The sequence below is a fragment of the Spea bombifrons genome, chromosome 2 (assembly GCF_027358695.1).
Source record: "Spea bombifrons isolate aSpeBom1 chromosome 2, aSpeBom1.2.pri, whole genome shotgun sequence".
Taxonomy (NCBI): Eukaryota; Metazoa; Chordata; class Amphibia; order Anura; family Pelobatidae; genus Spea; species Spea bombifrons.
The window spans coordinates 54,422,914-54,495,002 of NC_071088.1; the positions used below are offsets into that span (position 1 = coordinate 54,422,914).

At 41.5% G+C, this 72,089-nt stretch overlaps 1 protein-coding gene across 2 annotated transcripts; it reads right to left on the bottom strand.

The window, feature by feature from the left end:
* Window positions 1-9,854: 9,854 nt before the first annotated feature.
* Window positions 9,855-44,407, bottom strand: TAF8 (TATA-box binding protein associated factor 8). Of its 2 annotated transcripts, none has more exons than XM_053454260.1 (8): window positions 44,291-44,407; window positions 23,019-23,175; window positions 14,725-14,823; window positions 12,715-12,777; window positions 12,342-12,466; window positions 10,816-10,963; window positions 10,398-10,540; window positions 9,855-10,295 (listed from the first exon to the last, which is right to left on the bottom strand). In XM_053454260.1, the coding sequence occupies exons 1-8, from the start codon at window positions 44,333-44,335 to the stop codon at window positions 10,164-10,166; spliced, it is 912 nt and encodes a 303-aa protein (XP_053310235.1). In that variant the 5' UTR covers window positions 44,336-44,407; the 3' UTR covers window positions 9,855-10,163. The 2 variants fall into 2 exon arrangements, with proteins under 2 accessions (XP_053310235.1, XP_053310236.1); XM_053454261.1 differs by having other exon boundaries at window positions 23,019-23,172; window positions 44,291-44,341.
* Between the last annotated feature and the right edge of the window lie 27,682 nt (window positions 44,408-72,089).

Below are 72,089 nucleotides of genomic sequence, written 5' to 3' on the forward strand. Positions count from 1 at the left end.
ACAGTGTATGGCGGATGTTGGCCCCCCCGGGGAGGGGCCAGACATGGCTCCTGATGCCGATCTCGGCGTAACTGAATGCCTTGACATCGAGGCATTACAGCAACGCCGTTTAAGTGAGGGAAGTGATTGTTGATCACTTTCTAAGCTTTTTTAATTTAATGACGGTTCAGGACCGTCAAAGGTCGTTAACAGACCGTTTTTGCGTGACGGCCCTGAACCGTCAAAGGTCGTTAATGGGTTAAAAAACTTCCCCATTCTAGATTCCTTATCTAAGGTAGTCTCCAACCAATCCATCCGGAATGCCAAAAATAGCTTCGTATTGAAAAGGGACATCAAAGGAGGAGTGTGGTGGATCCACCGATGCAAGAAGGTTTTCTGAGCTGCTGTGATAAGGATCTGCAATAGCCTCTAATAAGGATACCTCGCCCCACCCATGACCCCCAAAATTGCAATCTCAAAATGCTTGCTATACAAAATGGTGTAGGGAAACTGGGCCTCACCCCGTTAAAACTTGGGATTTCCTACCCAAGACTGAAAAGGAGACCACTGCCCGTATCGTAGAGCTTAAAAGCAGATTCCCAGTCACAATCGTCAGGAGGTCAGTAAACGGCATGTGTAGGAACATGGCTAAAGACCTATTCAAAGAGAATTCCTGTTCTAGTGATGTGTCGGTGAACACTGGAATGGGGCGCAGCCAGTTGATCGCATGTCTTACCAAAGCCGCTAAACCATAGAATAAAGGAATGGGCAAATTCAATCCCATCCCTGACTTTGATTGCTGGAGCTGTGATATACCCATCCTTGATCTCCTACCTTTCCATATAAGTTTAGTAAATATTTGAAGCAATTTTTTATTATCAGAGACACGTAGAAGCACCGGGACCACCTGAAGGGCATTTAGTAATTTAGGGAAGCTCACCGATTTAATCAGGGCAATCCTAAAAACTTGACCCGAAAAGGTCAAGTGTAACTTCTCTCAAGCCTGTAGCTCCGTCTGAATCTTGGCTATCTTGGGGGAGATATTCAACCTATACAATAGCTAAAAGTTCTTTGGAATTTTAATCCCCAAATACTCTATAGCAGAGTGGGCCCACAAGAAACCAAACTTAGGAATGTGCCGAGGGCGAAGGTCCAGGTTAAGGTATAATGCTTGATATTTATGACGGTTAATTTCAATCATAGTGTTGAACTTTAAGGATGCGGATTAGGTGACACCAATTTATTCAAACTGTTATCATCCAGAATGGTAGCCCGGAGGAACTGTCTAAAATCATCTGATTTATTAAGCTAGGTCGGAAAACAACAGTTTGCATATCCAATCTCAGGCTAACAGGAGCAAGGTGAAGGAGTAGGGGAAGTGGGAGAAGCCCCCAGTAAACAAGGGGGATATATAAGGCACAGAAACAGTGAAGAGCAGGCCCACAATGCTGAGAGGGTGACAGTGCAGCCCCCAATGCCGGCACAATTGCAGTAGAAGTGAAGCATACAACATGTAACTCAGCGGCACTGTATCCAGGGTCAGAGAAGCAACACATGCAGTATCTGGTGAGCAGGAGTCACTGGAGGGGGATGTCAGGGTGGCAGGCCCAGCGATAGGACAATATGGAGTATTTGCCATAGAATACAAATAAAATGGTCCCCCAGAGGCAGGGCCCTCCAACTACGTATATTCAGAAAGAAGTGAAGTCCCAAAAGGGTGCCAAAATATTGCAGATGATTACAGACAATAGGACTGCATATGGTGGCTGGTACGCACACAACAGTGCACCATTAGGTAGAATTGAAATCAGGAACAAGACATTTTAATCCAAAAATCACATGAAGCAGGGAGCATCTGACAGCATCAGGAGATAATAACTAAGTAAATACAACCTCAGATGAACAACAACACACATTATAACAACTAATTAACCCTTTTTTAATTTATTTTATTTTAAAATTTCCAGTCTCTTTTTTTCCAAAACATCAACAATGCCACAAATTACAAAGAGAGTAGAAAAACATTTTCTGCAATCAGAAACATACAGTCAATAGATCAGAATAGATCATACTCCTCCCAAACAACCTTGTATCATAGCGACGATAAGCTAAACCAGTAATATGCTTACACAGTGTCACGTACAAGTAAATAGGAGACACCGTAGTCAGGTAGGACTCCAAGACAGAACAAGTTCAGACAAGCCGAGGTCAGGATTCCGGAGAGCAGGATAGCCGATAAACGTAGCCGAGGTCAGGATTCAGGAGATCAGCATAAACGATAAACAAGCCGAGGTCAGGATACAGGAAAACAACGTAGTCAGGCGAGCCGAGGTCAAACACAGGAATCAGGTCAGTAAACGCTATCTGGGTGCTAGCACAAGGCATAGACGACCATTTTGAGTGTGGCGAAGTCTCCCTTCATAAAGGCCAGCAGTAGGAGAGTTTGCCACTAGATGGCGCGCGAGCGCAGTAGCCGGACGCCGTGAGCCAGGAGGTCTGCCTCTCCTGCGCGGCACCTCGGAGGACGTCAGCGGAAGTGGCTGTGCGGTGGAGGGGGGTCTCCCTCTCCCTCGTGGCGGCTGCTGCGGAGGTGGCCGTGCGTTGGGGGGTCTCCCTCTCCTCCGAGGTGGCTGCTGCAGAGGTGGCCGTGCATTGGAGGGGGGTCTCCCTCTCCTCCGTGGCGGCTGCTGCGGAGGTGGCCATGCGTTGGAGGGAGGTCTCCCTCTCCTCCGTGGCGGCTGCTGTGGAGGTGACCGTGCGTTGGAGGGGGGTCTCCCTCTCCTCCGCGGTGGCTGTTGCGGCAACATGGGAACCGAGGACAGGTGAGTAACACACAGTAGTTATTTAGTTTTGAGAAATCTTTAGACACTCATGCCTAATACGGCAAATTAATCAAAACCCAGATTATATAAGGTTTATCGGGGAGGAAGAGAAAAGAGTGAAATTTCATGAATCACATTTCACCAAGGCAACCAAGTTGGATCGTATTTTTTAATATTATTGTGAATTCTAAAGAAATGTTTCTCCATTTTATGTTGACAATCAATTGAATTCAAAATCTGTGACCAGGTGAGAGATTCTACTGATTTCCAATTACATGCAATACAAATTTTTGTTGCCGTGAATATATTAATAGCTAAATCTAGATTTGGTTTATTTTTTAGGGATATATCTATAAGAAATAAAAAAGATTGTGGGGATAAAATTCAGTCAACTCCAAACATCCTTTTGAATAGTTTCATGATTTCAAGTTTTAAATTAGACAATTTATCACAGTTCCACCAAATCTGAGTTACATTTGTTAGAGATCGATCGAAACATTTTATGTAGGGTCGTTGGAACATAATAACGTCTATGGAGTAGTTTGAAAAATTGCTCGTGGAGGTTTATACAGTGAATAGCTTTCCTTAATTAATCCAAGCAGCCTGCCAAACTTCGATCGAATAAGAGATTCCTAATTCTATTTCCCATTTTAAGATTGTATTAGGCTTCTCTAAGGTGAGCTCCTGACATTTTTTCAATTCTAGAAATTACGTTTTTCTTGAAGTGTCTATCTAGAAATCTATCTAAAGCAGTCAATGGATTTATAGGGTTAGATTTGATAAAGCTTGTAATTCTTAAGTAATATTCCTTACTTGGGAGAGCGAATGTAACTAGCAATTCATCAAAAGAATATAATTCTAAAGAAGACACGATATCTTCTATTTTAATAGTCCCATAAGAGTGCCAAGATTTTATATCAATATCTCTAATAATATATAATATAATAATTATATATAATATATAATAAGCAATTGTAGCGTTTCTACTGGAGTGTGAAGTGACCATGATGCCTTAGAGCCAAATTTTTCAAGGGGTTATATATTCTTAATTCCTTTATAGCTTTGGGATAAAGCCAGTAGAACTGAGATGGATGAAGATTGTGACATTTCCATCTCTCGTAGTTGTACCAGCCTAAATCCTGGTCACGTTTAACATCCCAAGCTAAAAAAATTTCCAAACATTTTATGTAAATTTTGTAAATTAGGAAAGTTGAGTCCATCCTGAGAAAGGTTTCTAGTTAATATGCAACGTGAGATTTTCGGTTTCTTACTTAACCATACAAATGAAGAAAACGATTTATCAAATCATTTATTAATTAAAATTAAAGTTCTGGTAGATTTTAATACCTAAATAGTCAAGAATTCTGCCCCCAATGGAATGCTACCTTCATTTTTATGTCTTCTTTTCGAAGGATATCCATGTTAAAATCAATAATTTGCCTTTTATCTATATTGAGTGTCAGATAATTGTCCGTGCAGGCGACCAATAGGCTCACTCGCACTGCCCTGTAACCCCTGATGGCGAACCTGCGGATTTCTGCTTCCGTCAACTCCTGGGATGCGGCGAAGGCTAGATGGGGAAGGGACCAGGGAGATTAGTAGACGAAGACGATCATTAAGATTCTTCATGTGTGTGTCTCCGTCTTCGTCTATGTTTTACCGCCGCTCTCTTCTCTTCTTCATGTCTTTAGAACGAACACGAAAACCAAGACCAATGCACGAAAGTCTACTTACAATTAGTGCATGAAAAAAATTAATGTTAACTTTGCCTCATCAGTATATAAGGCTGACGTGGTAACATTTAAAAATAATTATAAAGTAATGCCACCATCAAGGGAACCATCAAGTTCCAGCAAAAGGTAAAAAAAAAAGCCCCAAAATAATAAAATAAATAAAACTAAAAAAAAAATGTGTATTACCGTATTTGCTCGATTATAAGACGAGGTTTTTTCAGAGCAAATGCTCTGAAAAAGACCCCTTGTCTTATAATCGGGGTCGTCTTATAATCAGACGTCAAATAGGTCTGACTATGAGACTAAGATCCAGATCCCCAGCAGCGCTGCAGGGGACCTGGATCCTCCTGTCTTATGCCCCCCCACTTACCGTGATTCGCATAGACAACTTCCGCTGCAGCCAGAAGGAGGTGCGGTTAGCAGCGGGGTTGTCTGCGTCCATCGCGCAGACCTTCCCCTGCTGTCTGTGAGGAGAGTTCCCCGCCCCGGTGCAGTCGGGAAAGGTCTGTGTGATGGACACAGACAACCCCCGCTGCGAATTGCGTAAACATCTTCCTGCTGCCCCGACTACACACCGGGGAATCAGAAGCTCCGGTAAGTTTTGAGGGGGTGTTAAATGAGGGCATAAGGCGTTTCTGTAGGCAGAGTGCTCTATGAAATGCCCCCCTATGTGCCACTCTGCCTCCAGAAATGCCTTATACTCCTTAATGCCACATTGCCTCCAGAAATGCCTTTTAACTCTCTATATGCCACTCTGCCTCTTGAAATGCCTAATACCTCCCTATATGCCACTCTGGCCCATAATATGCCTTTTAACCCCCTAAATGCCAGAGTATAAGATTTCTGGAGGCAGAGTGGCACATAGCGGATCAAAAGACATATCATGGGGCACAGTGGCATATAGAGGGTTAAAAGGCATTTCATGGGGCACAGTGGTATTTAGAGGGTTAAAAAGAATATCATGGGGAACAGTGGCATATAGGGGGTATAAGGCATTTCTGGGGCAGAGTGGCAAGCCTGGGGGCAGATGCGATTATACTAGGTCTTCGGAAGAACATACTTTACAGATGCTTACAAAATATTTTTCATAGCTTTTATTTAATAGTTTACATGAATTAACATTTACTGGTAAAACTTTTTTCATATAGGGTCGTCTTATATTCAGGCTTTTTCTTTTTTTCCTACATGAATATTCAGATTTTGGGGGGGTCGTCTTATAATCGAGCAAATACGGTATTATGTCGAGCAAATACGGTATTAAGTGCTAAATATAGCGCTGTATCTTCCCAAAAATCCTGACATGGAAAGAGTTAAAATTTCAAATATTCGAGGAGCTGCATGGACGTGTGAGAGCAGCGCTCTGCCAGCACCTGAGCAATAAAGCGGCTATAAATGAATAATTTACCGGACAACAACTTCTCCTATTATCTTTTGGGCTCCTGCCGCAACGGGGATGTCTTCCAAACATTCTAAGAAGACCCCGAACAAACTTCTGCACTATTTTTCTAAACGCGTGCAGCCGAGTGGTGAGATCTGCGATGGCCCTTCCTTCCTGCCATCACAGTCAGAGCATGATGAAGACGATCTGGAGCTGGACCCTGACACTCCGGTGACCCCGGGGATTTTGAGGCGAATGCTGGACAATGTGCAATGATCTATGACCGATGCCATCAAGGGGATGCTTGATTTGAAGCAAGGTTTGGCCCATTTAGGTGCACGCACGGAACACGTTTACAGATTTTACATCCACTTTTAATGATTTAATGGATCGGCACAACACATTGGAGGAGAACTATGACACGCTGCTCTCTAAATTGGCGGATTTAGAGGACCGTTCCCGCCGTAATAATCTGCGGATCAGAGGCATATTGGAGGAGGTGGCAGATGATGCTCTTAAAACCACATACATACCTTTTTCCTCACGCTTCTATCGAACACTCCCGACTCAGAGCTCCGCATGGACCGGGCCCACAGGGCGCCGAAACCGAAGTCATTGCCGTCAATAATCCCCTGGGATGTGGTTCTGCGGCTTCATTTCACCGCTAAAGAGGCCATTATGAGACAGGTCCGCCAGCTTTCCCCAATTCCTTGCTCCTTCATGCCAATTACACTAGGTTTACAAAGCTTCTGGTATCCAAAAATGGCTCCCTACATATTGCCAGCACACCCTCGGAGGGTCTTCAGCTTCTACAGCAATGGCACCTAATCCAGGATGACATGACGGCAGCCGATCAGGTGGGGCCTGCGCCTGTCCCCCGACACGCTGGGAGGCGGTGAAACCAAGCAGACAGAGGTCGACGAGGCAACATTATTCCCATCTGAGCTTCCCCCAGCCTCGACGTGGCCACCAGTTGAGCACCTCTACTCCTTCTGTGGTTGTTCAGTTTTTCTTTTTTCACCACTGGCTGCCCGAGTGTTATCCATGTTGGGATCGCCGCTAGTGCCGGGAGCCTAATGTACTGTAGTTGGACACTCCATACAGTATTTGTTTGGTGGAATGCTGTCTAGAGCGGGTTTTTGCTTTGATTGTATTATGTACCTCATTTCTTATGGTTTGGTTTTCACTGTTGGCATCACTATTTGTTGCAGGGGTCTGCCCCTTCTCCTTTACACAACACTTATTTTTGTTTGATTTGAACCTTGTTATTTTATTTTAACACGGCCTTAGTATCTGCAATCCACACGTTTTACGCATAATACATGATCTTCTGAGCACTATATGCTTAATCCCCCACTTTGTAGGGGTGTCAATGTGTTACCGATACTTCTGCATACCACGACCCTTCTCCTCTACACAACACGTTCCTTACTTTTTTTTTTTGTAGCGTAGGTCCTCTAAGTGATGTTTCATTGCCCCTCCATGAAGGGGCTTGCTTGTGTTATTGGCATCACGATGGGTTGCAGGAGACTGCCCCTTCTCCCTTTACTCGAAGCTGCTGGCTAATCGCCTGAATAGCTTCCTGCTTTGATCCACAATGACAAAGTTGGCTTCGTCCTGGGACGTCAACCATCGGACAATACATGGAGAATTATTACCTACCTTGCCCTGTCGTTGCATAGACCCTGTTTCCTGCTGTCTTTGGATACGGAAAAGGCTTTTGACCACCTACCTACTATACCACTGGGTATACCTGATTTCTACGTTGAGAGCATTCGGTTTGCCGGAAGGCGTTATTTATGCGATTAATATCCTGTATGTTCACCCCAGCGCACGAGTTTACACCTCAGGTCTCCTTTCCAAGTCCTTCAGCATTCATAATGGGACTCAACAAGGCTGCCCACTCTCACCACTTCTGTTTGCATTGGCCATGGAACCTCTAGCAATTGCTATTAGAGGCAACCCTAATATTAAAGGTTTTGTAGTCCGCTCTGTTGAATCTAGAATATGTTTGCACGTGGATGATGTCCACCTAACTCTCACGGAACTGGTTGTTACTCTTTCAAATTTGCATGCACTTCTAGATAGCTAGGACCAAACCAAACCCGACAAACCCATGCCGTACTCGGGAGACGTTCCTGAACACATATTGGGGTTTTGTCTGACAGTGACATTTACTGGGAGCTGTAAATCCATACCTGAATTCCAATTCTCGTGATAAAAAAACACAAAAGAACTTACCGTATTTGCTGGATTATAAAACGACCCCCCCAAATCTGAATATTAATTTATGAAAAAAAGAAAAAGCCTGAATATAAGACGAAAAAAGTTTTACCAGTAAATGTTAATTCATGTAAACTATGTGAACATTTTTTTTTTAATAAAAGCTATGATTGAGAAAAATATTTTGTTTTTATTTCCTTTTTTTTCAACCTGCCCCCCCCCAGTTATGCACAGCTGCCCCCTGGCTTGCCACTCTGCCTTCTGAAATGCCTTATACCCCCTATACGCCACTGTGCCCCATGATATGCCTTTTAACCCTCTAAATGCCACTGTGCACCATGATATGCCTTTTGACCCCCTATGTGCCACTCTGCCTCCAGAATTGCCTTATACTCATTTAGGGGGTTAAAAGGAATATTATGGGGCAGAGTGGAATATAGGGAGCTATAAGGCATTTCAGGAGGCAGAGTGGCGTATAGAGGGTTAAAAGGCATTCCTGGAGGTAGGGTGGTATTAAGGGGGTTAAAAGGCATTTCACAGAGCACTCTGCCTCCAGAAATGCCTTATGCCCCCCCATTTAACACTCCCTCCCCTCCCTCCTCCAAGCGTGTAGAGCTCACAGGGAACTCTGATCTCTGACAGCCAGGGAAGGTCTGTGCGATGGACGCAGACAACCCCCGCTGCTAATCGCACCTCCTACCGGCTGAAGCGGAAGTTGTCTACGCGAATCGCGTAGAGCTCTACACGCTGCCCGGTGTTTAGTCCGGGCAGCGTGTAGAGCTCTACGCGAATCGAGTAGAGCTCTACACCTGGCACCGGTGCGGGGAACTCTGATCTCTGACAGCCGGGGAAGGTCTGCACGATGGCCGCAGAAACCCCCGCTGCTAGCCACGCCTCCTTCCTGCTGCAGCGGAAGTTGCCCCAGCTACACACCGGGGACTCAGAAGTACCGGTAAGTGGGGCTGGGGGGGGGACAGGAGGATCCAGGTCCCCTGCATCGCTGGGGGGGGATCTGGATCTTAGTCTCATAGTCATATGAGACTACCCTATTGGGAAAAAAAGTTTTACTAGTAAACATTCACATGTAAATTATTTTTTCATATTTACTAAAGCTGATTGAAAAGTTTTTTTTTTAAATTTCCTTTTATTTGCCACTCTGCCCCCCAGATATGCATTATACCACCTATATATATATGCATCTCTGCCTCCAGAAAACCATTAAAACCCCCTGACTTACCAGTGCATGCATTTACTTGTGACCCATGCTTCTGGCTCCCTGGTGTCTAGTGGGGCCTTCCCCTGGTGGACCTCCACCAGTTGCCAGAGAGAAGGATCCAGGTCCTCTGCAGCGCTGCGGGGGATCTGGATCTTAGTCTTGTAGTCAGACCTCTATTTGAGGTCTGATTAGAAGACGACCACCAATATAAGACAAGGGATATTTTTTTTCAGGTTTTTCTGGGAAAAAAAAAAACTAAATCTTATAATCGAGCAAATACAGTGTTTTCTATTAATGTAGGTTTCAAATGTGTACTTATTTTCCTTCATTTTAATTTGTGTATGTAGTTTGTAAAGTTGTCAAAATAATTTGTATGCAAATCACTCTGCAGCATTGCATTAAAAATAAATCTGGTGGTCTTCAACTCGATTTCTACAACAAACCAGGCATGATTGTCAAGTGCATAAGCGAAGCCATTTGAAAAACTGCTACAAACAGTACCATTTTATTTGTGTGTCAGTTTATCCAGTGCACTGTAATCTCTGTAATCTTATGATCTGTTAATGTATCATGCCCCAAAAAATTTAGTGCACTTTATTAATCAAGTGTACCACAATCTACACTGCACCGAAAGAAAAACATAATTCTAATGCAGAGAGGACTAGTCATCCTTAAAATGTTCACAACCAGTATGCATTAACTGTCCACAAAAGCTGCAGGTTGGGTGGTGGTGAAGATTTTTTTTCCCACGAATTTAAGTAAATGTATAGTTTTGTCCATGAAAGGAATTGTGGCTCCCCTAACACATTTCTTTACTTCTTGCGTCTGAGCTTTGGTTTTTTCACTGGCCGTAGGTATGGGTTATCTATTAGGGTCTCCTCTCCCCCCTTTAGCGTATTCTGCTGCAGAACAGAAGAATGTTCCTTCTCTGCCCCTGTTTCTTCCTGGAGAAAGAAGAGTTATGTAAGTCCAACAAAAATCAAATGTAGATGGATGAAAGACTGCAAGATGAGAAAATTAAAGAAGAAAAAAATCTAATATCAGACCGGCTGCAAGTGCACAGAAAGATTTTCTGTGTCCGTCTGGTCGTCTTGCTCTGATGAATCTGTCTCTTCTACCTGCTGAAGCTCCAGCTCTGATGGAAGGAGAGCATTCAAATATGGAATGGAAAGAGGCCTGGCTGCAATCACTAATATAAGAGAAATGTGAATACGATAATTCATCTTGTTTGCAAGAAAAGGACTATAATAGAAAAACTGCACTGAAGACGTTAGGGTAAATGAGGCATAAAAGATATGTATATATATATATATATATATATTATTATTTTTTTTTTTTAAAAGGGGCTTCAGAGGAAGATAGGAAAGACTTGTAACTAAAGTAGTGGGAGACAGTACCGTTAAAACAAAAAAGAGAGAAAAAAAACAAACTGCTCAGAGTTACGCGAGGGTGGATGTCTCTTACATGGGAAGGTGCTAGTGTCGTCTTTGAAAAGAGTTTGCGTCTCCCCAGTTTTTGCCATGAATCGAGTTAGCGCCCTCTCTACATCTCTTCGCTGTGATGCTGCCTTTTCCCGCAGGACCTGGTAATCGCACAGTGGCTCTCGGCTTGTCTAGGAATTAATGCATTAGCTGTTTTTAGGCACCCCTAGACAAACACAATGCTGAAAATTGCATTTTTTTCTCAATTATGGCTCCTTATGCATGCATGATACTCTAAACCATTGTCACCCTGTTAATAATGAAAATTGGTGTTGGCTATTCATCGCAACATAGGCATTTATTCACTAAAGGGAGAGTTGGCGTTTTAAATTCACTATGCGTTATAAAGGACCAACATTGCCAGGTTTCTCCAACAAGAAGCACTGGACGGACCATGAAGAACTGAATAATTCAATAGCAAACGAGACTTTGAAGAAATCTCAGATTTACCTAAGCGTTAAACAGGGCCAGCCAAGTGCTTCCTGCTACAGATGCTCTTCGGGGTTGGACATTCATAATTTATAGTAAAATCAACAGCAACTCTACTAACAATGCTCCGCCTACCAATTAAATTTGGCAAAACGACTTATCAAGTTAACAGCAAAATATTTAGTTTAACCTGGTGACTAGTAAAGGACGTTCCCTGCCGTCGTGCAGTTTCATGCAATGCCGGCCACGTGACAGCACGTAAAAATCTTTGGCGTGATCAACTTTGCGCGACTTCACTGCAGTTCTTGCTTTTCCTGGGCACCTCGATGCTGAAGCAGTCCCAGTAATAGCCAATGTGTGCACTCCCTCCCTGGTGATCGCTGTGTTGACCAATTAAAGTGAGCACAGCGGTAAACCAGCGATAACGTTCCCAGCTGCCACAGGCAGCTTCAGGGAAGGGGTTTGTGTGTTGGGGACCTGCCACAACATTCCCCTGCCTGATCGCTCCATGAGAGTGACAGTGCAGCGTTAACCCCTTCAATGCCTGTAAATATGCGTTTTTATGGGGTTCTGCTGCTGCTGATCTGCTTGGAAGACCAGCAACAGAAGAAAAAAAAAGAGCCCCCACAAGCCCTACAGAAGTAATCAAAGATAGAGTGGCGCTAAAATGGTTAAATAAAAAGTGTTAAAATGGGACAAATACCTAAATAAAAGTTTTTGTCCCATTTGCACTGGTTATACATAGTTTTTATAGGTGAAACTGCAAAAATTTTTCCTTTTTTCCAAAATTTTCTCTACATTTTAAGATATTTTTTAAACTAAATGATGGTTTATATATACAATTATTACAAAAGAAAGCCCAACTATTGCTGAAAAAAACAATATATAATGTGTGTGAGTGCACTAAATGAGTTAGGCAATCACAGTTGCATAAAAGCACAAAAACTGCTCTGGTCATTTAGTGCAAACATGGTAAAAAGAACCCCAGGCATGACGGGGTTAATATTGTTTACCACTTTATTTTTTCAGAAGCATAGTAGAATTTTGGACTGCAAACAATTGGACTATTAAAATTCTCACTGGGGTCTTTATATAAGAGTGAGGGTCTGGAAATTCTGGGAGGTGACTTGGAATGTGGGAAGGATGTGGTCTGTTCTGTCCTGCGCTCAGAGCTTTAGGTGTTACTGGCTGATTAGTCACAGGAGCTGTAAAATAAGAACAAAATTTAGATTTACAAAACAAAAAAGACATCTAAAAAGCAGAAACTAGAAAATGAACTAAACTTCTACAGACATGCAAAGACATGAGGAAAGAATCATCACCTAAATCCCTTTCCTCTTTATTGAGGTTACGACTATCGAATGGACAAACATCAGGGAACCAACATGGAGAACGTCTGTCACAAATATTTACAGCATGCATGCATGTATGTATGTAAAGACACAGAACATACGCGCAGTTATCACCATCCTCTGGGAACGTTTAGCATAGGCAGGCAAAGTGTCCACGCTGAAACCTGAAAAAAAAAAAAAAAATAGTTATAGTCTTAGATAATATTTCAAAATAAGGATATCACTGTAGTTAATATCAAACTAGCCAATCAACTTTTCATTCAATGTGCACTGAATTTAAGAACCCCTGTGTGGCTCTAAACATAATGCGTTGTCTTTAGTTTTAGTTTTGTCATACCATTTGGATGTCTGTATTGTAAGAAGCGCTAAGTAAATTATTGGCACTATAATTTAAAAACAGTCTATTGATCATTATAAGCCTAGTGAACAGCCATCATGCTTAACCCCTTGCTGTTTTTTATTTTTTGTACTCGAGTGACCGAGTGTACTGTTTTTTCACACTTTTGCAGTGCTCGTGCTTGGCGGTCATTTTTATCTTTTGGTGTAGCCAAACAAGTTATATATTATTATTATCCTTTATTTATATAGCGCCGACAGTTTACGCAGCGCTTAATACAATACATAAATTCAAGGGATATGACAAGACAAGAATTGACAGACTAAGACAAACCGATACATTTGGTGGAGAGAGCCCTGCTCGCAAGCTTACAATTTATTGGTTTTTTTTTTAGTACAAGAAGGGCTTTTTTCAGATACAATTGTTTTGATCATATCTTAATTTCCTATGAATAAAATAAAATATGATGCAAAATTTTAAAAAGCACTCTCACTTTTATTTGAAAAGTGTTTTTTCGTCTTAAAAAGCCAATTAAAAAAAAACCTGCTCAATAGAGTCTACTATTTGTCCTGTGTTTAGAAATAACCAATGTTTTTATGGTTTTTTTTTTGCAAGTTATAGGGCAATAAGTACAACTAGCGTTTTGCTATTTCAAAACCCTTTTTTCCCAAATCTGGTCATTCTACCCCACATGCTATTTAGGACATTTTTGAAGCCGGTGCATGCAACCCCATCAAACCATATATTTTTGAAAACTAGAAACCCTAATTTAATTCAAATGTTGGTAGTTTAACACTTTCCATGCACTGATTGTACTACCAGCCTTTGTCATACTTTGCAGTAGTAATTTATTTTGTGTTTTTTTTTTTATATGTTACTGTCAAACAACACCCCGATATGTGTACAGTGATGCCACCTATGCATAGGTTTGTAGGGTTGTTTGGAAGCTCAAAGGCTACATTTGGGACATGCATTTTTTTCCCTCTCTTTTCAGTTTGACATTGTACTTCAGGTGTGAATTTACCACTCCAGGTATATGTCACTGTCAAACAGCCCAATATGTGGTTATCAACATCTCTTGAGTACAGCAAAAGCCCCATTTGCGAAGTGTGCTTTTTTTCATTTTGGTCAGTCCGTGCCTATGACCTATTTGGGACCATCTTTGAACCCGGCCACTTCGATTTATACCATCAAACTGTTATTTTTTTTTTGGAGGGGTATTTGAAATGCAACTCCTTCCACATCAGGATTATTTTTCATTGTTTACAATTAGTTGGGACTGGATGGTTCCCCTTATGGTGACATCACTGCATAGTTATTTTTAACTGTTACCACATTTTTATAATTAATTTTTTTCCTTTTTTTTTTTTACATTTTTTAAAAAATATTTTTCTAATCACATTGTGATTAGGAAGCTGGGCTCCATTGACTTGCATGGTTGCAAGTATTCAACCAGCAAGGGGAGAGTTCTCAGGAGGGTCTCATCGAGGCATTACAGCAACACCGTTGAAGCAAAGAAAGTGTAAATCGCCTTCTAAGCTTGTTTAATGCAGGCACGTCATTGGTCGTTAAGGAGTTAAGCAAGGAGAGTGCGTCTGTGGCTAGAGTTACAATCCCACAAAATCCAAACAGCTACCTGTTGGCAACCCAAGAAGTATACAACAGATTGTCCTTAAACCTCCACCCACACCCTGAATCCAATTTTTAAGACCACAATTCCTGCAGATGCCTTTCATTTCCCACTCATTACAAAAGGGCACATTATCCAGCTTACCCATCTCTATCAGGGCCACAACAATATCCGGCAATGAGGGCTGAGTCCGAGCCGTGTGCTCACAGTAAGACTTTGCACTGCGTCCAATCTCATATAAGTCTGCAGATGGAAGACAATTAAATAAATCAGATAACATTTTTTGATCATATCATCTAATTTCCTATAAACAAAGATAAAATATGATAAAAAATTTAAAAAACACCTTTTTCTTACTTTCATTTAAAAAATCTTTTACTCATCCAAAAAAGCTAATAAAAAACCTGCTAAATAGATTCTACGATTTGTTCTGAGTTTAGAATTTACCCCATCAAACCATATATTTTTGAAATCTAGACACCCCACGGTATTTCAAGCCTTTCTATGCACTAATTCTACTACCACCCTTTGTCAAACTCTGTGGTAGTGATTTCACTTCAGGTATGGATTTACAGCTCCTAGTATATGCCATTGCCAAACACCCCAAATATGTGTTCAATGCCATTGTCAATCACCCCAAATATGTGTAACATGGGACTTTGACATCTGGTAATTCTGTCACCATGTCATCATTGGGCCATCTTTGAAGCCGACTAATTCAATTTACCCCATTAAACCATATATTTTTAAAAACTAGACACCCCGAGGTATTTCAAATGCTGGTACAGTGAAGAAAGAAATTTGATTCCCTGCTGATTTTGTATGTTTGCTCACTGACAAAGACATGATCAGTCTATAATTTTTATGGTAGGTTTATTTGAACAGTGAGAGACAGAACAAAAAATGCAGAATAACGCATTTCAAATAAGTTATAAATTAGGGATGCACCGATACATTGGTGGCTGAAATGTCGGCCGAAAAGGCCATTATCGGCAAAATGCCAAAATAAAAAAACGGCCGAAAATAATTGTCCACAGGGGCCAGGAGGCTTACCCTTCCTTCTTCCCCTGGGGCGGGACAAGAGAAGTTGCTCGCACAGCAACACAGAGGGAAGCAGCAGGGCCCCTGCCCCTGTGAGTTCTGCTTGGCTTTTGCAGCTGCATTTAGCTTAGACAAACAAGCGAATCCTGAGCTGAGGCGAATCTTGCTGACATCTCTAAGTGAGGAGTTAAACGCAAAGAAGGAGTTAAAAAGCAACAAGGAGGGTAAAGTATAAATCCTTGTGATTCCATATATGTACTATGTGTCTTACATTAGTAGGTATGTTGGATAATGCCACTCAATGCATGTCTTGCAAAATGTATGCGCTCTTGGAGTGAGTTCCCCAGGGGCCTTATGCCCCCCATTTAACACTCCCCCGCCCCCCCCAACTTACCGGTGCTTCTGACTTCCCTGTCATGTAGCCGGGGCAGCGTGTAGATCCCACGCACTTACGCTGCAGCCGGAAGGAGGCGTGGCTAGCAGCGGGAGTTGTCTGCGGCCATCGCGCAGACCTTCCCCGACTGTCAGAGATTAGAGTTCCCGGCACCGGCGCAGGAACTCTGATCTCTGACAGCCGGGGAAGGTCTGCACGATGGCCGCAGAAACCCCTGCTGCTAGCCACGCCTCCTTCCTGCTGCAGCGGAAGTTGTCCCAGCTACACACCGGGGACTCAGAAGTACGGGGGGGGCAGGAGGATTCAGGTCCCCTGCAGCTGCGGGGGATCTGGATCTTAGTCGTCTCATAGTCAGACGACTAAGACGACCCCGATTATAAGACGAGGGGTATTTTTCAGAGCAAAACCTAGTCTTATAATCGAGCAAATACGGTATATACATTGTGACAGAAAGCAGGGAATGATAATGGAAGGAGTGTATATTTCACCTTATATTCTGCAGGGTGGTTACCCTCAATAGTTTACTAGCCCCAGGGAGATGTATTGTCACAAATGTAATTATTAATGTTTGCTGTTATTTTGTGTATTTTGGGTCCCTGGGGTGGAGCATTTGGAGAGTAGGGCGGGCCAGTGCTCCACTCCACATTTTGTGAGCAGCTGAAGACCAGCAGGTGAGAATCCAGTCCGGAGATTAACAGAAACTCCCCTACTACTCACCTGGTTCCACTAATTAACGGGAGAGGCAGTTAAGTAGCCTCCTGATCGGAGAGCAAGAGAGATCATTTGGCTCCCTGAGAGCGAGGGGGAGAGAGCTGCCAAAAATACTGACTGCTGCAATTATTGCATACAAACTGTTGTTTTGTTTGTTGGGAACGGATAAGCCGTCCAACTGTAGTTAGGTTGGAGATCCGTGTATTAGGTAGTGCTCACAAGAGCAAGGCTTTTGTTTTGATTTGTTTATTTTCCTGTTATGCCTGTGACAAAATAAAACAGGCCCAGCCTTTTTTTTTTACCCTCCTCGTGTCTGAGCCGTCTCTGCAGCCTGAAAGACTGTGTGTAAGTAAAGATTCCCGGACAGAGTACCAAAGTGAAGGGGTATTGTGTCACAACATATATACATATATATACACACATATATATATACATATATATATAGTGATACACAAAAAAAAAAAAAGAAAAGCCCCCCTTTTCTTTTTTTTGTGTATCACTATATATATATATGTATGGTCAGTAAGTTACCATTCGCCAGCCTCTGACCACTACTCAGGCGAGGGCCCAGGACGGGAGCCCTCGAGAGACGCCACCCAGTGGGACCAGATTCTATTGTGCCGATCCACTGCATCAGTGGCCGAGTGAACCAACTCCTCCAGGATCCGCGTTTGATCCGTAAGGGCGAAACGCGCGCATGGATAGCCTTCCAATACGGCGCAATGCTCGGGCAATGCCTCCACGGGTGGATCAAGGAGCCCGGAGAGAATCCACATCTCCAACATGAGTCAACAATAGCTGGATTATAGCGTGAAGCCATGTCTGGGGACCGATACCAGAGGGCAAACAGCTTACATGACATTTCCTGATATCGATTGCTCAAAGAGCAACAATGAGTCAGGACACATACCTTATCCCACTGTTCCTCAGAGAGGACGATTTGTAGAGCTGTCTCCCAGTGACTCATAAAACCCGGGGGGAACTGATGCAAAGTGGAGCGCAATAGGCCGTATAGCCGAGAGATGCCATGTGCTGGAGGGGAAGCAGATGTGCAGAGTGATTCAAACACAGTGAGGTCTCAGAAAACATGATGCCGTCGCCCCAAGGAACAGAAGAAACTACCCAACCGAGCGTATCTGAATCTATCCAGCAGTGTAGGGGGCTCTCCCCGCCACCAGAGCCTCTAGAGGTTTAAGACCAACAGTTTCAAGAATGCCAGAATCCCTGGCCCCTTCATAGAGGGGCCCTCAGGGAACAGTGATACCCATGCCCGGAGGGAAATCAGGGTTATCTTGAATCAGAGTAAGCAGAGAAGGTATAGTAGCGAGTGCCAAATCTGCAATGTAGCCCGGATGAACGGGTGTGCCAATGTTCGGAGCCTGGCTGTGTCGACTACAAGCCATGGCAACCACCCAACTGAAAAACCCAGCAGACTGCTCTCAATTCTAATCCACTGCTTCTGACAGGAATCATGCACCCACTCCAGCACACGCAGCAAATGACAAGCCCTATAGTACGTTTGGGGGCAGTGCAAGGCCTCCCTTCGACTTGGGGCGAATCAGAGTGCTATACTCAATGCATGGTAAAGGGTTTCCCCAGATAAAACGAATGATGGATGAATGGATCGAGGAGAAAAAAGAAGGGATGTGAACAGGAAGGGTTTGAAAAGGAGACGTGGCATGGCATTCATCTTTACGGCATTTACCCTACCCAAGAGACCATAAGTCTGGACTACCTGCGGAAATCCACTTGCAAAGATGCCAGCAAGGGTGGTAAATTTTAAGAGTATAATTGGGAGAAATCAGCTGACAGCCAAATTCCCAGGTATTTTAGCTTAGAGCGGCACCACGTAAAGGAAAAAGAAGATGCCAGCGTAAGGCGGTCCGCCTGCAACATATTAACATCCAGTATCTCGGATTTGGACAGGTTAATTTTTTTTTTTTTTTAAAGTTTTGATTGCAAAAATATAATATAATACAGATATCAAAAAAATATAATATAATACAGATATCAAAAATTATATTATAACATAATAGTACAGATATCAAAAATAATCACAAGTATTAAAGTATTACACATAAAGTGAAAAGATCACCTAAGGTTTATCTGTAAACTTTACATGTTATCTGTAGGTTGACCCTAGTGTCATATCAATTACAACGATTGATATTCAACACTTTATCCCCAGGCTTACCACAGAACAGAAGAAAAAAAAGAAAGAAAAAAGAGTCAATCATACCACACACGTACCTAATTATATGAGCTCCCATCTATTATTTGTTTTTAATTTATGCTACCATGGTTATTTGGATATTTATCAGTCCAGGGCCTCCAAATTGTATTAAATTTATGTAGTTTCTGATGTGCTTGAAAATATCCATTTTCCATTAAACATTGGTACTTTATTTGCTTAAGCACACTCTCTATGTTTATTGTTGATGTTTGTAACCATTTTCTTGCTATACTAATTTTCATAGCCAATAAACACTGAACTACTAAGGTTCTTTGATTAAAGGAAATATTAGCTAAGTCCAGGTGTAAAAGTGCTTTTTCCAGAGATGGACAAATGTTTACTTTAACAAGGTCAGATATTAATTCGAATATTTCTCGCCATGATTGTGTAATTTTATTACAATCCCACCATACGTGTCTAAATGTGCCTTGAGCTAAATTACATCTCCAACACATGGGAGATGATGTCCGATTAATTTTGGCAGTTCTAACAGAAATTAACAGGTTAATTTTGAAGTTTGAGAGCTCACATAAGTAGCAAAGCTCACGAAGGATGAGCGGTAAGGAGATTCTGGGCTGTGAGATTGAGGACAACAAGTCATCTGCGTAGCCCATCATTTTATGGTGAGTCTGCCCAACCCGCAGGCCTCAGATGCCAGGATTTAATCTTATGGCTTGCAGGAGAGGTTCCAACGAGATCACAAAGAGCAATGGAGATAGTGGACAACCCTGATGCGTGCCATTCGATATTGCGAAAGGCGCAGTAAGTGAACCATTGATGCATATCCTGGCAGTCGGGGATGTATAGAGCGATTGGATCCAGGTAATAAAACCCGGCCCACACACCATACAGCGCAAGGTAGCCAACATGAACGACCAATCCACCCCGAACGCCTTCTCAGCGTCGATGGAGAGGAAGATGATGGGACATGGCGTGTGTTTTGCATAATGCAACAGACTGAGGGCTCGTATAGTGCTATCACGGGCCTCCCTCCAGGATGGAGTTAAATGCGATGACAAAATGGGGGCCCAAAAGGTCTTTAAAGCGAGATTAGTATCTGAGAGATAACCCGTCAGGACCTGGACATCCCCCAGACTTGGAGGACTTGATAGCTGAAAGAAATTCTGTAAGTGATGGGATCGGATCATCCAGGGCTCCAGCCTCTTCAGGAGAGAGACTCTCACGGATATTACATCGTGAATGAGTCGCCACCCGTTCATCTCTACCAGGGGAAAACTGAGCGCAATCAGATGAGCGGGGATTATAAAGACTACAGAAGTATGCGTGAAAGAATCGCAAGATATCAGAATGTAGAAGATTTGACTTGCCATCAGCGGATCGAATCTTTGGAACGTAGGTGAGCGTACAATTGCCAAATACTTCGCGGGTTTATTGCTATGTTCGTGAAATAACGATCTGCTCCGCAAATAAGATGGTTGCCTGTTACATTTCAAGAATATTGCTAATTCACTGCGAAGCAGCAGAAGATTACAAAGATCATTGTTAGCTAGGGGCGAGTCCAATTTATAGACTCACTGGTCCGTGATCTGACCACATGGTCACCCCGATAGTGGTTAGAGATCTTGGAGTAGGAGGAGGCGACCTGGCAGAGGAACGAAAGGGGGGGACGGGACAAGTAGTTCAGAAAACATGGAGAAAAGGAAAAAAAAAAAAAAAAAAGACTCACCACTCACACAGCAGTAACCAAAACCACCATACACAACAAAGACACTGATTCCACCACCCACACACAAAGAGGCCAGTCACGTCACACACGCAAACGAGACCAGACTTATCCCACACTCAGAAAATAATCTAACGCACCACCCACAAAAGAGGATAGATCCACCACACTCACAGACCTTAGTAATTGAGATGGAAGATGGGGGGGAAGGGAAAACTAAGGGCAGGAGAAAGAGAATGGCACTGAGGAAAGGGGAGGAGTGTAGGGGAAGGCCAATGGCCAAACACTGGAAAAGGTTAGCACGTACTGCGCCTACCGGGACAGCAAAAAAACACTTCCTGCTACCTCGGAAGGGGTCTCACTCGGCACAGATTAAGGCGCCAACGTGGGGGGGAACTGAGTCAATCCAACAAGGAAGACGTATCACTGCAGCAGTTAGATGCCCTGGATAATAAACCAAACAATTAATAAAAGTGTAGAAAAAGAAACAAAACAATGAATATTCCGCAAGCCGCCGCTCACCAGCAGTAAAGCAGTGTATCAGAAATAAGAGAATAAGAATATTCTGAACCTGCTTAATGACCAATTTATGTCACAATTAGTAGAGACCGCAACCAGAATGGATGCCTGTCTGGATCTAGTACTAATTGTCAGGGTTTCGGCCTACCTGTACTCGCTTTCCTCCTCCTCATTGCTGTCTGTTAGGCCACACACCCTTCCTCTTACAACTTTTGTGTCCAAGTTAACCCCTGCAGGCTGTGACTATATTACCCAGCTAGTTCAGTTGCTGGTTGCCCTTTCGTGGTTCCAGACCCGTGAGTGCTTGCTTCTAGTGTTTGATTCTTGTGTATGACCCGGCCTGCATGACTCCTATTCTGGTGCCGACTCCTGCTTGTTTTTGTACTACGTGGATTTCTGGACTCCTGACCTTGGCTTGTGTGACTACCTGTTCTGGCTCCTGACCTTGGTTTGACCCACGACCACCTGCTTGTCTTATGCTTTGGATTCTTGTTATTTTATTTTATTTTAATAAACATTTTGACCAGTACCTTTTTGCCTCCGTCCTAATTCACTGGTACCCTGACACTAACAATGAGGAACAAACATCAAAGTAAAAGAACACTCAGGGAATAGTGACCATAACATCTGGGCTAAACACAGAGGACAAATTAAATACCTTTAAGCACACATCCGAATATATAACTATGGGGAACAAATACAAAAGAAGCAAATCAAAACCAATGTGGTTTACCAGGTAAGTAAAACAGGAAATATGAAATAAACAATTGGCATTTAAGCATTATAAAAGCGGGGATCAGTAGTATCATTTACTGCATACAAAGATGCCAACAAAGCCTGTAAAAAGGCTATTAAAATGGCTAAATTGGAAAATAAGAAGTTAATTGCCAAGGAGAATAAAACCAATCTCAAGAAATGTTTTAAGTATGTAAATGGAAAAAAGTTAAAGGTAGAGAATGTTGGCCCTTTATTATCTGAAACCGGTTAATGGGGCGTTTAGGGTTAATTTAAGGGCAGTTATGGTTGACGGGGTCTTTAGGGTTCATTTAGGGGCAGTTATGGTTAATGGGGTCTTTAGGGTTAATTTAATGCTTAGGACTGAGGATTAATTTAAAAAGATTAACTTAAGGTGCAGTTAGAGGTAAAGGGGGACAAAGTAAGGGGAATCTAAATCCTGGGGGCAGTGAAGATTAATCATGTATTTATTTATACAAGTATTGTGTCAGTGTGCTGTGAATGAGTCTGCGAATCTATGAGGGTACTATGGCATATCGGGGGTATAAGGCATATCTGGGGGTATAAGGCATTTCTGGGGGGGTATAAGATATGGAGATGGCGGAGTGGCATATCTGGGAGGCAATGTGGCATATCTGTGAGGCAGGTTGGGAAACAAAAACAAGCTTTTTTTTATTCTGCTGTTTTCTTATTAAATTATTTTAAATAAATGAAATGATTTATTTTTTTATCCAATTAATCGAAAAAATAATCGCCAAACTAATCGATTATGAAAATAATAGTTGCAGCCCTAATAAAATCGATTCAGCTAATTGATAATGAAATTTGTTGGCAACGATTTTCATTATCGGTTATTGCCGATTTTATCAATTAGTTGTTGCAGCCCTACATAGGTAGTTAAGGGGTTAAAGGCTCTAAATATTTCAAAATGAAATAAACATAAAACAAGCATAATAGAAATCACAAAGTATCCACACTTATCATTAAAGCCAAGAGTGTTAAGTGTAATATTAAAACAGATACAAGACTACATAACTAAAAATATAAGGCATTACATGGGCACTGCATGGTCTTGTTGATCCAATAAACTCACGTGTAAACACTTTTTTGACTACACTTACAGCTTTGTAACATCTCAGTGAGAGTCTCCACAACTGCTTTCTCTGCACTTTCAAAGCCAGCCTCAGTAAGCAGGGAGCTAACAACCACTTGAAGAGTACGCCTACGTGCCAGTAAGTAGTTGTCAGCAGGGGTAGAGATGCCACGGACACAGGACTTCTAGGAAGAAAAGATATCGAATTCAATACGTCACAAAAACCAACAAGATTTCAACGTTCTACAACCTTATTCTCAAACACTGCCACAAACATTTATGGAGGGAATAAAGTGACACAACATGTAGAATTTGCGTAGAATTCACTTACCGTATTTGCTCGATTATAAGATTATAAGTCTTCTAATCACGGTCGTCTTCTAATCAGACCTCAAATGAGGTCTGACTATGAGACTATAAGATCCAGATCCCCCGCAGTGCTGCAGGGCACCTGGATCCTCCTGTCTGGTAACCTCAGCTGCTGCCGGCACTTAAACCGGGCATCTATCAAAGAGCGTCGGCAGCAGCGGAGGTTGTCTACGCACATCACTCATACCTTCCCCAGCTGCCGGAGAGGAGAATTCCCTGCAGCACAGCGAGGAATTCTCTTCTCTGCCAGCCGGCGATCATCCGCTCTATGAATGCAGAGAAACTCCCGCTACTGCTTGTACTTCCACCGTAGCTTCTATGATGCAGCACCAGCGTCACATGACCTTCCGGTGCTCATAGAAGTTCCGGCGGAACACCTGCTGCCCCCACCATACACCAGGGAGTCAGAAGCACTGGTAAGGGGGGGGTTGTATGGGTGGCATAAGACTTTTCTGGAAGCAGAGTGGCCCCCCCTCTATTTGCCACTATGTCCCATGATATGTCTTTTAACCTCCAGAGTGGCATATAGGGGTATAAGGCATTTCTGGAGGAAGAGTGGCATATAGGGGTTATATATATATATATATATTTTTTATTATTATTATTTTTGGGGGGGGCTTTATTTTTATTTATTTTTTGGAACTGATGGTGACAGTGGAAAAATATTTTTACGTGTAACTATTTTTCTAATATATTTTTATTATTTTTTTTTTTTTCACTTATTTTACTAACCACATAGCGATTAGAAAGCTGGGCTCCATTGACTTGCATGGTTGAATGCAGTACCTGTATTCAGCCTGCAAGTGGAGACAGAGTTCTCAAGAGGGTCTGGAGAGACCGTCATCAAAACTTTTTCAACGTATTTGTTTTGAAAGGACGCGCCGCCATCTAGCCAGTGGCAAAATCACTCGTAGTGGCAGTTGTGACCGCTCCCTGCTGTTCGGTGTCGCTGAATGCCTCACTATCGAGGCATTTCAGCTATACCATTGAAGCTATACCATTAGGAGGAGATCATGGATTGCCTCCTAAACTCTTTTAAAACGGGCGTCCGCCGCTATACACTGTACGGCGGACATTGATGCCCGTAGATGGGCTCTGTATGAGGAGTGGTGTTATGCTGGTTGACTTCACCTCATGAGTTTCACCTCACATCCACTAAAATGCAGAAGATCTGCTCCCCAGCAGAAAAAAAGTTTTACTAGTAAATATTAATTGATGAAACTTTTTTCATATTTAATAAAATCTATGATTGAGAAAAATATTTTTTGTTTTTATTTCTTTTGCCAGCCTGCCCCAATTATGCACATCTGCCCCCAGAAATGCCTTATACCCCCCTATATGCCACTCAGCCCCATGATATGTCTTGTAACCCTCTATATGCCACTCTGCCCCATGATATGTCTTATACCCCTATATGCTACTCTGGCATTTAGTGGTTAAAAGGCATATCATGGGGCTGAGTGGCATATAAGGGGTTTAAAGGCATTGCTGGAGGCATATATATACATATATGATTGCTAACATCAATCACACTCCTATCATGCCCAGGCAGTCAGTACATGCTGGAACCTGGACATGATAGGAGTGTGATTACAGCCTCCCTATGCCATGCTACCCCCCTTACACATCCATGCTATCACACACACGCTCATTCAAAAACATTTAAATACTCATTCATTCCCTTAATCAAGCATACTTGCTCATAAACCCTCCCCATCCCTTACCTGAACTGCAGATCTCTCACTCGCAGACTTCTGCAGGGGCCCGGCTTCTTCCCTCTGCAACTTCTCTTGTCCTGCCCCCAGAGGAAGAAGGAGGGGAGCAGAGGCACATGACGTGCATTCATAGTTCATAAGGTTGAAAAAAGACCAAAGTCCATCAAGTTCAACCTATATACATATTGTGTCCCTACCGTGTTGATCCAGAGGAAGGCAAAAAACCCTTATGAAGCAGATGCCAATTGCCCCATACCAGGGGGAAAATTCCTTCCCGACTCCAAATATGGCAATCAGAATAAATCCCTGGATCAACGTTCTGTCCCTATTAATCTACTATCCATAACTTGTAATATTATTGCTTTCAAGAAACACGTCCAGGCTCCTTTTAAACTCTTTTATTGAGTTTACCATTACCACTTCGTTATTAAGTCCCCCCTAAGCCGTCTTTTTTCCAAACTAAATAACCCTAATTCTGATAATCTTTCTGAGTACTGTAGTCCTTCCATTCCCTTTATTACTCTGGTTGCCCGTCTTTGAACCCTCTCCAGCTCCACTATATCTTTCTTGTACACTGGTGCCCAGTACTGTACACAGTATTCCATGTGTGGTCTGACTAGTGACTTGTACAATGGTAGAATTATTTCCTTGTCGTGGGCATCCATGCCCCTTTTGATGCACCCCATGATTTTATTTGCCTTAGCAGCAGCTGCCCGACTCTGGTCGTTACAGGTAAATTTACTGTTAACCAAGACTCCTAAGTCCTTTTCCATGTCAGTCGTCCCCAGTGTTTTCCCATTTAATACATATTCCCAGCCTGGATTTTTCTTCCCCATGTGCATAACCTTACATTTATCTGTGTTGAACCTCATCTGCCACATCCCAGCCCAAGCCTCCAACCTATGCAGATCCATTTGTAATCGTGCACTGTCCTCTATTGTGTTAACCACGTTACAGAGCTTAGTATCGTCTGCAAAGATTGATACTTTACTATACAATCCCTCTACAAGGTCATTAATAAATATATTAAAAAGAATAGGACCCAAAACTGACCCCTGTGGTACCCCACTAGTAACAGTCACCCACTCAGAGTATGTACCATTAATAACCACCCTCTGTTTCCTATCACTGAGCCAATTACTTACCCACATACACACATTCTCCCCCAGCCCAAGCATTCTCATTTTATGTACCAGCCTTTTATGTGGCACCGTATCAAATGCTTTGGAAAAATCAAGATATACGACGTCCAGCGATTCACCCCGATCCAGTCTTGAGCTCACCTCCTCATAAAAGCTGATCAGGTTAGTTTGACAGGACCGATCCCTTGTAAACCCATGCTGATATGGAGTCATACATTTATTTTCATTGAGATTCTCCAAAATAGCATCTCTTAGGAAACCCTCGAACAGTTTACATACAACAGAAGTTAAACTAACAGGCCTATAATTCCCCGGGTCACTTTTTGTCCCCTTTTTGAATATTGGCACAACATTTGCTATGCGCCAGTCCTGGGGAACAGACCCGGTCACTATAGAGTCCTTGAATATTAGAAATAGGGGTCTGTCTATTACATTACTTAACTCCCTTAGAACGCGGGGGTGAATGCCATCTGGACCTGGTGATTTGTCTATTTTGATTTTTTTAGGCGGCACTGCACTTCTTCCTGGGTTAGACAGGCGACATGTACTGGGGCATTTATCTCATCCTGCTGTATATAAGTGACTCTGCTGGGTTTCTGTTCTCCTGGCCAGTACAAGAGACGCTGCTTGCACACTGTGCGACCAAAGCACCGCTAAGCAGCCTGGCCCTATTTGAAGTCTGATTAAAAGACGACCTAGATTATAAGACGAGGGGTATTTTCCAGAGCATTTGCTCTGAAAAAAACCTCGTCTTATAATCGAGCAAATACGGTATTTTCGTGATCGATTATTTTTTCGATTTAACGGATAAAAAACAATATGCAAATGTTAAATAATTTAATGAACAAGCTGGGTGTTAAAAACAAACAGCAGAATAAAAAATCTTAATGTAAACTTAAAAGTGTGTCATTGTACTCACTTATGCTTTTATTGGCCAAAGTGGCCTCCAGTTATGCAGATCTGACCCCAGGCTTGCCACTCTGACCCCCCAGATATGCCTTATACCATCCTACATGCCACTCTGCCCTCAGATTTGCCTGAGCCCCTCCAATATGCCATCCCCCCCGGCTTATTAATGCATCCCCAGACAACCTCTGCTTCTGCCCGACAATTCCGCAGGAGCTTCTATGATGGAGCGCCGGAATTTCATGTGATGCCAGCGCTCAGTTACAGAAGCCCCCAGCGGAAGTGGAGGGCAGTAGCGGAGGTTGTCTACGCACATCACGCAGATGTTCACCGGCTGCCAGAGAAAAGTATCCAGGTCCCCTGCAGCGCAGCAGAGGATCCACCTCTCTGGTAGCCGGTGAACGCCTGTGTGATGTGCACAGACAACCTCCGCCGCTTCCACTGGAGCTTCTTTGATGGGCCACTGGAAGGTTATGTCACACAGATGTTCACCGGCTGCCAGAGAAAAGTATCCAGGTCCCCTGCAGCGCAGCAGAGGATCCACCTCTCTGGTAGCCGGTGAACACCTGGGTGATGTGCACAGACAACCTCCGCCGCTTCCGCTGGAGCTTCTTTGATGGACCACTGGAAGGTTATGTCACGCCGGCGCTCCGTTATAGGAGCCACAGCGGAAGTGGAGCGTAGTAGCAGAGGTTGTCTGCGCACATCGCACAGAGGTCCACTGGTTGCCAGAGAGGAAGATCCAGGTCCCCTGCAGCACAAATCGTTGCCAACGAATTTCATTTTTGATTAGTTGATTTTATCGATTATAAGATGAGGGTTTTTTACAGCGCAAATGTTCTGAAAAATACCCCTCGTTTTATAATCCGACCTCAAATAGAGGTCAGATAATAACACTAAGATCCAGATCCTCCGCAGCGCTGCAGGGGACCCGGATCCTCCTCTCTGACAGCCGGTGTGTGTGTGTGTGTGGGTGGGTGTCTGTGCGATGCACAGACATCCTCCGCTACTGTCCTCCACTTCCGCCAAGGCTTCTATGATGAAGCATCAGTGTGACCTTCCGGTGCTCCATCATATAAGCTCCGGCGGAAATTTCGCCCAGCACAGCGGAGGTTCACAACATTCGCCGGGTGCCAGAGAGGAGGATCCGCCACAGTGCTGAAGGGGACCTAGATCATTCTCTCTGGCAGTCCGGGCAGACATCCTCTGCTTCTGCCAGCACTTCCACTGGGGCTTGTATGATCGAGCACCCGGTGTCACATGACCTTCCGGTGCTCAGTCATAGAAGCTCTAGCATCAGGGAGCGCACATCACTGTAAGCGCCGCCATATTGCCCTCAGTTGACGCTTTTGGTGACGTACCGTGCCCCGATTGGAGGTCATTTCGGTGGAAGTTCCTGCCAGGTTATGTCTGCGGAGACGTGCATGAAGAAAGCAGATAGAAGATAGAGGCCGAAGAGAGAAAAGAAGGGAGAAGATAGAAGATGAAAGACATAACGAAGACAGGGAAATATTTAGAGAGTGTGAAAAAGAGGGAAAGAGAATTAGTAATGACTAGTGAACCGAGTCGACAAGTCACTTGCTAACTCTCTTGACAACTCACACTTTGGCAAATAAACCCAATTCAATCAACTAATTTAAAGGGACAATGCATACAACATATGCATAATGTATACAATAGGTGCATGGGGAATGAATAGGGAAATTTAACAGAATCCCCCATATGCATTTGCAAACCCCCCCAGCTAGATGTTCTGCAAAAGATGAATTCATCCGAGCATGGACAAAGTAATGACTTGAACACGTGAGCGTCAGGAGAATAAAGCGCCAAATGGAGAGACGATCTTGATACCACATCCGGCTCAAGCCTAAGCGATTCCCTGTTGCGGCAAGCGAGTTCCCCTAATATCTCAGAGGAGACCCCCGTGGAGCGGGAGGGAGCCAGAGTTGGGTGGAGAGCTTGGAACTGGAAGATTTGTCCCGCTACCAAGTATGTGGAGGAGGGGAGAAAACGTCAGAGAGCAAGACTGAACATATCAAGTAGTAGTATCTACACTCATAAGTACCGCAGGCAATCTTCGCTGCTGCTGCCGTCGGCACTTCCGCTGGGGCTTCTGGAGCACAAGAAGGACTTTTGACGCCGGCACATCGCACTGACTTCCCCTGGCTGCCGGAGAGGAAGATCCAGGCCCCCTGCAGCACTGCAGGGGATCTGGATCTTAGTCTTGTAATCTATTTGAGGTCTGATTAGAAGACGAGCATTTGCTCTGAAAAAACCATGTCTTATAATCAAGCAAATACGGTTTTTAGCGGGATACTACTGCTAAATACTGCTTCCAAGCTCTCCCAGAACAGGAGAGACACAGAGAAGGATGATGGGGGGGGGGGGTGGAGTGATGAAAAACTTGAACAAAGGGTTTCAGATTATTATAGAAAAATCAATTAACCCCTTGACTGCTAACGACGGCATGGTGCAGTCGCTAGCAGTCCCAGTCAGGTACTAACGACGGCATCATGCCGTCGCTAGCACTATCTTACCTTGATGGAGGTCTGTGGACCCCCAGCACCACCTACCCCGGCGATCTGCCCCTCACACTGAAGGGCATCACCGGGACCACCCGATCCGGCCGGTGATGGCACGCGCAATGACATCACCGCGCAACTTTATTAATAACTGACAATTATGAGTTAAAGCGGTATGGGAGCATGCTGCTTAGATGCCTGTATCTCAGGCATCTAAGCAGCTACAGACCCCCATATACCATTGGAAAGGCAATCGCCTCACCTTTCCAACGGTATTGTGAAAACGGCTTGTGAAAAAATAATAAAAAATAATAATTATTATAAAAAATAATAAAAACTATTAAGTAAAAAAAATTAAATGTAAAAAAAAGTTAAAAAAAAATGATTTGGGGGTCTCTAAAGGAAGATAAAGAACAAAATTGCCTAGAGACTCCCAAATTAAATTATCTAAACATAAACTAGTTTAACTTAAAAAATAAAAAAAAGTTTAAGTATTCTAGCTAAATGATCACTGTGGTAGCCAATGTTACCACAGTGATCATATAGCTATGAGAAGTCACATTCCCTTTTTAAAAATGGCCGATACTAAATTTTAACCCCATGATCAAAAATTTAATTTAGCCAATGGTAGAGGAAAGCAATTTTTGAAATCCTGATGAACTGTAAATATTAGTAAAATCAGCCACTTAGCCTGTGTGGTACTTGAGTAACCATCTCATCCCTGGAGCTCCTTGCATTTTTACTGCAAAACTTATTTTTGCTGTAAAAGTGATTTTTTTTCTCCCTTTACCATCATTTCTTTGGGATTGTAAGGGTTTCCCCTTACAATGGTGTGTGCTTCTGTGAGTGAATGTATGGAAAGTATGGTGTGTGCTTCTGCGAGTGAATGGAGATATGAAAGGCGTGTGAATGGTCAGTAACTAGGGTTGAAGCCTTGACATGGCATTACTGTTCACGTAAGAAGTTAAATTATGGCACAAAAAGTACACATGTGCAAAAACTACACCCCTTGGTGCATCAAATGAGGGGTAGCACAAGACTGGAGTGTGCAAGACATAAATGAGCTTATTTTTATAAGTGTGCTATTCACTTTTGTTCTGCACGTCACATTTGTGATACAAATGCAAATAAGACCTCATTCGCTGCAGCTGGGGGTGTAGTTTCTAAAAATATATAGTTTTGTTGGCATTTTTTAACATCCCGGGCAGCTAGAGCTGTTTAATTGACGGCAACCATGCATTAAATTTAAAGATGTCCTTTGTGATAGTCTAGTAAATTTAACTTTTAGCAATAAAATATTAGAAAAACACAGTCTACTGTTCTCAATTTCTGTTTATTTCAGACCGGTTACCTACTACAAATATTTAGCAACACAGCTTTTGATATTAGAGTTTAGATAAATAAAATTACAAACTAGTTTTTATTGAGTCAGAAGTGAAAAAATACACTTTTTTCCCATTTTTGGCTTTATTTTGCAAACCTAATGAGACATACACATATAAAAATGGTATATTTGGAATCTGCTGGGTATGCTGAAAAAAACAATAAACGGTTTGTACAGTTTATTCCCAAGAAATGTACTTCTTAGCACCCAGGTGGGAAATGGCTTAGCAGCTAAGGGGTTAAAATAAAAGGAAGACAGAAACCTATGAAAATTTCCTCAGACAATGTTTTGAGAATCAAGCCCACGCATTAATTCAAGTAATAAAAAGAAATTCTGAAGAACGTAAGAATTAAAATAAGAACTAAAAACTTACAGGAAAAAGTTAAATTAGAAGAGAATCTGGCTTCTATCACTAAAGATAATTTACCGGCTGCCATGAAAATTGTTAGTCGCAGTCCTAGATACTAAAAATTGGTCATGTAAACTTCTTTGACTCTCTAGGAAATTTAGAGAGCTGTAATCATGCAGTCAGATAAAGATAATAAGGATAAGGATAGAGACTTGGAACTCAGACCTACTCCAGAGAGTTAAGGAATGTTCATTACTTCACGATCAACCTCTATTTGTGTGCCTGTTTTACAGAGGGGTATTGGAGGCATAATATCAAATTGATATCAGTAACAATAATATGGCAAAAAACCTAGTCAATGCGAGCTTCGTACAAGAAACCCTCTAGAGAGCTACTGACAAAATTACATGGGGCGGGAAGAGATTCCAAACCATAATACATGCATCAGACCAATCTAAGAAAGAGTAGCCATAATCTTATCTAATAAAATGAAATTTGAAAATATTTACAGATTTTTAGATCCTCGAGGACAATGTATTATATTTATATGCAAATTAAATATTGGTAAATTTGTATCTTCCAAACATCCATCCAACTCACTACTTGAAGAAGTCTTGGACCAATAATAATTCTTGACCAAGTTGAAGTGATTATGGTAGGCAAACTCATTATAGCAAGAAATTTCAATGCTATTCTTGATCTAGAAACAGATTAAAAAAACTAAATAAAAAACCCAAGTTAACCTAAAAATGATCAAACAAGCTAAAAAGAAAAGCTCTAAACAAATAAGAAGTTTGTTATTTGGTGGTTATTCTACCCTACTGATGCTGATTATACACACCTATCAGGATAGATATGATCTGGTTTCCCCATGTCTCGCTTTCACAAACTAAAAAAGTGGAGATCACCGATAATACTTGGTCAGACCATAACATCATATCAATCAAGGTATAAAATAATAAACATTTTGTCAGAAATAATTGGAAAACCAAAGATTACTTACTAGTCACAAAAGCAAAAGAGGACTTCTTCATGATAACTAAGAAATTCTTTGAGCGTGATTCTGCTGACACCTCTCCAACAAATAATTGGAATGCAGAGGTCATCTTATACAACTAGAAACTTAACGAAAGAAAATCTCTGAACAGCACCTTTCAATACTATAAACTTACTCAAGAAGTGAAAAGGAATACCTCCCACAAGAAATATTTATAACGTTTAAAATTTGGGAGAAGAAATAAACTCGTAAGAAATCAAAATAGCTAGAAACATGGAGAAACTCAAAGATTTTAGTATCAAGTCAACAAAGATGATGATGAACAGAACATTAATAAAACTAATAATCAACTGTTAGACCTTACTACACCCGACTGAAATTGGCCAAGCTTTCAACAAATATTATGAAGCTTTATATAACCTCCCTGAAAAAAAACATAAGACCACAAATAGAAAACTACCAAAAAAATGACAAAGCTACCCGAAACATCGTCAGTACAAAGTAGTAGCATCAACAAGCCGACCACTGATCTAGAAATCCACCAGATAATCAGGAAACTTGAAAAACACAAAACACCTGGCCCTGGAGGCTTTAGAATTTTTTTTTTTTTTTTAGACATTTGCAAAATTGATAATACCTCATTTTAATTTAATGTACAGCAACATTGCAGGAAAAGGCACCATTCCAAAGGCAAAGACCCCACAAAAATTCAAAACTATAGACCCATTTTGCTACACAATTTTGATATTAACCCCTTAATCACAAAGCACGTACATGTACGGGCTCAAAATGCATTGTTTTCAATGGGTTTAGGGACCACCCATTGTCCTTAAGGGGTTAAAATCTATGCTGCCATACTGGCTTAACCCCTTCAGCACCGGGACGTACCTGGTACTTCCTGGTTACTGGTCACCGGTAGACCGGGACGTACCAGGTACGTCTCCTCCAAAAAACGCCCCCCACATCACCACGATCGCGGTGATCGTGGAGGCGCTGCTGCTGCTGTCTGCCCAGGAGTCCTGACAGCAGACAGCACAGCCTCTCTAAACCCGCCCCCAAGCCTACGATCACTCCCACGGAGTGATTTTGTAGGCAGAAACAGCGATTGCAGAAAGATCTGCAATCGCGGTTTCAGCTGCCACAGGCAGCTTCAGGGAAGGGGGGGGGTGTTGAATGGGTCCCGACACAAGTGTGGGGGCCTGATCCAACACCCCCCTGCTGCCTGATCGCTCCATGAGAGCGTCAGTGCAGCGTTAACCCCTTCAATGCCGCAATCGCGGCATTGAAGGGGTTAATTCCAGCAACAGAAAAAACGAACCCCCAGAAGTCCTCTGATCAGTCCTGTAGGACTGATCAGAGACTCCTCCCCTACAATCTCCAGTCTGTTGGAGATTGTGTCCCAGCTGCCAGAGGCAGCTTCAGGGACAGGGAGACAGGGTTCTTTGGTCTCCACATGAGTGTGGAGACCAGCCCCCCACCCTCACCCTTCCTCAGTTAACCCCTACCCCCCTCTTCCTCAATTAACCCCTTCAATGCTGCGATTGTGTATGACCCCCATCGCAGCATTGCAAGGGTTAATATTAGTCCCCACAAGCTTGTGGGGACTAAATACCAGTCAATGCTGTGCTTCAATGGAGCATCAGCATTGAAAGAGTTAAAAAAAAATGTAAAAAATAATAATAAAAAAAAAATTAAAAAATAAATTTAAAAAAAATTAATAAAATAATAATAATAAAAATAACAGCACTGACCTGAAAGTCCAGGGTGCTTCCAGGTCAAATGCTGGGCTGATCAGATCGCTCCTGGCCAATAGGAGTGATCAGATCATTATGGCAGCCCACGGATGACCCTGCTCTACAAAGAGAGAGGGGTCATCTAGGGTAATTATGAAAAAACACAAATTATTAATAAATGAAAAAATCATAATTATTACCTGGTCACTTGTCGGTGACATTTTAAGTCGCTGATTATTGATCGGTCTCCCTGATTGATGTCAGCGGCCTAAACCTGTCACTTACAAGCAATCTGATAAAAAAAAATATTTAAAAAAATGTAAATGCACATGTTCCAGTTTTGCCCTCATAGCTTCCTCAAAAAATGCATGAACCATGCATGTGAGGCCTTGTTGGACTCATGGGATGTTGGTGAACAAAATGTGGTGCTTTCTTCCACTGTTGCACTTATGGTGTGCAAGAAATTCAGTGCAACATTGAAATGTATGCGTTAAAACGCAATAAAATAATTTCCCTGTGAAGTTTGGCAGACATCAGTGAAGAAATGGCTAACTGAAAACTGTCAAAACTACCCTAGTTGAACACCTTGACTTGTCTACTGTTCATAAATATATACTTTTATGGGGTAATTTACATTGGGGGGCTTCCAAAATGTCCCAAATGGGATATGGGCCCAGGAAACCAATTTCTGAAAATTCCAAATGTGAAAAAGAAAATGCGCATGTTCCAGTTTTGCCCTCATAGCTTCCTCAAAAATTGCATGAACCATGCATGTGAGGCCTTGTTGGAACCGGGGGATGAACACAATTTGGTGTTTTTTTCTGCAGTTGCACATATTCTATACAAAATATAATATAGAATCTAAAGCAACATTGCAACATATGCAAAAAAAAAAAACAAAAAAATATAAAAATACCTCAAAATTTGGCAGCAATTGGCGATAAAATCCCTGTTTGAAAAGTGTCAAAATGACCCTAGTTGTACACCTTGACTTATCTACTGTTCATAAACATATAATTTTGGGGGGATAATCAGTATCTGTGACAACTATTGCAGTTATTAGACTACCATGCCTAATTTGAAAAAAAATTACATTTCAAAAACGTAATGCATGCCTTGCAATATTTTCCCCTATACTGGGCAAAATAGATAAAAATCCTGGCCATGTTGGGTGGTTTCCAAATCAGGACAACTTAATGAATAGAAAAACGAAAAACTAAAAACACCCAAAAAACACGTGTAAGGTGATGGTAAAAGAATAGGAACCAAAAAATACTTCTCTAATGTATCACTGCCGCAGCCCAACCAAAACGCTCCTCTCGGCGTTCAAACACGTAACCAGCAAAATTCGGGGCGCATGTGTACATAGAAAAAAGAAATAATCTGATAGTGTAATATTGTCAAAAACAATAAGATATGTAGAAGGTGTAAAATGCACTCACAAACAGTGCCAGCACAACAGGCTCGTCTGAGGTATGAAGACTGTTCTTTATTCTTTAAAATCTCTAAGAGCATAAAATAAAGAAAACAACCATATGGTGCAGTATCTTCCTTAATAGTATGTGCGCAAGTTAAAAAAGCACTTACAGGATGGTTGAATTCAAGTCGCTATTCAAAATAAATGTCCATTGAAGTGGATCAGGAACATGCAGATTAAAAAACTTCTCAACGCGTTTCGCCGCTCACTGGGCTTCCTCAGGAGAAATAAATATCAATTGATGTCATCCGCTATGATAATCCGCAATCGTGGTGAGTAAAAATAGAAACTTAATGAATATATTTGGGATAATTTTTTCCCATTGGTTCAATGTGTGTACAATTTGTATGTATACAAAACTGTAAAAAAATGCGTTTTTTTCATTTTTTCCCCACTTTTTCCAGTTTATTTCAAATAAAACAATGTACTACCCAGCTTAATATGGTTTCAAATGAAAGCCCTACTTGTGCTGAAAAAAACAATATATGATTTGTGTGGGTGCACCACTTGATAAGAGAAAAATTACAGTTGAAGAAAGACAAGGTTTGCGTGAGTTAGGTTTGAGTGATGAAAGATATACTACGCATTAATTTCGGATTGGTGCTGCTACAGAAGCAGCATTATTGGGTTTGGATGAATCTGTGATTAAAAGATTGGGTAGATGGCATTCAGAGCGTTTTAAAATATATATTAGGCCACATCTTTTGTAGAATGTTATGTTCATATGTTGGGTTAATTGTCATTTTTTGCAGGTCATCGGAAGTTCACAGTATGGATTATCGGCCATTCTTTCGTGTTTTGGTCGCAAAGAAGAGCGGCACTAAGAAGTTATGGTGAAAATTAAGGTTTTGATAAGGATGATGTAGCTATTCATTGGGTGGGCATAAGGGGTTTGAGGATTGATCAATTAAAGGATTGTCTCGATGAGTGTGTACATTGCCTGCCGTGGCCTAACGCAATAATTATTCATAGTGGGGATAATGATTTAGGTAAAATGAAATCGTTAGAGTTAATTACTTTTTGTAAGGAGTTGATTTTATGTTTAAAAGGATGTTTTAATAATGTATTATTTAGGGCTGCAACAACTAATCGATAAAATCGATTATGAAAATCGTTGCCAACGAATTTCATTATCGATTAGTTGAATCGATTATTATCGATTATAAAATGAGGGTTTTTTCAGAGCAAATGCTCTGAAAAATACCCCTCGTTTTATAATCCGTTTCGTGTCTGACTCACAGCTGCAGCTCCTGCTTCCAGTTCCTCCCTGCAGTCACTGCCGATTGCCCCCCCACTTCCTTCTTCCAGTCCCTCCCTGCAGTCACTGCCGATTGGCTGCAAGGAGGGACAGTGAGAAGGGGGCGGGGCCAATCGGCAGTGACTGCTGGGAGGGACAGGGAGAAAGAAAGGGGCGGGTCAAAGTGCCGATTGGCCCCGCCCCTTTTCTTATACCATCTACATGGCTCAAGAACTCATCTAAATGTATATTTGGGCTGCTGAAAGTTAGGGGCAGTTATAGTTAGTGGGGTGTTTAGGGTTAATTTAGGGGCAGTTATAGTTAGTGGGGGTCTTTAGGGTTAATTTAGGGGCAGTTATGGTTAGTGGGGTGTTTAGGGTTAATTGTGGTTGATGGGGTCTACAGGGTTAATTTAGGGGCAGTTGTGGTTGATGGGGTCTTCAGGGTTAACTTAGGGGCAGTTGTGGTTGATGGGGTGTTTAGGGTTAATTTAGGGACGGGTATAGTAAATGGGGTGTTTAGGGTTAATTTAGGGGCAGTTGTGGTTGATGGGGTGTTTAGGGTTAATTTAGGGGCAGTTATGGTTAATGGGGTCTTCTCTTCAGGGTTAATTTAATGATGAGGACTGAGGGTTAATTTAATTAATTTAATAAAGTTAACTTAAGGTGCAGTTTGAGGTAAAGTGGGGCAAACTGAGGGGAATTTAAATCCTGGGGCAGTGAAGATTAACCCTGTTGGCATATCGGGGGGTATACGACATACCTTGGGAGGACAGAGTGACATATCAGGGGGTGTATATATGGCATATAGGGTATATATGGCATATAGGGTATTTAAGGCATATGTGGGGAGGGCAGTGTGGCAAGCATGGGCTCAAATGTGCATAACTGGGGGGTTGGAAATAAAAACAAGAAATGCATTTTTATCAAAGTTTTTTTTTATTCCGCGGTTTGTTTTTTACATTCTACGTTACTTTATTAAATTACTTTAAATAAATTTAAAATTTACATTTTTTTATCCGATTAATCGAAAAAATAATCGGCCAACTAATCGATTATGAAAATAATCGTTAGTTGCAGCCCTAGTATTATTTATATGGTCTGAGATCATTTCTCGCCTTCTGTGGCTGCAGAAGCCAGAATTTCGGGCGCTGGAAAGAGTTTGCAGAAAGTTTAACAGAGCTATGGAAAAATTTATGATCTTGGAAGGAGGGTTTTCATTTAGACATAGAGAGTTGGAAGGTGGGAGTTTCGGTTTGTATAGGCAGGATGGTATTCATCTGTCTGACATCGGATGTGATATTTTTAATGTTAACGTGCAGTGTATGGTTGAACAGGCCGTGGTTTTGTGGGAAAGGGCCTCAAATGGTTTTTTATATAAAAAAAAAAAAAAAAAAAAAAAAAAAACATTTGAGGCGGTTGGGGTGAACTGATAATTTGAGTTAGGCCAGCTGGCTTAAAGGGCGGTTGGCAAGGTGATTTGTTTTAAGATGTGCTCTGGGGCTTGTGCCAAGTGTTAAGTTTTGGTTAATGTATTGTATCAGTTTATAAAGTTCAAGTTATGAGTGAAGTATTTGTATGTGTTGGTAAACTAAACAAAAGTCCACGGCCTGATTCATCCAATTTAAACTTGTTGCGTTTTTATTATTATGCTTTTAAAACACAAAGTCTGTTGTTGGTTTGTATGAGTATGGTATCATGTCCCCCTACAGCTTCATGTATTTTACCTGTGCAGCGAATGCTTTATGTTTTTGCTCTCATCTTGCAGTTTACGAGCTGTACATGTAACACATTGTACAATTGTTCATGTATCTGTATATCTGACTTATGTGCCTTGTGCAGACTGTCATGCTACAAATGGTTCTATATACTACCATGTATGTATTCCTTATCTTTTAATAAACGGTGAATTGGAAAAAGAAAAAAAGAAAACAAAAAATGCTGTGTCTGATGATCAAGTACCACAGGGGGTGGGATACGGAGCAGGAACGATTCGGAGAAAAAGCCTGCCATGGATGCCTGGTCGCCAGGACTTCCGGAGGAGCTGAAGACGGCCGGCGCAGCTGCCGAACGCGCGCCAGCTATCTTGCGGTTCGTCCCGGGGAAACTTTGAACTGTTTTCGCTTGGGGCCCCGTTGACCGATCACGTCGCTTTTTGGAGCAGATGTACCAGGACCCCGAGCGCCTGCTCAGCACTCCCTAGATAGCCGCCACGCTTTCGGGATCGCCCCGAGAACGACGCCCAAAGTATACAGACATTGCAGGGCTTGGTTGCCTAAGCGCGGTGCCGGACTGTCCTGATTTATGACCTTTTTATCGCCTAACCTGTATATAAGCCTGTGTGTTTCCCTAATTAAGTGTGTCACTTCCCTGGAACATTAGTTTCGTCTAATGCTTTAGGGGCCCAATGGATCACTAGTTGTCCTTGTCGGGACAACTACGGCACTGTACTCAGCTACGCCTCGGCCGGCTGCAGTGCCGTGAAGCTAGAGTCACAGTACCAGCTCGTGAGCCCTGTTCCGCTAGTATTGGCTAGCACTAGAAGCGGTTAACCCTTTAGATCCCGGCAGGAAGCATCGCCAAACAGAGGGGCGTATCCAGCCGGGGTACAAGGTGTTCCCATGACATTTGGTGGCAGCGGCGGAATTGCTTCCTAGTCTGAGGGACATTGCAAACCAGGATCTATCTCCGGAAACAGAACGGGGGTAAGCTATGCAGAGGTGCTGGATTCCAGATTCAATTATATGAATGGCGTGCACAAGGGCTGTTCGATCTCGAAAAACAGCCTATTCCAGAGACTGTGGTAGACAACCCTGCCCAGCAGCTGCGTGAGTACCCGGAAGATTGGGCAGCCAGCCCATTTCCCCATCGACAGCCCACTATCCCGGGAACAAAGAAACTTGTCGTCCCTCCCCAGCGGCAGATGGGAGCAGGGGACACCGTCATCTCTCCCCCCAGCAGCAGGCCACACCCGAAGATCCCTTACCCCAGCTGAAGTGCTGGCAACAGGACAGACCACCGCTGGCCTCTGCCCAGCACTCCTCCCCAGCGGCTGGCAGATATCCAAGGAGATGCAGCAGCAGGCCCATCTCCCCAGCGGCAGAAGAAGCACCAGGGAGGGGGTGCAGGCCGCATCACTCCCCAGCGACTGAGTATCCTACAGGGAGAAGAGACTGCTGGTCCTTCTCCCCAGAGGCTGGTGCGTTCATCAGGAGAGGCAGAGCTCGACCAGGTGAGCACTAGGCTTATAGGGACAGTTGGGCTAGAGGACCAGCTGGCACTGGATGGACTGACTAACTTCGGAGTCAACCCGTCTGGGGTCTCCTCCTGTGTTAGTCTCTTTGCGAAGGGGGAGAAATGTCACGGAAGCCTCTGTGCCATGGGCTGCTGGAGGGACCTGAATGCCTCCTCCCTACAGACTATGGGCCCTGGTAAGGAGTGCCACATTATCCCAATCATAAGAAACCTCTATGACCAGTATTTGTACCTGGATCTGATATCTAGCAGGTTTCCTGGAGCCACCCGTATTTACCATCCCCCCCCCCCCCACACACACACACACACACACACACAGTCTACAATAGAGACCCCCTACTGGGCTGAAGTGGGCTGAGTACGAATACTGAGTCATGTGCAAAGGAGGGCAGGATGAAGAACCTTGTGTGTCTATTTGATGTAATTCAACCCCTTGTACGGTCTATTGGATGTAATTCAACCCCTTGTACTCTTTAAATACCCCTGTGTAAAACGGAGTCCCTATTTTACCTCACTACGAGTCCTGTCTTGTTATTGAGGTAAGCCTGCCCTTATCAGGGTGGTAGAGCACTGTATACTACAGTGCCGCCGAGGTTCCTGAAAAGCTGTGTCCTCTGCTATGATCACTTATCGTCCTTTTCAGGACAATAGCCACCCTGTGTAGCTCAGCTACAGCTAGCCACAGACGGTGAAGGGGTTAATCTCTGGTGTCCCGGGAGGAGGAAGCAACGATTGGCGGGAGTACCCAGTTGGGGTACAGGTCGGTCCCATCACAGGCATCCTATTTGTTACCTACGCTAACCCAAAAGCTAGGACCAACAGTCCTAATATCGGTTTAGAATGGTTCCATCTAAGTAATGGAACTGGACAGGGATGTCCACTATCTCCTCTTTCTTATATAATTTCGATTGAACCACTAGCAACCAACATACATAATAATCCTCACATTACAGGCCTGAAATTAAAATGGGAAGATTGATAATCAGTCCATATGCGGATGAGATTCTAATCACGTTAACAAACTCACAGAGCTCATTACAAACCTCAAAGAGATCCACAGTCAAAAGTTTTTAACCCCTTGGCTGCTAAGCCATTTCCCACCCTGGTGCTAAGATGGTTTTCGGCATTTTGGTGCATCTCACGTTTAAACGCGTTTAGAAGTAAATTTCTTGGGAATAAACTATACAAACCATATATTGTTTTTTTAGCACACCCAACAGATTCCAAATATACCATTTTTATATGTGTATGTCTCATTAGGTTTGCAAAATAAAGCCAAAAATGGGGGAAAAAAAAGTGTAATTTTTCACTTCCAACTCAATAAAAACTAGTTTGTAATGTTATTTTTCTAAACTCTAATATCAAAAGCTGCATTGCTAAATATTTGAAGTAGGTAACCGGTCTAAAATAAACAGAAATTGAGAACAGTAGACTGTGTTTTTCTAATATTTTATAGCTAAAAGTTAAATTTATTAGACTATCACAAAAGACATCTTTAAATTTAATGCATGGCTGCCGTCAATTAAACAGCTCTAGCTGCCCGGGATGTTAAAATATGCCAGCTATATATTTTTAGAAACTACACCCCCAGCTGCAGCAAATGAGGTCTTAGTTGTATTTGTATCACAAATCTGACGTGCACAACACTTCTAAAAATAAAAAAATAAATTAAATTAAAAGCGACAGGTTCATTTATGTCTTGCGCACTCCAGTCTTGTGCTACGAATACATGCAGCCCCTCAATTGATGCGCCAAGGGGTGTAGTTTCTGATATACTTTATGTACCATAATTTAACTTTCCAGTTGTCTAGAGCTGTCTAAATGTAGGCATCACTCCTAAATGTGTTAAGACAATTTTTAACAAGATTCTCCAATCTGCCATATCTGAAGTTAAAAGTGGTCTAGACATCTGGGAAGTTAAATTAGGGTACATAAAGTACACATTTCAAGAAACTACACCCCTTGGAGCTTCAAATGAGGGGTTACATGTATTCCTAGGACAAAAAATGAGTGCACTGAAAGAAAATATGGTTAGAAAATATGTTTTTTCTAACCATAGTGACATGTTCATTTGTGTCTTGCGCACTCCAGGTTTGTACTAGAAACACATGTAGCCCCTCATTTGATGCGCCAAGGGATGTCGTTTTTGCAAATGTGTACTTTTTGTGCCATAATTTAACTTCTTACGTGAGCAGTAATGCCACGTCAAGGCTTCAACCCCAATTACTGACCATTCACACGCCTTTCATATCTCCATTCACTCACAGAAGCACACAACATTCTTTCCCCTTACAATACCAAAGAAATGATGGTAAAGGGAGGAGAGAAAAAAAAAAAAAAAAAAAAAAAGAAAATCACTTTTACAGCAAAAATAAGTTTTGCAGTAAAAATGCAAGGCGCTCCAGCGATGAGATGGTTATTCACGTACCGCACAGGCTAAATGGCTGATTTTAATATTTGCAGTTCATCAGGATTTTAAAAATTGCCTTCCTCTACCATTGGCTAAATTTAACCCCATGATCAATGGGATCATGGGGTTAAAATTTAGTATCGGACATTTTTAAAAAGGGAATGTGACTTTTTCATAGCTATATGATCACTGTGGTAACATTAGCTACCACAGTGATTATTTAGCTAGAACACGTAAACTTTTTTATTTTATTTTTTAAAGTTTAACTAGTTTATGTTTAGATAATTTAATTTGGGGGTCTCTAGGCAATTTTGATCTTTATTTATCTGCCTTTAGAGACCCCCAAATCATTTTTTTTACTTTTTTGTTCATTTTTATTTTTTTTAACTTAATATTTTTTATTCTTTTTTCACAAGCATTGTGTAAAGGCGATTACCTTTCCAAAGGTATATATTGGGGGTCTGTAGCTGCTTAGATGCCTGAGATACAGGCATCTAAGCAGCATGCCCCCATACCTTTTTAACTGACAATTGTCAGTTTTCAATAAAGTTGTGCGGTGACGTCATCGCGTCATTACGCACGACGTCACTGGCCGGATCGGGTGGTCCCAGTGATGCCCTTCAATATGAGGGGCAGATCGTCGGGGTAGGTGGTGATGGGGGTCCACAGACCTCCATCAAGGTAGGGTAGTGCTAGCGACGGCATAGTGCCGTCGTTAGCACCTGACTGGGACTGCTAGCGACAGCACCATGTCGTCGTTAGCAGTCAAGGGGTTAAAGAATGAAAAAATGTAAAAAAGCAGTAAAAAATAATCTAAAAAAATTTGAAATGTAAAAAGAGGCGCCCAAACCCTGTGCCCCTTTGTAAAACCTTAGCTGTCCTTGAAAAAACAATATATGATTTGTGTGGACACACTTAACATTAGAAAGGCAACAGCTATTTTTTTGTTTGTTTGTTTGTTTTATATAGCGCCATCCTATTCCGCAGCACTGTACAATACGTTAACAGGACATAACAAGCAGTATATAACATAAAAAATGACTTGCATAAACAGGTAAGGAGGGCCCTGCTCAAACAGGCTTACAATCTAAAGACAAAAAAACTTTTGCTTTGTCTTAGCTTTAATACATAAAAGCATCTGCCAAAGTGAATATCATTATAAAAATCCTGTTACCAATTTCTAACTTTTAGAATATCTGAACCTGATAAAATAAAAGCTTTGATCATAAATTGATTTCAAATTACACAGAATTTATAAACTGCCTTCCCACGAAATCCAGTGCTCTTATAAACCACATTACACTATTGAAAATGCCCTTGGATTTAATTTTGACAACAATCGCCAAAATAACATATAAGAAATCTAGAACTGAAAAGATTAAAAAAAAAAAATATTCGGTTATGAAAAGGGATTTTGCCAAATCAGTAACGTAATATGTGAGATACAGTTATTAAAACAAATCACATGTAAACTTTAGACTGAATTTCCAAAAGTAATTCTAGTAGAAAGAACCAAAATTATAAGGCGATAAATAACTGTTTACGTAAAGAATAATATTTGGCTGCAAAGAAAGCTACACGCACATAATAAACAAACGGTTTTACGTTTTTCTTCACGCACTGACAACACGTTATTGGTAAAAACGACAACACCAGAAATACCGTACACAATGGACTGAAATTGCAATATTTCAACAGCTACTACGTTATTTCTTCTGCAATAAATTCCATGATTGTACATAAGGCTCTTTACAGAATTCCAACAATCTACATTCCACCCAACTAAAAATAAATATATATATAACCTGTCCACTGCTTCCCGAAACAACAGCAACTGAATTCTCCGCCATTTTAGATCTGGACCTACTGTGGGAGCATGCTGGGAGATGTAGTCCACTCCACGCAGAGACTACGCACGCACGGACAATGTGGGCTATGTGGGAGAGAGAGAGTGAGAGATGTTTTAACTTTCTGTTTTGTTTGACAATACTAAGCAATCCTGATTGAGATTATGTCTTATTAAATAGATTACAAAGATAGTTATGATTTGTATGAAATACATAAATAGCTCATTGTATGTATTTTATATAGAAAGATGAAATTATCATTTCGAAAGGACTCAAAAAGTGGTATATTTTCGGAACATACTAAAACAGAATGGAATGCCCATAGACTATAATGGGGAGGAATGGAATAATTGAGATTAAAAGAATAATTGCATAATTGATTTTTAAATAAAAGCTTAAGACATATCATTTCTATCTTTGGCACATACACTCCTCTAGGCAGTGGTGTCTCCAGCTTTCATATTTATGGGGGGCCAGGGACCAAAGTAGGGGGGCCAATTATAAAACGGTACATATATATATATATATATATATATATATATGCGTTAGACGTGCATTTTTAACTACATAATACCGTATAAGACGACCCTCAAAATCTGAATATTAATTTAAGAAAAAGCCTGAATATAAGACTGCCCTATATGAAAAAAGTTTTACCTGTAAATGTTAATTCATGTAAACTGTGTAAACTATTTTTTTTTAAATAGCTATGATTGAGAAAAATATTTTGTTTTTATTTCCTTTTATTTTCCAACCTGCCCCCCCCCAGTTATGCACATCTGCCCCCAGGCTATCCACTCTGCCCCAGAAATGCCTTATACCCCCTATATGCCACTGTGCCCCATGATATGCCTTTTAACCCTCTATATGCCACTGTGCCCCATGATATGCCTTTTGACCCTCTATGTGCCACTCTGCCTCTAGAAATGCCACTCTGGCATTTAGGGGGTTAAAAGGCATATTATGGGGCAGAGTGGCATATAGGGAGGTATAAGGCATTTCAGGAGGCTGTGTGGCGTATAGAGGGTTAAAAGGCATTTCTGGAGGCAGAGTGGCATTAAGGGGGTAAAAAACTTACCGGTGCTTCTGACTCCGAGTCCCTAGTGTGTAGTGAGGGCAGTGTGTAGACATCTACGAGATTCGCGTAGGCAACTTCCGCTGCAGCCGGAAGGAGGTGCATTTAGCATTGGGGGTTGTCTGTGTCTACACACCGAGGAGTCAGAGGAACCGGTAAGTTTGGGGGGTGCATAAGACAGGAGGGTCCAGGTCCCCTGCAGTGCTGCGGGGGATCTGGATCTTAGTCTCATAGTCAGACCTATTTGAGGTCTGATTATAAGACGACCCTGATTATAAGACGAGAGGTCTTTTTCAGAGCATTTGCTCTGAAAAAAACCTTGTCTTATAATCGAGGAAATACGGTATGTGCTTGTCTCTTTCAAGTAAAGACCGTGATTGAAATATGTTTTCAAAATAACAGCTGAACTGGCAGTTATTTTTCATTCTTTAATATTAGCCCCTGCTGCTAATATATATATACCGTATTTGCCCGAATATAGGCCGCATTTTTCCCCCCACTTTAAGTCTTTAAAGTGGGCGTGCGGCCTATATTCGGAGTCTAGCAGCCGACGCCCGGGACATGCAGTTCCGGGTGCCGGGCAGGCAGCAGGGTTAGGATACAGATCCCCCGCAGCGGTGCAGGGGACCTGTATCCTATTCTCTGATACGCTCAGACAGCCTCCCCTGCCAGCACTTCCCACGGGGGGAGTGCCGGCACGGGAGATTGTCTAAGCGCATTGCGCAGACATTCACCGGCTGCGGCGATGCACGCGTAAACAACCTCCACTGCCGGCACATCTGCACGATGTGCTTTAACAATCTCCCTTGCTGGGAATTCCCACGAGGGGAGTCCCGGCAAGGGAGATTGTTAAAGCACATTGTGCAGACGTGCCAGCAGCAGAGGTTGTTTATGCGCATCGCCGCAGCCGGTGAATGTCCGCACGATGCGATTCACGATTCGCGTAGACAACTTACTCTGCGGCCGGAAGGAGGTGTGGCTGACAACCGGGGAAGGTCTGCGTGATGGACGCAGACAACCCCCACTGCTAGCCACACCTCCTTCCGGCTGCAGCGTAGACATCTACACGCTGCCCCGGCTGCATGACAGGGGAGTCAGAAGCACCCGTAAGTTTGGGGGGGGAGTGTTAAATGGGCGTTAGAAGGCATTTCTAGAGGCAGAGTGTTCTATGAAATGCCTTTTAACCCCCTTAATGCCACTCTGCCTCTAGAAATGCCTTTGTAACTCTCTATACGCCACTCTGCCTCCTGAAATGCCTTAGACCTCCCTATATGCCACTCTGCCCCATAATATGCCTTTTAACCCCCTTAATGCCAGAGTGACATATAGGGGTATAAGGCATTTCTGGAGGCAAAGTGGCACATAGGGGGTCAAAAGACATATCATCGGGCACAGTGGCATATAGGGTTAAAAGGCATATCATGGGGCACAGTGGCATATAGGGGGTATAAGGCATTTCTGGGGCAGATGTGCATAACTGGGGATGCAGGTTGGCAAATAGAAGGAAATCAAACCAAAATATTTTTCTCAATTATAGCTTTTATTAAAAAAAATAGTTTACATGAATTAACATTTACTGGTAAAACTTTTTTCCTATAGGGTCGTCTTATATTCAGGCTTTTTCTTTTTTTCCTAAATTAATATTCAGATTTGGGGGGTCGTCTTATAATCAGGGTCGTCTTATAATCGAGCAAATACGGTATATATAAATATTTGCCCCTGCTGTCAGTATATATATAAATATTAGACCATGTTGCAATATATGTTATAGTGAAAAAATTGGGCCCTACCCAAGAATTTCCTTGGGCCCCGCTCAACGCTCCCTTGCATGCAATCACTCCCTCCGCTACCACATCAAAAAAAATATATGTGCCACACTGACTGCAGATCAGGGGAAGACAGTGAGAGTCAGTCCTTCTGACTGCACCATGACATTGAGAAGTCCTCTCCCCTGTAATCATCCCCAGAGTCCCTTTGTCCCCTCATTCACTAAACCATACCGCTCTTTTACTTACACCCTGTAGTTCAGGTATAGATCAAATAAACAACACATGGAAACAGCACATGCAACTGAATAAGACAAAAAACCTTGTATTTGCAGGTATATATAAATAATGTACGGAAACATAGCATTGCAGGTATAAACCAACAGAACAAACAAACCCAGCATTGCAGGTATAGATCAACTGGAAATCACATGTAAACTCAGCACTGAAGGTATAGATCAAATAAACAACACATGGAAACAGCACTCCAGGTATTGATCAACTGAATAAGACATAAAAATCCTGTATTTGCAGGTAAACATAAATAATGTATGGAAACATAGCAGATACAGATCAACAGAATAACACAAAACCCAGCTTTGCAGGTATATATTAATTGGAAATTACATATAAATCTGCATTAAAGGTATAGATAAAACCCCCTAAATTACAGGCATAGATCACAGGTCGCACACCCCAAAGCCAACCCTGGCGTCCACACTGCCCACATAGAACCCAAATTACACACACATAGGACGTGCCATCTTTGTCGCCAAACAGCCCAGCATGTGTCAACTTTGTCCCCAAACAGCTGAGCGTACGCCATCTTTGTCCCATAAACACACTACCTGTGCCATCTTTGTCCCCAGTGCTTAAACACCCTGCTTATACCATCTTTGCTTTTTCTACAAATCAGTACTACACCTATGATTCACATAAACACTTTTACAGTCAGTCACTAAATTCACTTTCATTCACACAATCATTTATTCTTTCACACAAATTATTTACACATATTCATTAATCCATTCATTCTCTCTCTCATTCTGACTCTTTATTTCAATATTCTTGCCACCCTTCTTTCTCCCTATCTACCCCTCTCCCTCCCTATCTACCCTATCTACCCCCTCTCCCTCCCTATCTACACTATCTACCTCTTCTCACTCCCTATCTACCCCTTCTCACTCCCTTCTGCCCTATCTACCTCTTCTCACTACCTATCTATCTCTTCTCTCTCCCTATCTACCCCCTCCTCACTTTCTACCCTCTCCCCTCAGTTCACTTAGCTTGTAAAAATCCAGCGGTGGGATCGCGAGGCCTCCGTCTCCCTGTTCTGCTGCAGTGTACGCGGCTTCACTGCTAAGCGCCGGGAATATGACGTCATATACCGGCGCTCAGCATGAAATGCCGGCACCGCGACCAAGGCAGAGGCCTCGCAGAGAAGAGTATTTATTCCACTTATTCCTCAGCGACCGCTTGGCACCTCTCTCTCTCTCTCTCCTCAGTGTCTATTACAAAAAAAAAAAAGACGGCGTTTCAATTGGGGGGGCACAGGGGGGGCACAGCATGCTGTAGGGGGACCCCCCTGCCGATGCCACTGCCTCTAGGCATGACATACAGGGCTATAAATAGAATAACATTAATATTTTAGAGCTTCTTGATCCAAGGAGAAATCCGATTGCCTCTTGGAGACAAGAAGGAATTTTTTCCCCTGATGGCAGAATTCGAATTCTTAATTAGGGGTTTTTTTTTGCCTTCTTTTGGATCAAGAGTAGGAAGGGTTGAACTTGATGGATTTAGGTCTTTTTCAACTTTATGAACTATGTAGTACAGACACAGGTTCTAAAACTGTGGGATTATGTGGGATTATAGCAGTTTTCTATGGAATGACAGTATTGAGTGAATGTCCATAGGATATAATGGGAGAAAAATTAAACTTGTTTTTCAGAGAAAAGAATCTGACATATCATATAGATCTTTGGCACATATACTACCCTAGTACACACACGGGATTTAAAACACATTATGTGGGATTATATCTGTTTTCTATGGAATGACATGTGAATGACAGTATTGAGTGAATTCTCATAGGATATAATGGGAGAAGAATTAAACTTGTTTTTCAGAGAAAACCATCTGACATATCATATAGATCTTTGGCACATATACTCCCCTAGTACACACACATGATCTAAAACTCATATTATGTGCGATTATAGCTGTTTTCTATGGAATGACAGGTGAATGACAGCATTGAGTGAATGCCCATAGGACATAATCAGAGAAAAATTTAACTTGTTTTTCAGAGAAAACCATCTGACATATCATATAGATCTTATATACTTCCCCTAGTATTGTTATAGGTTCTAAAACTCAGATTAAGTGGAATTATAGCTGCCTTCTATGGAATGACAGTATTGAGTGAATGCCCATAGGATATAATGGGAGAAAACTCAAACATGTTTTTTCAGACAAAACACTCTGACATATCATCTAGATATTTGGCACATATACTCCCCTAGTACAGTTACATGGTCTAAGTGTCAGATTCTGTGGGATTACAGCTATGTTCTAGTGAATGACAGTATTGAGTAGTGATGTCCGGATCATGAACGAATTGTTCTTTTGATCTGATTCTTTTCAGTGATCCGGATGAATCGGTTCAATAGAGTTCAGTCTGTAAATCATGAACTGCAGTTGTAACCTGATCCTAGAGTGAGTCAGGGTCAGTTATGGTTGATGGGGTGTTTAGGGTTACTTTAGGGGCAGTTATAGTTAATGGGGTCTTTAGGGTTAATTTAATAAAGTTCATTTAAGGTGCAGTTAGAGGTAAAGGGGGGTAAACTAAGGGGAATCTAAATCCTGGGGGCAATGGAGATTAATCCTGTATTTCTTTATAAAAGTATTGTGTCTCTGAATCATTCTCTGAGGGATTTGAATCTCTGAATGACTCGCTGCCTTCAGTGACATCACGAGAGTAGGCAGGCAGGAGGATTCATAGACTCTAATGAAAGGGGCGGGGACAATAGTCAGTGTGACTGCAGGGAAGGACTGTGAAGTAGTAACGCCTATGAGTAACACTGAGTGATCTGAAGAATTGGATAATTTCTTCTTTTTTTTTTATAATCTTTATTACCATTTTCTTTTAAGACAATAAAACAAAAAATATACCACAAAGGTATATATACATATAACAACCAAAGACAATGGTATGATCCGATTCACTTTACTGAACGAACTTCCCATCACTAGTATTGAGTGAATGCCCATAGGATACAATCGGAAAAAACTCAAACATTTTTTTCAGACATATCATATAGATCTTTGACACACATACTCCCCTATTAGAGACTCAAGTTCTAAAACTCAAATTATGTAGGATTATAGCTGTTTTCTAGGGAATGACAGGTGAGTGACAGTATTGAGTGAATGCCCATAGGATTTAATGGGAGAAAAGTCATGACCTTGGTATCATCATCCTCGGCCCCATTCCCCAATAAGACAATAGACACCATATGTAATTCAAAACACTTTATTTTATTTGACTTTGGATACATTTGGCCACGGTCAATAATTAAGTATTCTCCCCAACCGTGACATTCATTATAGCATACTTCTTAATACGTGTCTAATATGAATCAAAATTAACCACAAATTTGGCTAACCGCCAACCGTATTAACACAGAACAATATTACAGCTAGTAAGGGTGTAACCACTCCACATCACCTGTAGAGGCTTCCGGAGTCCAAAGCCCAGCAGCCACTCGTCTACAAACGTATCACCTGAGGAATGCGCCCAGGGAGTGTTCTGCACTTCCGCCCTTAGGCTTGTGCACCACGAGTGCAACCATACCTTAGTACAACCGTACCAGCCAATCACATTTTAACAATGACCATAACATAAACACCAACCGCCACATATAACAATGGCCAATAAGGGAGGGTGGGAATTTCACCTTCCTAAAACCTACAAGCATGTCTGTGAATAGGTCTCTAAATATATTGTCTGATTAACCCAGTGCCCTCCCCTTCTTCCTGTCACTGAATATTCAGAATGGGGGGCATAAGTTCATCTGGAGGCCAAGTAGTCATACAGGATGAGTGCAAGTAACAAACCATTTAACCCTTTGCTAGGTCATGGGGTGCTCCTTGTTCCTCACCCGGTCATGGTGCCCCTACACCAATTTACTTGCTCCGGGGCTGGTCTAACATGGTTGTGACAGAACCCTCCATCACTGGGGCCACTGGAGAGGCCTGACAGCCAGCCTCCTCCCTATTGACTATGGGCCCTGACTTTGTAAAGACTTGTATGGCTACCCCCAGCAGTATTTCATCCCATTACTTGTTGAGGGGATTATCTCCAGCAGGGAGTGACTGCCATTGTTTTACTTTAATGTTGTATAAGTCAGTCTCTCCCCCGCCACCCCCCCCCCAGTTCCGCTACTACAGATATTTACCCGGTCAATAAGGTCAACAATGATCACCTTTTGCCTCTATATCCACTTTATACATGGAACCCTTGAAAGTAGTAGCCCACTGTACAAGACAGCCTTTAGACAAAACTCAGGTAAGAAGTGCAGTAGCCAGATCACCACTCATGGACAGCTGTTTTGATGCTGGCTTAATACTTGAGGCATGGGGAAGCACGAGAAATACCATTACAAAAGTTATGGTAAAGGTGATGGAAAACCCTCCTACTTGTTGTGCTATGTTAACAGCAATCCATTTTCGGACATGATGGCTCACAAAGTCATGGTGTTGCTTCCCAAAAATGATAGAGTGAGCGTTCAGAATAGTATAGACACCACATACTGAGTCTTCTCCTATAATGCCTGATGAGGTTGGAGAAAACATGGCAAGGGATCTGAGACCATTCCTCTATACAAAATCTCTCCACATCTTTCCAATTTCAAGGTCGACAATGGTGGACTGTCTTTTTCAGTTCGCTCCACATGTTTTCAATGGAGTTCTAATCAGGGGACAGGGATGGCCATAGTAGAACCTGAATTTTGTCAGCCGCAAAATATTTAAAAAGCCACTACCATATTTAACCATGGGCATGAGGTACTTTTCCATATGGCTACCTCTCTGTGTGCGCCAAACCCACCAATAGTGTTTATTGGCAAAAACTCTACTTTGGTTTTATACGACCATAGAAGCCGATCACATCTGAAGTTGCAGCAGTGTCCGACAAACTGGAGAAAGTTGAGTTTGTTTTTGGATGAGAATAGAAACTTTTTTCTTAAAATCCTTCCAAACAACTTGTGGTGATGTAGGTGATGTTGGATTGTAGCTCTGGAGATTTTCTGACTCCAAGACGCAACTAATTTGTGCAATTCTTCAGCTGTAATCATTGAAGATTTTTTGACGACTAGAACCATCCTCTTCACAGTGCTTTGAGACAATATAGACACACATGCATCAATGAATATGTGTAAATAATTTGTGTGAAAGAATAAATTATTGTGTGAATGAAAGTGAATTAGTGAGTGACTGTAAAAGTGTTTGTGTTAATCATAGGTGTATAGTTGATTTGTCAAAAAGGCAAAGATGGTATAAGCAGGGTGTTTGTGGGACAAAGATGGCACAGGTAGCGTGTTTATGGGACAAAGATGGCGTACACTTGGCTGTTTGGGAGCAATGCTGACTCATGCTGGGCTGTTTGGGGGCAAATATGGCACGTCCTATGTGTGTGTAATTTGGGTGCTGGTCAGGTTCTATGTGGGCAATGTGGACGCCGTTTTTTTTGGAGGGTTATTAAAGAAAGCACTATTATATGTTCAGTAAATGTTATTTAAACGTGTTTATTTTACTTATAAGTTATTAATTTATTTTTTCAGATTTCTTGTTGTTTACAGTTGACATACAGTTTACAAATTGGTGCAATAAATATTCTTGCCAACATCATTTTGTAGATGTCTTTACATTTGGGGGGGGGATACAGGATCCACCCCGGGTGCCAAATACTCTAGGTACGCCCCTGGATCACCTCCTAAACTTAAATGGTGTCGCTGGAATGCCTCGATCAGGAGGCATCCAGCGACACCAAACACTTACCTCGGGATGGACTGTGACTGCTCCAGAGAGCGGTCACAGCCGCTGCTGCCGGTGATCTTCGCCATCAGCAAGATGGCGGCCGCCCTGTAAAAAAAACAATCAAGTTTTAAAAGTTCGCTAGATGGTCTCCAGACTCTCTAGAGAACTCTGGCTCCACTTGCAGGTTGAATACAGATACTGCATTCAACCATGCAAGTCAATGGAGCCCAGCTTTCTAATCACAATGTGATTAGTAAAATATTTAAAAAATAATAATAATAAAAAAATGTAAAAAATGTTTTAAAAAAAATGTGCTAACATTTAAAAATAATTATGCAGTGATGTCACTAGAGGAACCATCCAGTACCAGCAAAATGTGTAAAAAAATATTTAAAAAAGTATTAAAAAAATAATAAAATAAAAAAATAAAGTTTATTATTTTGAGCAAGTGCTAAAATTTCTCAAAAATCTCAACAAAGAGTTAAAAAAAAAGCACTTCAAATACACAAGGGGTGTCTAATATAAAATAAAAATGGCTGATGGGGTAAATTGGAGTGGCCAAGCTCAAAGATAGGGCATAGGTACAGACTGACCAAAACGGAGAAAAAAAGCGCACTTCACAAATGTGGCATTTTAAATCTCAAACAACACGACAAACCCATGCATGTGGGGGTATCACTGCACTCAGGAGATGTTCCTGAACACACATAGGGGTGTTGTTTGACAGTGACATATACCAGCACCTGTATATCTATAACTAAAGTACAATTTGTGTGAAAAAAAAATAAAAAAAATTACTATTACTAAGTTTGACAAAGTGTGGTTGTATAATGGGTGCATGGAAAGGGTTAAAATAACAGAATTTGAAATACCCTGGGGTGTCTAGTTTTCAAAAATATATGGTTTAAATGGGTTAAATTGAGTTAACCGGCTTCAAAGATATTCCAAAGAGGAGATGGAGGCAGAATGACCAAATGACCACCTGAATTACGCATGCCCCAAAAGCAGCCCTTTACCAGCCAAACAATCTGACAAACCCATGCATGTGGGGTATCGCTGTACTCAGGAGATGTTGCTGAACCCATATTGGGGGGTTGTTTGAGAGTGACATATACCAGCACCTGTATATCTATAACTAAAGTACAATTTGTGTGAAAAAAATAATAAAAAAAATTACTATTACAAAGTTTGACAAAGTGTGGTTGTATAACTGTTGCATGGAAAGGGTTAAAATAACAGCATTTGAAATACCCTGGGGTGTCTAGTTTTCAAAAATATATGGTTTGACGGGGTTAAATTAAGTTAACCGGCTTCAAAGATGTTCCAAAGAGGAGATGGAGGCAGACTGACCAGATTTGTTAAAAAAGGTTTGGAAATCATAAAACGCTGCTTGTACTTATTGCCCTATAACTTACAAAAAAACAGCATAAAAACATAAAAACATTGGGTATTTCTAAACTCAGGACAAGTAGTAGAATCTATTTAGCTAGTTTTTTTACTTGCTTTTTTAGGTGAGTAAAAGATTTTTCAAATAAAAGTCATAAAATGTGGTTTTTTTCAATTTTTCACCATGTTTTTTTAATTTTTTTTTATAGTAAATAAGATGATATGATCAAAATAAAGCCCATCTTGTCCTGAAAAAAACAATATATAACTTATGTGGGTACACTAAATGGGTGAGGAGAAAATTGCAGCTGAACACAAGCACCACAAAAGTATTAAAACAGCCTCGGTCCCACAGGGTACATAAAGAAAAAATGAGCTCGGTCCTTAAGGGGTTAAACCTTTGCTCCTCTAGCATAAGACTATGTCCTCTTGTTATGGTAGTATTTTAAATAAACTCTGTTCCTTTATCATGTTGACTCCCTTTAAATATTTAAATGCTTCTATCATATACTCTGAAATAATTACCGTATTGGCTCGAATATAGGCCGCACTTTTCCCCCCCACTTTTAAGGCCTATATTCGGGGTCTAGCGCCCGACGCCCGGGACATGCAGTTCTGGGCGCCGGGCAGGCAGCAGGGTTAGGATACAGATCCCCCGCGGTGGTGCAGAGGACCCGTATCCTACTCTCTGATACGCTCAGACAGCCTCCCCTGCCAGCACTTTACACGGGGGGAGTGCCGGCACGGGAGATTGTCTAAGCGCATCGCGCAGACGTTCACCGGCTGCAACGATGCGCGCGTAAACAACCTCCGCTGCCGGCACGTCTGCACGATGTGCTTTAACAATCCCCACGAGGGGAGTCCCGGCAAGGGAGATTGTTAAAGCACATCGTGCAGACGTGCCCACAACGGAGGTCGCTTACGCGCATCGCCGCAGCCGGTGAACGTCCGCACGCTGCGTTTTACCTCTGCCCCCAAGACTTACCAGAGCAGACTCCTGGGTGTCTTGCGGGGCCGGCGGGGGACATCTACGCAATACGCGTATACAACTTCCGGTGCCGGCACATAAGCTGAGTGCCGGCATCTGAAGTTGTATTGCGCAGATGTCCCCCGCCGGCCCCGCAAGACACCCGGGAGTCTGCTCTGGTAAGTCGGGGGGGGGACAGTGGCACTTTCGGGTGCAGCCTATATCCGAGCCAATACGCTATTGGGCGCCGGTGGTGTCTTTGTGTTCGTCTTCGGAGAAAGAATCTTCGTAGATAAAACGAACACGAAGAATGTCCACAAATATTCCCCCGAACCGAAGACAGGAACGGGCGAATATTCGTGGACATTCTTCGTGTTTGTTTTATCTCCGTTTTCCTCCCGGTTTACAAGCAGGGGTTAATACGGGGTTAAGAAACACATCGCAGCAGCAGCAGCAGCTTTGGTGCGGTGAATTCTCTCTGACAGCCGGGGAAGGTCTGTGCGATGGACGCAGACAACCCCAGCTGCTAACCGCACCTCCTTCCGGCTGCAGCGGACATTGCCTACGCGAATCGCGTTGACGTCTACCCGCTGCCCGGACAACACACCGGGGAGTCAGATGCACCAGTAAGTTTGGGGGGAGTGTTAAATGGCAGCCCCCTGGCCACGACCAATACAGTCGCACACACGGACCTTTAAATCATGGTGCAATCTGAGGTGTCCCGAAGTGTACATTGCCCTAACTGAAATCCCCGTTCCTCCCAGGCCAAGTTGCTTGAAGCAGTTGTCTGAGACTTAGACAAACGCTCTGAGCAACTTGGCCTTGGAGAAACGGGGATTATTTATTTATCATATAACAACCATAGAAGTTTAATAAAAGAATGGGGATTTTAATTATATTTTAGACCACTTTTAAATACTTGCCTAACATTTGCTACTGTTTTGCTGGAAAAATGTGGGACAAGAACTAAAAATAGCTTAGGGTTAATGTACGGTTATGTTTAAGAGTAGTAGTAGTAGTAGTGCACTGGCTTGGTTAAAGATGTATTATTTCTTTATTATTTCTTCTTAATAATTCAAATAAGAGGTTCATTTCTTATATTTATTTTATTATATTATAAAACGTATTGTATTTTATTTATTTTTACCTACATTTGCATACTTACCCACAAGGGCATAGTTACTTTCCAAAGTTGACGAGATGCAAACAACAGGACTGTAGGGAAATTTGGAACTGTTGGAAGGTATTTGTTAGAAGAAAGAGGGCCAAAAAACTCCAAATATCATCTTAGGTGTGAGTTATAGCATTAATTGTAGGCTGGTGAGTGTAGAAGTAAAGGCCAGGGCAAATAACAGGAAAGATCCTTGTGAATTGTGTATATGTGTGTGTTATGTTTGGTTAGTTGTGAATCAGATGGAAAAAAATTAAATGAAAGGAATGAAAAAGCATGATTTGCTGAGAAAAAGCAGATGATTGAAAAATGGAAAAGGTGAATGAGTGGGCAATTGGCGACCCACTCACCTGCTTCACCCTAGAGCAAAGCATCCAAACACTGTCAGTCCTAGACGTTTGGCAGTGGACTTCCAGAGCTCAAACGCTAGGCCCTAGCGTAAGTTGGCTACACTGGCGGAAGTAGCAGACGTTGCCACACCGCAAACATACGCAGCCAGGGGGAGAAACTACCCTACCCTTTAGGGACATTTTGAGCATGACTCTAGCCAGGAAGCGAACTGGCAGAGAAGAGACGCTGGCACCACCACCAGCAGCATTGGAAACGGAAAAGGTGAAGAGCTGGGTACCACAACTTGGGCAGATTGATTTTAAGAAAGCCAATCTGCTCCATCAGATGAGGTTCCATGTGTGAGCGCTGTGGACTCAGTATGTTTCCAGTCATAGAAAACATGCGCGCTTTTTGGACAGGGGTTGGCGGACATGATAGTTGCGGTGCGCAACCCATGATAGTACAGGCCACACACTCATCTTTTCATCCCAGTAGCTAAGAGGATCAACATTATTCGCAGAAAGATCTTCACTGAGGTAAAGCTTGACCATTTCAGCAGCACTACTCTCCTTTCTGCTGCTAGCTCTGTCAGATGGTCCAACTATACTCCCAGGTGCCTCTTCCCAAAACGCAGCTGCTCCACTCAGCTGTGTTTTGCTGCTTGTGGCACTGCTGCTAGGGGTAGCAGACAACATCATCTCTTCCTCCTTCTGCACTTCTTCCTCTTCAGACAGCATTCCCCTTTTACGCTGCCAGTCACGTACCTTTTGAACCAATTGCTCCCAGTAGCTACTGAGAACATTGAATTTGATTGCTAGCTTTCCCTTAATCCTTGGATCGCAAAGGCACGCTAGCATCATTTCGGGACTTTCTTCCATGCGTTTGCGAAGTCGTACTTTTAGCAGATCCTTCAGCCTCCTGACTATGGCTGCTATGTCAGGATGTAGAATGCCACCTGTCACGCCAACTTGTATAGTACGTACATGGACTTGCTACCCGGTACAGATGGTATGGCCAATTTCAGTATGAGAGGGGTTAATTCGATTGTATAGGCATGTGGTGCCAAAAGGTCTTTTAAGATAAATTTGTCTTTTGAAGCTCAGACTCCAACCAGGGCCCTCTGCAAGGTGTGAAATTTTACAGTGGAGGTGCCGGCACCAGAAGTTGTACACGCGTATTGCGTAGATGTCCCCCGCCGGCCCCGCAAGACTCCCGGGAGTCTGATCTGGTAAGTCTTGGGGGCAGAGGTAAAACACATCGTGCGGACGTTCACTGGCTGCGGCGATGTGCGTAAACAACCTCCGCTGCCGGCACGTCTGCACGATGTGGGAATTCCCGGCAAGGGAGATTGTTAAAGCACATCGTGCAGACGTGCCGGCTGCGGAGGTTGTTTACGCGTACATCGCCACAACCGGCGAACGTCTGCACGATGCGCTTAGACAACCTCCCGTGCCAGCACTCCCCCTGTGGGAAGTGCTGGCAGGGGAGGCTGCCTGAGCGTATCAGAGAGTAGGATGCAGGTCCCCTGCACCGATGCGGGGATCTGTATCCTAACCCTGTTGCCTGCCCGGTGCCCAGAACTGCATGTCCCGGGCGCTAGACCCTGAATATAGGCCGCACCCCCACTTTAAAGATTTAAAGTGGGGGGAAAAAGTGCGGCCTATATTCGGGCCAATACGGCATATATATATATATATATATATAGTTTAAAAACAGTGATTTTTTTTTCAAAAGGAGATCCTACTTGTCCTTTAAAAATACAATATATAATTTGTGGGGATGTACTGAATGAGTTGGTAGGAAATCATAGTTGTATAAAGATGGAAATTTATCTGGTTGTTTTTTTGGAAAGCATTATAAAATAATGCTGGGTGTAATCACATCCTTAAAGAAATCTTACCAATATATTTATGTATTATGCAGGGCTAATTTGGCAATGTTTTAACAGAATAAGCTTAGGTTGATCCATCTTAACACATGTCTAAATCAGCATATTGAAATATCCACCTCTATTCAGTGGCCTAAATTAATCTATCTCAGCTCATTGAATACCATAGACTGAAATACAAAATGTTTAGTTAAAAACAGTGATTTATCTCAGATAATTGAATAGAACCCACTATCTCAGTTTATTTTAGTTAATAAATATCACTTTAAGCCTAATTATAAAATGTAAACCATTTATCTAATTTACTAGGGCCGCTCAGCTGTCAATTGGATGTAAGGATTTACCAGATAAAAAACATATTCACTGTCAATTCTTTGCAAAAAGAAACGTGGACGATCAAAAAGATCTGGTAGAAAGAAGGCAAGGACAGGAGATTATGATTATGATGTCGAGCCTGCACAAGGTTCCATTCTTTGCTGCTCGTCTGAAATAGGATTGTCACACGAAAGAAATACAGAAGATGAGTTTGATATTTCCATCAAATCCTTGGACCAACTGCCTAAACACTCCACACCAAGAAAAGAAGCGCATTAAATGAATAAACTTGTTGCATGGGATGACCTAGCCCCCTGTAACCTGCCACCAACAGATTCAGATAACAGATTGGTAGAAACAGTGCAAGAAAATATTTTGAAAACACTGGATCCTGGACAATGGCTTTGTGATGGAGCTCTTGAAGAAGCCATAAGCAAGTTCACCTGCCAGAGAAATCTTACAGAAAATATTTTGATGTGCCCCACCTACATTTACCAAAGTTTGGTGCAAGGAAGAGCAGAGATTTTCTACAGCTTCTTGGGGGGAAATGTCGCCTTAAACAAAGACATTTTGTTGGTTCCTTTTAACACGGATTCCTGGGGCAGCACTGATGCCTTGGTGTAGTCCTTTCTAATACCAGGGAAGTGATAGTCATAGATTCCATGAATGAAAAAGAAAGAACAAAAGAAAATTGTGACATATTGTCTACTGCTTGTTACCAACTAGCAAACATATGTTTTATCAGAGAAGAGTGGATGGTATACTTGTGTGAGTTGAACAAAATAACAGTTTTGACTGTGGAAGCAACATCATGATTTTGTGTCATCATGTCCGGAAATGGATTGCTGTTAACATAGCACAACACAAAGAGTGCAAATGTAAAACACAGAACAGGAAAAAATGGAGCTGTGGTTCATATAGTAAGAAGCACAAAGCGCTGCACAAAATGAACATGAATGTCACTATCCTTGAAAAACCGCTGGTTACATATCTCTAATCTCTTCTCCAAACCGAGAGTAGCAGATGGTCCACATGTGCAGAGAATTCATGCCCAGGAACATTTTCTCCCTCTGATTGCATGGTTTTATGCTGCCTCTCTCACCAATGGTATAATGCAGCATGCCTCTTACAAAGCACCTCCAAACTGCCAACATATTAAAAAATGACAAAGATCTATATGATATGTCAGATGGTTTTCTCTGAAAAACAAGTTTGATATTTCTCCCATTATATCCTATTTTCATTCACTCAATACTGTCATTCACCTGCCATTCCATAGAAAACAGATATAATCCCACATAATATGAGTTTTACATCCTGTGTGTGTACTAGGGGAGTATGTGTGCCAAAGATCTATATAATATGTCAGAGGGTTTTTTCTGAATAACAAGTTTAATTTTTCTCCCATTATATCCTATGAGCATTCACTCAATACTGTCATTCTCCTGTCATTCCATAGAAAGCAGCTATAATCCCACATAATCTGAGTTTTAGATCCTGTGTCTGTACTAGGGGAGTATGTGTGTCAAAGATCTATATGATATGTCAGATGGTTTTCTCTGAAAAACAAGTTTAATTTTTATCCTATTATATCCTATGGGCATTCACTCAATACTGTCATTCACCTGCCATTCCATAGAAAATAGATATAATCCCACATAATCTGAGTTTTAGAACCTATAACTGTACTAGGGGAGAATGTGTGCCAAAGATCATGTCATGTCAGATGATTTTCTCTGAAAAAAACAAGTTTGACTTTTCTCCCATTATAGACTATGGGCATTCATTCATTTACCTGTCATTCCATAGAAAACAGATATAATCCCACATAATCTAAGTTTTAGAACCTGTGTCTGTACTAGAGATGTATATGTGCCAAAGATCGAAATGATATGTCTTAATCTTTTATTTAACCCTTTCACTGCTAAGGGCGTAATTGTTACGTCCTCACAAGTGGGCTTCAGGTGCTAAGGACATAACCACTACATCCTCAGCAGTGATTTACCTCGGTGGAGGTCTGTTGCCTTCTGCCCCAGCGATCTGGCCTGTATCCTCAGAGGATGTATCCTCACCGGGGCTTCCTCCTGCAGCGATGACGTTATCTGACAACTTTATTAACAACTGACAATTGTCAGTTAAAGAGTATGGGGAAATGCTGCTTAAATGCCTGTATCTCAGGCATCTTAGCAGCTACAGACCCCCACCATATACTGTTGGAAAGGTATATTAAGTTAAAAAAGTAAAAATGTAAAAAAAAGTATTCTAGCTAAACGATCACTGTGGTTACCACAGTGATCATATAGCTATGAAAAGTCCCTTTTTAAAAAATGGCCGGTACTACATTTTAATCCCCTGATCCCTTTGAACATGGGGTTAAATTTAGCCAATGGTAGAGGGAGACAATTTTAAAAAAAATCCTGATGAACTGTAAATGAACTGCAAATATTATTAAAATCAGCTATTTTTGCTGTAAAAGTGATTTTTTTTCTCCCTTTACCATAATTTCTTTGGGATTATAAAGGGAAAGAATGGTGTGTGCTTCTGTGAGTGAAAGGCGTGTGAATGGTCAGTAATTAGGGTTAAAGCCTTGACGTGGCATTACTGCTCACGTAGGAAGTTAAATTATGGCACAGAAAGTACACATCTGCAAAAACGACACCCCTTGGTGCATCAAATGAGGGGCTGCATGTTTTTCTAGTAAAAACCTGGAGTGCACAAGACACAAATGAACATGTCGCTATGGTTAGAAAAAAAAATTTCTAGCCAAAGCGACATATTCCATCATTATTTGTGCACTCAACTTTTTTTTTTTTTATATAAGTGTGATATTCACTTATTTGTTTGCAAACTAGTACATATTGAGTCGGAAGTGAAAAAATAAAATTTTTCCCATTTTTGGCTTTATTTTGCAAACCTAATGAGACATATGTGACGGACCGACCAGGGACCTCAGGTTGTCCCTCTCCGCCAAGAGCGACTTCTCCCTTCAGGACAATAATTCCCCGCAATCCGTAGGCAATATCCCCAAGCAAAGTAAAGGGATATTGCCATCCAGTACCCAAATAACCAGGCAAGACTAGTCTTTAGGTACAACAAGAGAAGAACTGATTTATTTTAGACACATTAACATAAAAGAAGATATTGGGATACAAACCGCCCCCCTTGATCTGCATCCCAGAGACGACAGGGACAGTAAAGGGATTAACAATACAAAAGGATACAGGCGCCACTAAAATAAGGAATACACATTGTCTTGATTAGATTATCTCCCAGACCTTAGTGAGCTGTGTGTAAACAGGAAATAAGGAAATAATAAAATACATTTTTATTAATAACACATAAAAGGATAACATGGCACTCTTTACCAGGGCTCATAGTCTGTAGTAAGGAGGCTGGCACTCAGTCCCCTCCAGAAGCCCATGACACGGAAGCTTCTGTGACAACATACACATATAAAAATGGTATATTTTGAATCTGCTGGGTGTGCTGAAAAAAACAATATATGGTTTGTATAGTTTATTCCCAAGAAATTTACTTCTAAACACATTTAAACGTGAGCTGCAGCAAAATGCTCAAAATTGCCTTAGCACCAGGGTGGGAAATGGCTTAGCAGCGAAAGGGTTAAAAATCAATTAATATTTTCTCCTCCATTATAGTCTATGGGCATTCCTCCCCATTATAGTCTATAGGCATTCCATTTTGTTATTTGTTTTAGAATATCCCTTGTATGGATGCCTTTGACATGCCCATATTGAAATAAGGGTAATCTAGACTGTAAGCTCGTTTTAGCAGAGTCCTCCTCACCTGTTGTCTCTGTAAGTCAAATTGTTTTGTCACATACTACTTGTTGTGTCCTGTCCACCCATTGTACAGCACTACGGAATTTGATGGTGCTATATAAAACAATAAATAATAATAATTTAATGTAATTGCTGTTGTCTGTACAACCGGTGAAGTTAAATACTTATTTATGTTTCTTTATTCAGGTTTCAATGTGGGCTATATGATCAAAATTGGGTGGACATCTGACTATCACACCTATATGAGATTGTTGGAAAAACCTAAAACCCTGGGCAAAACTTTACATAGGTAGCATAATTCTGTTATCTGCCTAACCCAGATTTGACCATCATATTTCCACATAGTGAGATGTGATTCATCACCCCAGAGAACATATTTCCTAGCTGCTGCAGAGTTCGGTGGATGCTTGGCATTGTGCAAAGTGAATTTCACTATAGACCCTCTGTGAAGTCATTGGCGTGTCGCTTGGTGCCGAAATGTCTTTAGAGCAATCACAAGGTGATCAGGGTTTGTGTTGCTGAATGCCGGCAAGTCAGCAACACCGATTACGCTTAGGAAGCGATTGTTGAAATAAGTATTTGATCCCCTATCAATCAGCAAGATGTCTGGCTCCCACAGAAGCAATCAATCAGATTCCAAATGCTCCACCATGGCCAAGACCAAAGAGCTGTCCAAGGATATCAGGGACAAAATTGTAGGGACAAACAAGGATGTGAAAGCATTATGCTTTGGGGGTATTTTTCTGCTAAGGGGACAGGACAACTTCACCGCATCAAAGGGATGGTGAATGGTGCCATGTATTGTCAAATCTTGGGTGAGAACCTCCTTCCCTCAGCCAGGTCATTGAAAATAGGTCGTGGATGGGTATTCCAGCATGACAATGACCCAAAACACATGGTCAAGGCAACAAAGGAGTGGCTCAAGAAGAAGCACGTTATGGTCCTGGAGTGGCCTATCCCATAGAAAATCTGTGGAGGGAGCTGAGGGTTCGAATTGCCAAACATCAGCCTCGAAACCTTAATGACTTGGAGAAGATCTGCAAAGAGGAGTGGGACAAAATCCCTCCTGAGATGTGTGCAAACCTGGTGGCCATCTACAAAAAACATCTGACCTCTGTGATTGCCAACAAGGGTTTTGCCACCAGGTACTAAATCAGTCACTGGGCAAACGTACAAAATCAGCAGGGGATCAAATATTTTTTCCTTCACTGTTAAAGGTTGTCACTACATTTTTTCTTCTTTTGAAAGTTTGGGTGTATACAGTAGATATATAATTTGGGATGAATAAATAATGAGTTTATGTAATTAAGGTGGGAATAGGTAATAATTTCCAAAATAGGATTTTGATGTTTGCGGTTAGGGAAGGGAAGAAGAAAGAAAGGTAAAGGAGAAGGGGAGAAAAGGGGAAAAGAAACAAAACAGAGGAAAAAACTTTTTTTGGGTAGATAATCATTCCCCAAGCTAGGTGCATACTGGTATATATTACAATATTGTTTAAGGTTGGTTATTTTACCTTTAGTGAATTAGGTATTTGGTTTGGTTGGACAGACTTCTTGTTGTATGTTTAGAGGTTTGAGCAAACGATTTTTTTGGAATAATGGAGGACTTAATGAAAAAAATTGCTAAAGTGTCTAACCCGGAGGCTATTGTTAGTTGCATGAGGGGAGCATTGGACCCTTGGTTTATGGCCCAAGATTATGTAGCTAAGGCAATTAGAGAAAAAAAACTTAACTAAAACAAAAGGTAAATATGCTCTGATTTTTGCTGCACGTTTTATTGCGGAACAGCACAAATCTCTAAAGGACAAAAAAGAACATTTAGAGGAAGAAGTGTCTAAATTAAAAAATGCTGTTGAAATCACCACGCAGAATGCTGTGGCCTTATCCAAAGGTCATCAGCAGATGTGGCAAGAAAACATAGAATTACACAGTACAAACGAACGTCTTACTGAAAGGCTAAAGGATGCAGAAGGAGCAATTAGAACCCTTGCATCTCGCAGCCAGAAAGAAGCTGATCATGCTGCCTGTTTTTCTGAAATTAATGATTTAAAACTATAGTTAAGGAAAAGAAATGCCTCTTTCTAGTACAAAGATCCATGCTTTGAGTAAAGAACTTGGAGGTATCACGTTTTGAGATGCCCCAGTAGAGGTGATGTTAAAGATTGAACAATTTGATAGAATGCATAGGAATTTAAGTGACATAGATCATTTTGATGTATTAATGACTAGTCTTGATTCTTCTTTAAGGTCTAGCTTGTCTCCTGAAGTGTTCATTGACCCCAGAACAAAATGGCAATTGATAGAGGAAGTGTTAAAAGCCCTTGGGTTAGATGAGACTGACCACCACTTTGCTTTTGGTAACTGTATACAATGAAAGGGTGAACCTATACAAGGTTATGCTGATAGATTGTATGCTTTTTATAAACTGACCCTACCTCCTGGACACTGTTCCCGCGCTTGTGCGCGCGCACATAAGTTTTGATGAGAGCGCACACGAAGAAAAATTGTGCGCACAACGGTTTTTACCAAGAAAAAAAAATAAAAAAATAAATCCTTTACCGTGATTCGGCAGGCAGTCATCCATCCATCCAACCGCAATCAGTGAGACAGACACGCGACGTCGCGACGTTGTGACGTCACACGTCACGCGTCTGTCTTTTTAAAAGCTCGGGGGCAGTCCGTTGCAGAGGCAGAGGTGTGGAGAGAGCTGAAGGACGCCGACCGCTTTCTGCACGAGCCTGGTGAATTTCTGGTTTGCGGTGAGTATTCTCTCTCTATTGTGCTCCTCTGGTCTTTTATTTATTATTCATTATATTATTTCTTGAAAAAAGAAATCCTACCTTTCCTCACTATGTTGAGCAAATACCCATATATGTTCTGGTGCAAATTGTGCTTTCTTTATTATTATTTAATTATTATTATTTACCTCCGATTTCCCGTTTTTTTTTTTCTTGTGTTTTTTTTTTTTTTTTTTTTACTTTTTAATTTGTGTATCACATTAGGACAATATTTCACAAAACCAAAGATTGTCTCCTGTTATTTTTGCCTGTAGAATCTATGTAAAAATCAGAAATTTAGTTTTGTATTTTTTTTTTTTTACTTGCTGACTGCCCCCCCAAGTGCGTATGCTGACTGCCCCCCCAAGTGCGTATGCTGACTGCCCCCCCCAAGTGCGTATGCTGACCGTTTGGCGGGAATTCAGGGCGTTCTAGCTCAGGCCTCATTTATTAACACCTAGCAGGTTTTGGCGTCTTAATGATTATTTTTATAGGCAAATGGACGCCTATAAAAATAATCATTAAGACGCCACAATTGTCATTATGTTTGTAGCCACTGTTCCAGACTTCCAGCCACAGAACAGAAGCCCTAGCCAGCCAGTGCCACCAGCATCTAAAGGAAATGTGTTTTCATGGGTGAGTCTAGTACTACTATTGGATAATTATATTTGTCTGCAGTGCTGAATCTTACTGTTTGTGCCTCCTGTGTAAAATAAATAAATAAAAATAAAAAATATAAATCCCATTAGTAAGCTTTATTTTTAATGTTTGGAAACACTGCTTATTTATATATCACATTATTGGGTAAATCATTTGCTTTTGCCTCCATTGTATAGTTTGCAGATTTTCCATCATAATTTTTTTAATGTTTAAGAAACATTAATATATAAAAAAAATACTGTCCTGCAGACTGCCATGTGATGGGAAATGAAATAGCCCTCAATTGCCTGACCAAGAGACCAACCTGAATATTAAGCAACACTGTCCAACGCTTCATTTGGCTGTCTGCCTGATCTACTGCAACTCTGCACGGTAAGTAGTAAAGTCACCCAAACCCTGTACACTGTTTTCCCCCTTTTTTTCTTTATTTTCCTCCTACAGAAATCATTGTTTTCTTTTTTAATATATAAAAATACTGTCCTGCAGATTGCTGTTGGATGTTAAATGAAATAGCCCTCAATTGCCTGACCAAGAGACCAACCTGAACATTCAAGCCACACTGTCCAATACTTCATTTGGCTGTCTGCCTGATCTACTGCAACTCTGCATGGTAAGTAGTAAAGTCACCCAAGACCCTGTACACTCCCCCCCCCCTTTTTTTTCCTCCTATAGAAATCATTTTCTTTTTTTAATATATAAAAATACTGTCCTGCAGCCTGCCATGTGATGGGAAATGAAATAGCCCTCAATTGCCTGACCAAGAGACCAACCTGAACATTCAAGCCACCCTGTCTAGTGCATCATGTGGCTGGCTGCCTGATCTACTGCAACTCTACACGGTAAGTAGTAAACTCACCCAAGTCCCTGTACACGTTTCCCCCTTTTTTTTCTTTATTTTCCTCCTATAGAAATCATTATTTTCTTTAATATATAAAAATACTGTCCTCCAGATTCCTGCAGCCTGCCATGTGATGGGAAATGAAATAGCCCTCAATTGCCTGACCAAGAGACCAACCTGAACATTCAAGCCACCCTGTCTAGTGCATCATTTGCCTGTCTGCCTGATCTACTGCAACTTGGACAACTACAGGTTTTTCAGGATCTCCTAAATTGTCATAGGCTGGGTTTTCATATTAGCCTTACATTGTTCATTCACTATTTCAGTTTACTTTGTCTAGTTCAAAATCTTTTTTTTTCATACATTTAAGTGACTCAGTCATGGCAAAGCGCAAAAGAACAGCAAGTTCTTTTAAAGTAGAATGGCTAAATGAAATTGTAGAAACAGCTACCCCAAAAGCCCATGAGGCTATGAACATACCGCTGCGTGAAGTTTTTTTTTATTTTAGAAAATGGACTTCGATGTCTGTATTGTCATGATGCAAAAGTTTCTGGTGATTTTGCTACTGGTAAGAAATGGGATGATAGCTGGAAGCTTGACTTTTTGAAACGTCATTTAGCAAGTAAATCACATACGGAGGGTGTATTGAAGCTTCGACAACAAAACCAGTCACTACCCGCTACAGGCGTGCTACGCATGCTACGTGAAAGTGCGGAAGACAAAGAGCGAAAACGAACAAACCCAGATATAATCAAAGTTCTTATAGACAACGTGTTGTTGGCTGTTAAAATGAATAGCTCGTTAAATTCAGTTCGACACATTAATGAACATATGGTAAAGTATGTGCAAATGACAGATAGCTGGCGAAGTAAAAACTATGCGTTTGAATTTCTTGAATCTATCAACTATGTTGTTCAGAAAGACATGTTAGAAGAAGTAGCATCAGCAGCTTTTCACACGTTAACAGTTGATGAAACCACTGACATATCTGTCACCAAATGTCTTATTCTTTATTTCAAATTCCGATCTAAACATTGTAATGTGTATAAAACTGTATTTGGTGGAATTATTCATTTGCATGCATGCGATGCTCCTTCTATTGTTTTGGCAATTAAGAAGTTTTATAAAGAAAAGAAACTTGACCTTCATAAAATGGTGATGTTTACATCCGATGGTGCCTCAGTAATGTTGGGAAAAGTTAATGGTGTAGCGGCGCGACTAAAAGAGAGCATTCCACACTTAGTTCAGCAACACTGTGTTGCTCATCGTGAAGATCTGGGCATTTGTGATGCATGGAAACAAGTACAATTAATAAGAGATGTTGATACTTTAATGAAAACGATTTATACAGTGTTTTCAAGATCATCTGTTAAAAGATGCAAATTTAAGGAAATCGCAGAGGCCACTGAAAATACTGCTGTTGCTTTCAAACCACTCAATGAAGTCAAAAATCCAAACAGATAACAAATTTCATTCAGATGGTGGACTTTTCACTAAATAATGACCAGTTTTGTGACCTTGTAATATTGATGGACATTGGGGGAACCTTTCTTGCATCTAGTGCAGACTGCGAGAGAGGTTTTAGTTTAATGAATCGACTTAAAAATAAGATAAGAAATCGTTTAGGTGAATGCCATTTGGATATGCTAATGAGAATCAAACCCTACCAGTTGGATGGAAATTCTATCAGTCTAGATAGAGTGTACAAAGAATGGGTCAATGCCAAAGACAGGAGAGTGAAAAAATTATTCTGTGATTTATACAAGTAGCATTTTATTTTTATTTTTTTACTTTTACTCATCAACATTTAAGTAAAGGATTCTGTCAGACTAGCTTCCTAGTCAAAGACTGGGACTTAACTGCTTCACTTTGACTTCCTTTACTGGGACTGTGCCCTCATTGCTTCAATTTGGCTTCCTTTACAGGGATTGTGCCCTTACTGCTTCAATGTGGCTTCCTTTACAGGGACTGTGCCCTTACTGCTTCAATGTGGCTTCCTTTACAGGGACTGTGCCTTTACTGCTTCAATGTGGCTACCTTTACAGGGACTGGGCCGTCACAGCTGCAGAGAGGCATTCGATACAGGGACTGGGCCTTCACTGGAGCAGACTGGCTTCCTTTACAAAGACTGGCACGTTACTCCTCCAGATCAGTCTTTGTAAAAGAAGCCAGTCTGCAGCAGTGAGGGCCCAGTCCCTGTATAGGAAGCTAATTATATGATTCTACTAAAATAGTGGGCATTTATTGCTGCAGACTAACATTCTATTGAGATACTGGAGATTTTGTGATGCAGTTTGACTTCCTATAGAACGATTTTGATTTTGATTTGACTGGTGCAATCCAAGTGGCTTTCAAGTTACAATACAAAGACTGGCTTCATCTGCAAAGATTAAAATTATTAGGAATCCCAACACTGGCTGCATAAATTGAACATATGATTCGCTTGCAAATGCAATTCTGCATTAACATCAACAACATCTGGCTTCATTGACTGGTTTGAAAGCAACAGCAGTAGACACCTGTGTAGACCATGGCTACATTTAAGGAAATCGCAGAGGCCACTGTAGACCATTATTCTTAAAGTGTACTATTATTATTATTTTTTTTTTTATGCATGGAAGATCTTATAAGAGTCCTCAGAACACCTAGTTTGAAGTTTCCTTGCTGGTTTTCTTAGGAGCTAAAATATATATATATATCAAGTCAAATGTTTTGCTACGAGATCTATGTAGTTGAATACCAAAAAATATACAATTATACACTTTAAAACATAATCAGAACAGAAATATTTGGCCAAGAAAAAAAAAATCAGTTAATTTTGTTTTGTCAAAATTCTACAAATGGGATTTTAAACATTTATTTAATTGTGAATTATATTCTATTCAATTATTGTATTCTATTACATTTATTTGTTTAGCGCTCACAGATTCCAGAGCACTATTACAATAGTAGACAGAGAAAAATATACTCCACACAGTATGTTTCTAAGTTCCTGACATTGTAAACCTTGTTGCAAAGAGTATTGTTATTGCAAAGTAAATGCAATTTTGAGGTTAACAGTTTGTCCTCTTTAACCTTAAGTATATCTTTTGAGAACTATGTTTAATAAAAACATATAATGTGCAATGAATGGTCTGCTTTTAGTTTATTTTCACATTGCATTACATAAAAGTAACAAATACACATTCATGTGTGACTTAATGGAACAACAGATTGAACAAAGTACATATGCATAGTTGGTGTATTTACTTATCAATGATACTTTGGCCATAATGATGGCAATTGAACAATTTGACATGACGTACAGTGAGAATTTCACCTTTAAAATAGACCATGGAAGTGGAGTCAAAAGGGGTGGAAATATATTGCTCCATCCCCTTGCAATGTGAATTTTTTCAGCTCCACCAACTTAGCTTTATATGGACTGTGACAGAGCAAAATGGACATTAGGAGAGAGGCTTGTCTGTCAGACAGGATGACATTACACTAAGTAATACTGTTGTGTAACTTATACTATATTATCACACTATAATGTAGTGTTATTAACCATGAGCGAGCTGTACCAAAAATATAGAATAACAATTTAAATTTAACATTTGCAGAAGCATATTGTGCGCACAAAATTTTGGCTCCGGGAAAATTTTTGCCCAAGAGAAATTTTGTGCGCACACCACCTAAGAAAAATTAGAGGGAACATAGCTCCTGGAGTGCAAGGAAGTCAGAATGATGAGATTTATAAAAGAGCTTTGCTAAACCACTCCCTCCCTGAGATTCGTGGATTAATTGGCTTATCTGTATCGACCCAGAATCAGTACGCTAGGATCATGAATTGCTTGAAGAGGGCTGAAGCAATTCTAAAAGATCAAAATAAAAATAACAGAGGATGGGTATGTGCAGTAGAAGGACCCCTACCAGAAACCTATTATGTAAATAAGTCCTCATATAAAAAGGAAAGACCCTTTTTAAAGGGAGAAGCCTTTAAATGCTTTAAATGTGGACAAATTGGACATTTTTCACAAAATTGCAATTTTTCAAATGCCAGTGCCCCTGAAATGCATGTTTCTTCAAATTATTCAGAGTTGAAGAAGGAATTAATGAAAATGGGGAGAGAACTTGATAAATTAAAAGCCATCCAAATTACCAATCAAATTGCTGGTTCCAATTCTTCTGCATAGCAATTTGTAGTATCCACCTCGCCTGTTGTGGAGTTCAGGCGTGATGGATGCAATAGGCCTATAATAACAGCTGCTGTTAAGGGAGGGCCACAGCAGAGTATGTTAATTGATACTGGGGCTTCTGTCTCAATTATTCACACCTCCCAACCAAATTGCCATCCTTTGTGTACCGGTAAACGATTAGCTTTAGAAGCTTTCCAGGGGTCACAAACAGAAGCTATAAAAGCTAGACAAACTCAGTTACATATATCAAATAGTGCATTTGATGAATGCCATGCGTATTTGATGGCTTTTCCTGACTGTGTCTCTATTTTAGGGTCTGACTTTCTAAAAAAACATGGGGCCATTATTGATTTTGCAAATGGTAAAATATGGTTCAAAGAAAAAGGTGAACATAGTATTGTTTATGATTCCGCTGCTGTCTCTGCTATAAAGAAGCTGGAGAGCATCGCACTTCTGACTCACACAGACACCCGGGTATCTCAAATAATACAAGAACATGTGTTGACGTTTGCCAAACAAAAACATGATTGTGGGAGAATGGATGGAGAAGAGACTATCCCTGGAAGAGCAC

Bases quoted from the DNA above. Each gene is read 5' to 3' on its own strand.
- TAF8 (XM_053454260.1), bottom strand. From the start codon at position 44,335: ATGGCGGAGAATTCAGTTGCTGTTGTTTCGGGAAGCAGTGGACAG. The intron at 10,964-12,341 runs GTGAGAATTTTA...ATTAATTCCTAG, and splicing joins ACTCTTATATAAAGACCCCA to ACAAGCCGAGAGCCACTGTG. The intron at 10,541-10,815 runs GTAAGAGACATC...CTCTTATATTAG, and splicing joins CGACACTAGCACCTTCCCAT to TGATTGCAGCCAGGCCTCTT.